At 40.6% G+C, this 60,948-nt stretch overlaps 1 protein-coding gene and 1 long non-coding RNA gene across 2 annotated transcripts; one reads left to right on the forward strand and one right to left on the reverse strand.

Annotated features, from left to right (window-relative positions):
• Positions 1-2,451: 2,451 nt before the first annotated feature.
• On the reverse strand, positions 2,452-54,205 carry LOC139634380 (uncharacterized). Its single transcript, XR_011693954.1, has 3 exons — positions 54,109-54,205; positions 53,569-53,704; positions 2,452-2,700 (listed from the first exon to the last, which is right to left on the reverse strand). It is a non-coding gene; the product is annotated as an uncharacterized lncRNA (long non-coding RNA).
• A 25-nt stretch (positions 54,206-54,230) lies between these two features.
• Positions 54,231-60,622, forward strand: cibar1 (CBY1 interacting BAR domain containing 1). The gene is made up of 8 exons (XM_071500796.1): positions 54,231-54,404; positions 55,012-55,246; positions 55,364-55,432; positions 56,386-56,487; positions 57,454-57,558; positions 57,861-57,974; positions 59,037-59,156; positions 60,210-60,622. The coding sequence occupies exons 1-8, from the start codon at positions 54,376-54,378 to the stop codon at positions 60,324-60,326; spliced, it is 891 nt and encodes a 296-aa protein (XP_071356897.1). The 5' UTR covers positions 54,231-54,375; the 3' UTR covers positions 60,327-60,622.
• The last annotated feature ends 326 nt before the right edge of the window (positions 60,623-60,948 follow it).

Raw genomic sequence — 60,948 nt, forward strand, 5'->3', positions numbered from 1 at the left:
TATGGCAGCAACAGCTGCACTCCTTTTCTGTTTCTCAGTGACATACACAGCAACCGCCCACACAGTTATCATTCTGTCCTGCACACAGTCACGAGTGAGAAGTTGTTAAGAGGAAATAGAATATTCTGGTCATTCCTTGCAGTTGCTGTGGTATATTTTAGTCCCAGTGTGATGCCATTCATTACTCCCCTGTCAGAGCTCTCACGACTTGGGGCTCAACAACTAATTGAGATGACATTTCCAAATACACACACACTGCCCACGCTGATATGAGCTACGAGCTGTTACAGCCACACACACAGCGAGAGAGAGAGAGAGAGAGAGAGAGAGAAAGAGAGAGAGAGTGCCCTATATTTCAAGCAATGACCTAAAACCTTTATTAGAGGTTATGTCAACAGAGTGGACTCCTGCTGCAGCAGCACTCAAATTATTTTCCACTATTTTCTTCTGCACTCATGATCGCTCTTCTTATTTGCAAAACTTTTAGAATTTCTCCTTAAATTTGATGCCCTTTTGGTCCAAACTGTTTTGAAATGGGAGTTTAGAGAGAAAGCTGAGGAATGAGGAAACAGGAATGAAACACAGGAAGAAGATCAATTTCTTTTCCCAAAGAATTGCACCATTCATACAGTTACCACCTTTTTTTTTTGGTTTTGCTTTGTTTTGTTTTTGTTTTGAGGCAACAGCAGTGGTGCCCAGTTCAGTGCTCCCTCCATCACTGCACACAGCTCAAGCTACATCCTCAAAGCCTCACCCCTCAGGAAGTAGCTCAGTGGGTAAGATGATGTATAAAGATATAACTCTATCCTATTAAATAAATCTACAGTATATAATACAGCAAATTCTCCCACTGCATCAAAATTGTCTATGTTCACATTTACTTTATTATCAGTTTGTGTTGTATCACATAGTTCGTTGAATAAATTTTCATATAGTCAAGTCTAATTTGTGAATTGATTGCAGATCAATTCATGAGAACATACCCAGTGTGTGCTCATTAGTAGAACAGGTAAAAATTGCCCTGTGGTTATTGTGCTAACAAGATAATCTAGTACTGCTTTTATTTTACTTAAGAGAAATTTTCAGCAACATTAGAGTTCAAGGAGTGAAACACTTTGCCCTTTGCAGCGAGCACATCTTTGAGGGAGTCGTACTGTGTGAGCGCTCGGATTTGTTTCACAGAGTCTCGGCCTCAGGTTGGCACACCAGACAGTGTGATCACACTGTTGAGTTTTCAGCTTGTGCTGCCATACAGAGAAAAGAGACAACAGCCAGGCTCAGTTTAAGCTTTTAAGTCAAAACAAAAAAAGAGAAAATCTTTAAACTGAATGCAATTTTTAATCAAAATGTCCAAATATAAAACTGGTATTTTTCATGAAAAGGCCCGGAGGCCTCTGGTTACAGGGAGACATCAATATGACTTTAAACAAACAGCCAATATTGGGTCCCTCACAGTGAAACTGTCTTTCTGTTTTCATCCAATGGACTTGACTCATTGCAATATTTCAGGGTGTAGCCTAACTTGACAGCTTGACTAAGGAAGACTGAAATCTGTGTTGTCAAACATAACATTCAAATCCAGAACAGTATTTTAAAGCTGTGTGTTTCACTGCTTGAGCAACATTCCTGGTGGATGCAGGATCGATGGTGGTATTCAGCCTTGTGCATGAGCATTGGCAAACACCAGGAATGCTGTTTAAGGTTGAGGTTGCTAATGTGGACTTTGCACTAAAAGTGATGTTAAAAGCAGAATGACCAGCAATGGAAAAAAGCCCAGAAAGGAAGACTGTGCACTCACAGACAGTGAATTATAACTACATGTGGAACTATGCGTCATTTGTCCCATTCGTCTGTGATGTCAAGACCCGATGGTCTTCCCATCTGTGCTGCAACCTGATGTCTTTGTCTGTCCCAGAAAAAAGATCCAAACCCAAAGTGTCTCTCCCTCTGACACCCAGGAAATGACATCACACTCTGCTGGCACCCTGACCTCAGTGCCGTGACAGTTCATGCCCTGGAAAACTAACCATGGAACGTTTTTTGTTCTCGCCAGTAGAGCAAGTTAAACGTTGACACAGCCATTAACACACAGTATCACACATACACATGTTACATTAATATCACTAACAGTATTACTTGAACTAGGCTCCTTGTTCATTACAATTAGCTGCAATATAACACATGATATTCACACTACCTTATGTCAACTTTAACTCACAATATATTTTCCAGACAAGTTGTTTAACATCTATCTGCTAACTAGGTGATATTTCTGTAAAAGGATTTATTTCAATTTTTTACTGCTGAAAAAAAACTTTGCTGCATTATTATTCTCCTTTAAAGGTGCTATATGCACCATTCAGGAAACCCTTGTTATCAATGACACCAGTGGCCAGTAAACGAATTGCATGCTGACTGCAATTCGTTTACTGGCCACTGTTGCACGTCCGTGAGTGAGCATCCTGGTCATCAGACGAAATAGTGACATGACATATACAGACCGGCATCACGTTGATTAATTAACAAAATTTACACTGTTATTAGTTCAGACTTTAAAGTGATAGTGCGGGTTATTTGATGTGGGGTTGTCTGAGGTACTTACCTATAGTCAATGTATTTACCTGCAGTAGATTTGGATCTGCGTGCTGCCAGTTTAGAGAAGCAGCAGGAGCACTGGCACAGAAGCTGAGTGACGTGTTGCTGTGGATGAGGGGTCAGAATTACATATTTTAGCCACTTAAAAAAATAACCACTGAAAAAAAAACTAATACTCGATTACCATGGAATTTGTGTTGGAGCAGGGAGCCAGTCATTTGTTGACATTAGTGGGCTCTGAGAAATTCAAGGAAATTATTATTTCAGTTATGTTACAATCTGTTCACACATGGGCAATAAAAGATTAATACGTGTAAATTGCTTTGCATTCTTACATAGAACCTTTAATATAAACGACCCGGGGTCAGATCTTTTAGTTTTTTGTTTCCTTTTTTTAATCGACTACAAGCAGTGGGGAAAATATTTTTATTTCTTATTGACTGAGGGTGCTGAATAATGATTTGATTAAAATGCACACATCTACACAGACACACACAGACACACACGCATGCACACACATTTGTCCTCAAAACCTGGGACACATTGCACATGAAAGGTGCTCGACATCAGAGGGAGTCAAATTGGCCTTGGCTGGGAGGATTGGGCCAATCAACCTCCAACCGTATAATTAGTAATTAGATTGGGATTAGAGTCAACTCTGAGTGGAGGAGCGTGGCCAATTCAAATCAGCATATGAAATGTGATTAAATTAATAAGAGAAAAATTGAAATATTAATGTCCTTTTTTCCCTACTGGTTCTCAGTTTGATTTGTTTGAACTTTGGTTAATGGTAATTATGGATTCACAGAATAAAAGATTTGTTGGCTATTTTTAATAATGTTTATTTTATTGTATGTTGCAGTGGAAAATTTTACCCAAAATAAGAGAGGAACATATAGAAATTATAATGTATACAAAACCTGACCCTTAATTTAACAAATTTAAGAATCAATAGGATACTGTTCTACAATATTTCCACATTATTTTCATTTCTGATTAGGAAATTATGTTCAAGTATGCTCAGGTTCTCCTTGTTAATTTGTTATATTTCATCATATTCATTCTTGTCAACAGTGTGAAATTCCAGCTGCTTTAAATACAGAATGCAAAGCAATATATATATACACATCTATGTCTTTAATGACATTTTAATAACTTTTCTGAATGGGCAAATGTAGTTGTTTCAGTACAGTTTCTTTCTCATTTTTCTATGTTGATCTGATCTGTGTCTGCTGGTTTGTGCTGGTTTATGTCACATATTTGCTGCCAATTTGCTCAAGAGTCTCTCCAAATAGGAGATTTCAATCTCAAGAGTCTGCTCTTTGTAAATAAATGTCAAATAAGATGGAAAATTACAATAAATATATAGCAAACTCACTTATCTGAAAAGAATATACCACTAGACTGACTGTTCAGTAATCCATCACCAACACAAAATAATCCCTCACTGGCTGATTATTTGGAGGAGGCAGAAGGGTGAAGCTGCTGCCTGCAGCCCCTAAGGGTCTGTCCTTCCCGGAGATTCTCCAAACTTCTCTGACAGGTTGCAGGAAACTCCTGTTCACCTTGAATGTTCACACTTCAGTTTCCAGAAGTTTTTACAGAGTTGAGTGGGTCTGACCGGATTTCTTGGGCTAATGGCCACGGAAACAGGGACAAGTGCTTGCTGCACAAATAGATATGGTGATTGAGCTCCTTTTGATTCAAGCCATAGGAGCCGCAGATAATTTATAATCAGCCTCCCTTTCAGTTCTTCAGTAAAATTGTGTCAAAAGAGTGACCATTTGTGTCAAAAGTTTCCTGCATGATTAGTGCTTAGGAATTAAAACGATTAATTCTTAACAATATACCTGTCATTATGATCTGGACTTTTTTAAAAAAGATTTAATAAGTGTAGTGATCAAAGGGGTTCTTGTGTGAATGTGACAACCATTCATTTAGAAAGGGCAGGTATTTCTCCTTACCTATTAAGACCTAATTCAAAATTTGTCCAAATTCCATTATTTAAGCTTACACTGTTCAGTTTAGTCCCGCAAAGAAAAATGTAAGTGTGCATTGCGGACCTTTGCTTTTGAGACCGTTCTTCCAGTGAAGATGCTTCTTCACTATTTTAAAAGGTTTAATAATTTATCACATGACTTACAGTTTTGCTATATATGCGTGTAAACGTGTGTGAGACATTGCGGTGTAGGCTTTTCAGCATGTATGAAAAATTCAGCTCCAACAAGCCATTCATGAAGGGAAGAAGTTAAATATTGAAGAGATTGCAAAGCTATGTTGTTACATGTGCTGTTGGTGTGTTGTGTTGTGTTTCAGCAACTGGGAATAGTGGATTTTTACCAGCAGCCAGGTGTGTTTGACAGAAAACAACCACCAGGAGTAATTCCTGTGATGGTGGAAACAACGAATCAGAAGAAAGAGAAGGTAACGATGACACGGAAAAGCAGGAAGGAGATAATTTGTGCCTGTGCAAAGGTGCTAATAAGTGTCTGCCTTGTTTGAATCCCCTGATTTTGCCTAGAGCCAACTGACTCACCCTCAGGTAACTTCTGGTCCAGCTAATAACTGAATATTGTATCTTTGCTGAATCTTTACTAGAATTTCAGACTCAAAACAAATACAAGCAAGAGTGAACTGTTTTCCAAATATAATGTGCAGCTATTACAATAGCTTTCACTTTGATAAGAATGTAATTGAACGATTGTCTGATGGTGGAATATAACTAAGATGATATAATCAAATATAAATATAACAGTGGAGCATTTAGCTGCTAAAAAGCTAGTTATTTCCTTCAGGAGTTGAGGGAGACCAAAAAACGAAGGCAAAGGGAGAGTGAATATTGGACTTACTTTCACCTGATGGACAGAATTAGAACTGATTTCAAATGAATGCTAAAGTTGCTCCGTATCTGCTGGATGCGTAACTGAAATAACATGTCAGTGTTGTATTCAAAGATTTTTTCCCACTGCACCCAAATGGCCAAAAAAATCTCTTATTTTAACTATAGTTCCTAGTCATTTCACAAATAAATTTTTCTGTGCAAAACATCAGCTTATAAACCATAATTACACCAGCAAATCCTATATAAAGCAATTGAAATGAGCTCTGTCTAAATGCTACATATTAATGCACAGAAACTTTGGTAAATGTAAATGTAATTAATTCATCTTTAATCATATAATATACAATAGCACTTTATATCACTCACTGGTGCAATTTTTCTTTAACAAGAACTTATATTTTTGATACCTTATGTACATTGACGTACTTACTTTGGTGACATTTTCAGTGTGGTACCTATACTTTTAATGGAGTTATGTGGGCTTGCTACTTATCTAAAGGATCTGAATACAAACAATCACTAGTTCATCATACTGTATACAGGTTTACACCAGTTGGCCAATTTGTCATTTCTTTTTTTTTTTTTTTACTTTTTCCACAGTCACTTTGTGGAAACCTTATCCATTGAATGCCTATAAAATGGGCTATTTTTTCAGAGAAAGTATTCACTACCATCATACACTGAATTCAACCACAAAATAAAATAAAATAAAACAAAGTCTGAGACTTTTAGTCTGAGAAAAAAGTCTGAGACCTTTGGACCCGACAGTACCTTGTGATTGTTTTTTAATAACACAACATTCTCAATACGAAATTTAAATGTTTTTGATGCTTTGATCACAACACCAGATGATGCATGTCATTTTCATTTAAATAGATAAGAGCTTTTATGCCAGTCTATTGTACACTATATTTATTTAAAGGGAGTGATTCTTGGCAGCGGCATCCATTATGTTTTATTAATGAAGATGCTTGTACTACAGAGGGAGGGGTAGAAAAACTCACACACACCGCTTGTGGGACACGATCACTCAGTACATTAAAATGTATGATACAAGGGAGTTAGTGAGATGGTTATCTATGTGGCAAAAAAAAAGATGAATAAATATTGAAACATCTTTATGAAATATTAACGCCAACACAAACAATGAAAGTAACTAAGGGATTTAGGAGTGGCCAAAAAGCCTGCAGGGGATAAATTTTCAAAGGCAGCAAAGCTGTATACTGTCTTTTAGACACTTTCCACTAAGGGGGAATAGAAGCAATTTTCTGAAGCATCTCAGATGAACTGCTTCACAGCATGAGAAAATAAATATTTCTTTGAGATCACAGGTTCCCCCTCAGAGAATCCTGGGTTTTTAATGCATCACTGGGAAACAGAGGGGCGGAAAAAAGAGCTGTGTATTAAATATGATGACTCCTGAGATGTTTGTTTTATGGTGGGTGTATCTTTTGATGCAATATTTAGCTAAAAGAATGCTTGTAAGAAGATAGGACATTTTCTTCTGATGGACAGGTTTGTCATGTAGCGCTGTTATCAATGTATTCATTGTTGAGCTGGTAAAGTATCCATCTGTTCCTTTGATTTGCTTGTCATCCTACTGTTCACTGTTGTAGTTAAGAATGTGCATCTCATCTCAAGCTTTTATGTCAATACTCCCTGCAAAATAAATATGAAGGAAGATTTCATATTCAATCATACATCTGCACTGGTTCACATTCAACAGGATTGTGTTGATTAAGTTTGTGGCATAGGTTTCCTCTTGTCTCAAAAAGGTTTGTACTGTGGATGTCGACTTGCATACTGGCTGATATTGTTGCATTGATCATGCTGGCAAAATATAGAGAATACAGAGATTCTCCTGGGATTGGAAAGGGCAAGATAAGTACAACCTCCACAGACATCATCTCACTGTGGGAGCAAGAGAAAGAGACAATGCAAGAATGCTGATTGATACACTTTTGATCTCTGTGCAGTGTTCCAGGAGCAGAGCTATTAACAGTGGTGCAATGTAGAGAGAAACTTTCTCTTTTGGGAGAAAGACATCTGAAAAATACAACAAACCATCCATTTAAAACCAGACCAATACTGTATAATAGACTGCACATGTGTGGAAGTTTCTATGTTGACAGGTCTCCACTTGGTCTATTTAAGCAATACTTCTGGGTTCAGTTTGACATTTTGCAGCCTACACATCTCTCACTCGTCCGTTCACATCATGCAATCTCACTATCACATCATTGCTTGTGACATGTAGGTTGTAAAATAAATAAGGAAATCTCTTCTTCCCTCAAACATTAACGTCAAGAGTCTGAATCCGTTTCCCAGTGGCTTTCAATGTACTTACTTGCTATTGCTACATAGCCAGCGTTAGCATTAACAGCTGTTTACTTACAGGTCTCGGGGAAACGTTTGATGTTCAGCATCAAACTTCATTCCTTTACTCGCCAAGTACTGTCCCCAGCGGTGGAAAGCAACGTTAACTGTTGTCTCTATCACATCTTTTCTTCGACTGAAGTTAGCATGCTAACCAGCTAACATATCTGCCATCTCGTCGCTTTCCGATAGCGACTCCCTGTAGCCTGCCCTGAAGACACAGCGCTGCTCAGAGGGTGTATTATAAAGACAACAATGGCCAAAGCTCTTGTCAACTGACAATCACCACAATCTACTGCTGACAAGAAACCTTGCTCGGCAGCAGAGAAAACTCTGATCAGGCAGGGATAACGGCACACATTTTCAGGCAGTCTCTCCTGAGAGGCATTCATAATGTTTTACTTCATTGTTCACATTAAAAAAGGCTGAAATAATTGTGCCAAGAATGGACAAAGGAGCTAGAGAGAGAAGGTCAATCCATGGCTCCTCTCTCACCTCTGCACAGCTGGCCAATAACTGTTTGAAGTGGGATTGAATCCCTTATCTTGCATATAACCTTTTTCCACCAAAATTAGTGGGTGTAAGCAGGTTTTTTAAACACAGATAAACCCGCTTATAAAAGCAAATTGACCTCTTTCCACTGTGAGTTGAGTTTGCCTTTCTGTTTGGACTATGGACACACACAACAGCAAGGAGTGACGGCATCACATGTACTTATAGAGTACACAAACTGATGCAGAGTGAGCTACTAGCCACTGTGCAAACTGGTAAAACTGTAATGTCTCATCTTTGGGTTGGTGTTTGTGTTTAAGTGTTGGAGCCTCCAAGTGAGATGCTTAAATTTTTATGATTGTGTGTTTTTGAAACTTATTTTGGGGCAGTGTGGCTGCAATGTTGCTGGTTTGCAAGCATTGTGCTGGGCAGGTGACAGGTCTGTCTACAGTGTCTGTGTGTTCTGAGAGACATTAAAGCAGGAGAACGGGTGAAGATCAGCAAGTTCAACTGGGTGTTGTGTTTACATCAATGTAGATCAGCATCAGAGCTGACAAATACTCACATCTACTGCAGAGTTATTTGTCCTGGAATTGAATACTGATTGTACCCTTTTCATTTGCAGAAAAAAAGCCAGACGTTAGCATGTCTGAGGTGTGAAGATAATGGCTGTCTGAAGTATCTGACCATCCAACAAGCATACTGGCTTAAGGCCTTTAGTAATTGTCCAGCACTGATTCCTCCATTGCCTACCACAGAAATATTAAAGAACAGTGCCCAGATTCCTGCTGTGGGGTAAAACAACAGGGTGTCTCCATGTTCTCTGTTCAATGTTGTAGCGAGCATGAAGTGGCAAGAAATCCACGGTTGTACGTAGCGGTTCAAAGCAACATTCAAGGAAGACTGACACCATGCAGTTTGAACACAGAGCACTTTGTCACTGTGGCAAACAATTAAATAAATTGTCAGGAAAGCCTGATGTGATGATAAATGACAGCAAGGTAAAGGATTTCAACTTTCCTCCACTCTTCAGGTGCAGGTCTTCTTGGCTTTGAATTTAATTGAAGTTCTGACAGCATCCATCATTTTAATTGGATCAAGTGTGAGGTAAATAAGACCACGCTGTTTTATTAAGGAACAGAATACTGGTTTGGAGGTATGATGTCAACCATCCTCACTTTCCTATAAACAAACAATGCACATATATTATAATAATCTTGCAGTTAGCTATTATGGACACTGCAAACAGAATATAGAACATATATTGTTTTATTACTTAATAGGAAAGACAAAAGAATGACAATAACACATTGTCTACCTCGCCCAGGTCACACCTCCTCCTCCTTTCCTCTTCCTTCCTGCTGCCACTGTAGGATATCAGAAGCTCTACCAACCCATCATACCCACCTCCACCCCTGTGCCATTTAAGTACCAAGCCCTCAGGTGGGAGCCTGAGGGATAGGAAGAAATGTGCGTGTGTGTGCCTCATGCATAGGAGTCCACAGCTGCATGGCGCGTCTGCTTCCCCTGCCTGTAGACATGCTGCCATTCAACGCCTCATTACCATGGAGGAGAGGAGCAGAGGATGGGTGAAGGTAGGCTGCACAGACTGCAATCAGCTCCCTGTTGCTGTTTTTCTACGCACGGCATATCACATTTTAGTTTCTGCATGCGGCATAGCCTCCAGTACCAAAAGTTACAACAAGCTGATAAAAAAGCTGATAAAAAAACCACTTTGACAATGGTGGTGTGAATTATGAACTTGAATCGACAAGTAAGTGACTTACTATTGATTTTACATTGTTGTCTTGATACTCTCAATGCTGTAATACTATCTGTATTGTACTGTGTCATGTTATCATAATCATGATCCTTTGATCTTAAATATGTAATTTATTATGAATTATTATCTTTCTTTCTCTACTGACCTATATATAAAAGTCTGTTCTCTAAGTTCACTGCCAGCTTCATAGTGAATATTGATTTCATGGGGTTGCCTGTGCAAACTTTAATGGCCTATAGGTAGACTCTCATTGCAGCCCACAGTCTTGCAAAGCAACTCTTCTTCTACAGTCTATATTGGACGTTCTAGTATTTAACCAGACAGGCCATTTGGGACAGTGGGTGTGCATGCGTTGATGAACAGGAAATGGTGTATATGAAGAAAATGAAATGCGGGAATCAAAAAGCAAACATGGCTCAATTATGAGCTGTCAAAACAAGACAGACAAAAGATGTGAAATTATTCCGTTTATTATATTGGCAGGATATTGTTTAATTACACTGCCTCAGATCTGGAGTTTCAAAGCAGACTCACAAAGCAAATAATGCAACAAGATGGATTTTCATAGGCGTCTCCTGTGTTTCAGCGCTATTTAAAGTTTGGCCATAAATTAAGAAGTAATGCATTATTCATGACACCACCTCTACTCCCTAATGGGAGGGGGGGAGCTCTCTCATTCTGTCTTTCTCAATCTCTCTCTCTCTCTTTGCTAACTGTCTACATTATCTTGCTAATGGTCTGAGTCACTGAGTCACTCTTGTACTCACACGCGTCCAAGCCACAGGATCGTACAGGTTGTTGAGACAAAGTTAGCAGCAAATTAATTGTCTCTTTGGAATACAGTGCAGTATGTTTCATGGAAATTAAAACAAGCCGAATATTGTCATGGTCAAAGCACTGATTTGATTTGAATTAAATTCTAGACATCTTTCAACATCTGTTTTCCTGCATTATATTAATGATAGTTAAAGCTGCCTGTACTTTTCACTCTGCAGCAGCACAGACAGTAACCTAACAAAGAAATCATATTTCACATTCACAAGACACTTCTCTCTAATTTGCCTGCAAGCTAAAGCAAGCTGTAAAACCAATTTGCTCCCAGATCCCTGGTTTTGTGCAGCTAAGTCCAACCAAGTGTGAGGGATAAACACAGAAATGAAAGACAGCAAGGTATAGAAAGAAACGCACACTATAAAGAAAACAACAACCATTTTCTCCATGCGCGTTGGACAGCCGAAGGTAGTAAATGTGGAGTTGTGAATGTAGCATGGCGATCCTCTCAGTGGGGGAGGGGTGGATAGTGGACAGAGCCAGGCCACTTACCAGAGCCCACCACCACTGAAAGGAGGGGGAAAAGTGTTGACAGCAATTTCACCACAGGGTAGGAGCACACACACAGAGCGCCCCAGGTGCCTCGGCCCATACACAGTGTCTGATTGCAGTAAATTGTGGTGCTGTTTTTAGTACACAAACAAACCTGACTGTGTGTCTGGCTGCTCCGTTCACTGAGCAGGTTTGTTGAGGACAGAGGAGAGGCAGGGGAGTCTATTGTTGCATCTTAGGGTTTTTACGTAAGGTATGCTGCATATGTGTTTGTTTTGCCTTCTGGGGAGTTGATAAAAACAGCATCAGCAATATATGAAATTGTAAAGAATGTATTTTTTTATTTGATATTGTAGGTGTGGTAGAAATGTTTATGAATCCAAACTAAACTGAGACAAAATTAGCAAAATGCATTATTCATACATATGTAATTACTACAATATTCAAATACATGGGAAATGTAATTTTGCAGTGAAAGAAAGTGCTCCATACTGTTCTGGCTTGTTCAGGAACAATCTATTATGAAACAAAATGCACTCTCTCCTAACTTGCATTTTACAATCACACTCTGCCGTTTTATCAGTCAGAGCTTTTTATCAAACGCTCCCAACATTTAAAAGTTATTACACCAATACGCCGCATGAAAAAAGGATGAAGCATGGCCGTTCTAATGGGCTGCGACATCTCATCTGAGATTCCCACTTCGTCTAACAGTGCACTTATTTTCCAGAGAGAAAAGTATTTTCCTCCTATCTCATCCATCTCGCTTATGCAAATGAGTGTCTTAATTTGGTTAGGGGCAGAGTCATGTGGGAGATAGGAGAAAGTACAATCTTGTTTACCTTAATGGGGAATGTTTTCAGCCCAGTTAACCAATATGGAGGCTCATTTAGTCATGCTAGAAGCAGGAACGAGGAGGCTAATAGAACACGAATTTGACCACAGTATAAGAAAATGTCTTGTGTTTGAAAATGAAAACAGTCAAACACCTGCTGCATACTGAAACACTGGAATATCTATGTATCTATTATTGCGAACATATACATATGTATGTGTGCATGTATGTAACTTCAACTGAGAGTTGCAATCAATAACAACATATTGATTAGTTCATAAAGTCACTGTCCTTGCAGCTCATTAAATCTTTGTCTTTTATGTGTCACTACTCACATGCAACATAAGAAGTAATGTAGAATGACCCTACTGTGCAGATAACCATGGAGATGTGAACAGTTCCTCCTCCACAGAAAGTAACAATGATCTAAAATGGTGCTGAGAACAAAGGGCTGAAGTGTAATAATTACAGCTGCCACTGACCCTTCTATGGTGTCTCACACAGCGAGAGGGCACGGGAGAATAATTACTGTATAGTCAGTTTAATCCAAAGTATTTCACTGTGAATGTCCACTTGCTGTGTGGTACGCCGCGCTCCTTTCTCATTCTTTCCTTCCGCCGCGTGCTTTCGGCAAAAACATACAGTACGATGAATGATTTTTCTCTGTCTCTCTCTCGGGCCCTAATGTCTTCTCTAGTCGCAAACAGCTGCTGGTGATTTCACAGTCTGAAGTCATAAAAGATGTGCAAATGTGCACGCACTCAACATGCTTATATACATAAACTCACAGAAACACAGCTATGTTTGGTCTTTTATAGCACAGCGTATTGATGCATGTGCATTTTTTGCAGTGATAAGTGATTATCCCTGTGTGTATTTGCATGAATGATGTTTTATTAAATTGAAGTCTGGTTAAAGAATTACTAATAACTAAGATTTCATAATCATGTGCACATGCATATGAAAGGCCAGAGTGGACATGGCTGGAGAGGATTTTCTCATGGTCATGACAAAAATATGTTGTTATCACATCATAACAAACCTGTTATCTTGCGATTATATCATTATTTTATGATCATGAGAAAACAGTTTGTGTTGATATTTCAGAGTCTGGATAGTCCAAGATGTCTGAACTTGCGATCACTGGATAATTACTTTCTCTACTTAATGTAATGTCTGAATCTTTTCTCACAATTTAAAGAAAACAAAGCTTGCTATGTCACGATCCTGAACAGAACACGCCATGATCACAAGAAAACACAGCATGAGAAATAATTACTTGTACGTCCTTTCTGGCCTTTGTGGATTTCATCAAATTCTAATCAGCAGCATCATTAAAAGCTGTATATTTTTACACGAATACTGCAGCCGTTGCGTGCTGTGGATATCGCTTTGGACAGTACTGTATCTGTATTTAGATCTAATTAAATCAGTCAAGAATTTATTGCAGTTTTAGTAGTAAAACTTCATATTCAATACACAAAATAAGGAGGCTGGAATCAAACTCCAAAATGAAAGTACGCCAAATGCCAATGGGTAATTATTATCTTGCCAATGCTTATGCATGTGCAACCCCAACCTTTAACACCACCATCGCCACCCACTATCTCTCCTTCTTACTCTCTCTCTCTCTCTGCAGAGCCTGAGAGTAGAGTCACACCAGCACGCTCTACTGGGCCCTGTGAAAGGACGCCAGGTTAGTGTGAAAGGCAGCCCAGGGAACTGTTTGTGTGTGTGTGTGTGTGTGTGTATGTGGGTGGGCAGGTAAGTGGACATCCAGGTTAACGCCTTGTAGCAATGCCAGCTACAGTGCATCATTACCTGTGCACTTTGATGGGTGTGACATTCACCTCACACTCCACTATGGCCAGTCACCCATTCAAGATACACACTCTCCCTCTCTCACACACACATACACACACACACACACACACACACACACACACACACACACACACACACACACACACACAGGAATGATCAATCAACCATACGGGGAAAACTGTCACCATGTCTGATTTCTGCGTCTCTCACAAACACATAGATACTCACACAGACAACCACCTACGAAGGCTAGATTTAATTCATTCTTGAGAATTGAGTAGAACTAATAACTATAGAATTTTTTACATTGTAAATTTACATTAAAATTTTTGAAACTGCAGTTTCTGAAGAAATTGCTTTTGTGCCTTTTACACAAGCTGAAGTGAAACTGCATTGCTGGTTTGAATTTGTATAATTAGAGATGGAATAAATGAAATTATATTTTTAAACAGATTTAAAAAAAAAAAAGCTTCTTCGAGTTTACTTAAACATACAAAAACATGTGAGTCTTCTGAATAATTGAACAATACTGCGAGGTTATGTCATGGCCATTTATAATGGTTAATTCAACTCGGATACTGCACATTCACATTTTTCCATGATTAGTTTGAGCCTCAGCAGCAGTTGCTATGGAGAAGAGTTCAGAGAGTCAAGTTCGAGACCATTCAGAGAGCTTCTTCATTAACTGTGGAAATGATTCAAAACCGACCCAGAATTTAAAGTAAATTTACTGAAGCTGCTGAATGTTAAAAAAAAAAAAAAACAGTTCAATACGCCTATTCAATTTATTTGTTGCAGAGAGTTAGATAAAAAGGTCCATACCTCTTGCTTACTTGTTTGTATGTTGAATATGAAGCTTAGCACAAAGGCTTGTTGTTGTTATAAGGTTGCCAGGCATCCAGCACATAGCCACTCTGAAACTGCAGAGTGCAAGTTTTTTATATTTTGGCTTTTGAGCAAACAATGTTATTAGTGACTGTTAAAGGTGCTATCTGGCTGATCATGTTACAGAGCCAGACAAGCTGCTTCCTGCCATTTATCAGCCTTTGTGCTCAGCTAAGCTAACCAGCTGCTACTATTTTACAGACATGAGAATGGAATGAAAATGTCAAACTATTCCTTTAAAAAGGTTAAATAAAGGTCAAACCCAATCAATGTCAGTCAAATAGTCTCAGTGTAGTGGCATTGCTATCTACAACTTTGGTTCCTGATTCGACCACCAGGTGTTGTCAAAGTCAGAAATGTTCAGTATCGCTTAGGACACACGTTTGAGTTGAAAATGTTACCATCTTTATTTTCAAAAAACAAGTCTGTGGTCCAACATGGTGAGGTGTTGCCATTTTTGGGTTTTGTGGATGCATTACAATAATGTGGCTTGACACACACACACACACACACACACACACACTATTCCATCTCACTGAACTCCTCAGTAAGTCATATTCTGACATCGTGCTGCGTGTCATTTCAGTGGCCTGAAGGCACAGCTGAACTCTTCTTCCTTGGTATGCAAAGGAAATACTTGAGGCATTACTTGACTGAATGAGCTGCAGTTTGGGACCAAGGTGTCATTGAATCATATTCCCTACATACACAAATTCTGCCTTTACCTTATGATAGGCTACACACTTTTTTTTTACCTTCAGAACACTTGCTGCTTTCGTGCCGGTTAGGCCTCCAGTGAATATATGAGCTGGGATCCATTTCCTGAACTTTTACTTTATAGATTTCCACAAAAATCATGCAGTTTTTTTCTCTCTCTTTCTAATAACTTAACCAGTTGTATTTCACTGTATTAAAAAGTGAAAAAATAAAGTTATAGAGGAAATAAACAGGTGAGATAATAAAGATGAGATGGTGGATACAGTTTCTTATTTGTTTTCATTTTATGACAAAGTATGACAAAGCCCAGGCTACATATTTAACACATTACGGACTATTGAGATCCCATTAGTCAATTTTACATGAATTTACACGAGTTGGTTTTGGATTCTCTGCACATCTTTGTGTTGTATCAGCCCACGCAGTTCTTCATCGCCTCAGAGTGTCTCTGTGTGAGCGTTGGAGCCATCTGTTGGGGTAAACGCGTTGTCAGAAACAGTGAAAGTGAGATGGCAGCGAAGAGACGCTCGCCCTCAGGCACTTCCTCTGTCATCACTCCTAGAATCCCGCTGTGTAGACCATGAACATTAACTTCCCAAAGCACTCTGGGTAATCACTTGCCACCTCACACTAGCCAAAACAAAGATTGCAGGGGATTTTCTGATGCACACAGTTGGCACGCGGAGCAGGAAGTGACAGTGAATGAACACTTCATTCAAGAATGTTTTATATAAACAGCGAGTGTTGAAAATCAGGGAGACGCGAAGAAGAAAAAGTGACTTAATTTGTCAAGAGATCAGCGTGGCACATCTTTTGTTGATGTTCATGCTAATGAATGCTTATCGTGAAACCATACCGATGTCTCGTAAGTATTTCTGTCCCCCAAGGCAGCGTTTGGCGTCAGGAGACTATCTGTGGCACAGTGCTAAGGTGAATGTACGGATGCTTTCATCCACTTGAGCATTTTTTTTTTTTTTTAATTTTTGTTCCTCTGCTGCATTTTCTGCTATAAAGACCGGCAGCACTGAAACATCTGCCACGATACAAAAACAGACAGGCTGATGTATGAGGAAGCAGACAGGCATCTGTTGAGGATATAAACAGGTAGAGACAGGTAGAAAGACAGACAAACAGACGGGCTAGCAAACAGTCAGGTGCATCGAACCCATGCAGCATCACGGGCCAATTTATTTTCTTCAAACTCCATCTGGACATGAGACAAATAGAGTCATTTGCCGGCCAGTGAGGTGACTATAATTTGTTTGCCTGCATGGCAGTAATATTCAGTTTCTCTCCAGGTTAAAACACAATTACTTCCTAGCAAACATGACTGGACTAAATCGGCCACAGAACCCTGTCCTGCCATCTGTTGCTTGCTTGCAGCAGGATGTGAGCATGGCTGGAAAAATGGATGTTCAACTGAAACAACTCAGTGCCCTCATCTGATACATGTATGTACATTTGGATCATCAACAATCATCTATAGGCATACAAAGCTCACAAACCTGCTTACACCCTGCATATGCAAAGAAATACACACAAGCAAACCCACATGCACACAGATGCAAAGCAGAGCCCTGAACAGGGATTTTGTGTCTCCTTCCTGAAGTCTCCAATCTGTTGGAAAAGGGAACAGCTTAGAGTTGTTCTCCACTATAAGACTCAATACATATGGAATGTGTTTTCAACCAAGCTCAGCTGGGTGCCCAATCACCTCAAAGTGTCTTCGCTTGATTCTGCAAAACTGTCAACTTCAGCCAGAGAGTGATAACTTTTAAGGAAAGATTTTCCATATCCACAAGAAAATGCTCCATCTCCTGATGTTGCACCTACCGCTGTTTTGAATTCATGCACTTCCAAAGAGTCCTGCGATATCTTTTCTCTAAAATATTATTCTGTTGAATTTAAAAAAAAAAAAAAAAGAAAGCTGTGGCATTGTTGAAATTAATCTAAAATGCAGCGAGAGAACTGTAAACATAATCTGTTCATTAGATTTACAGTATTGTCTTCATGCCAAAAATCAAGTGAAACACCAGAGGGATGTTTGGTTTTGTTTTACATTTGGCACAGAAAGAAAGAGTCCTCCTAGTAACAGCAATCAGCCCCAGCACTTCCAGCCCTTTGTGTCTTTAAACCATGGCAAAAAAATGGCCCCTTTCTCATCCCAAATTACACCTTCTATTGGTACAGCCCATGAAGAAATTAAATAAATACGATATGCAAAACCATGCCTAAGCTAATTAGCAGCAGGATGCCTCACAATGAATGAAGAATACAATTAATCAGTGTGTGTGCATGCATGTGCGTGCATGCGTGTGTGTGTGTGTGTGTGTTAAGGCGGTTGCCGATGAACACATATGCTCGCTTTTTATTGATGCTCCCTTTGTTTTGCCTCTTGCTAATCTTCAGCCTTGTGTTTTTATTTGACAACATTGTTCTATGAAATCAGTTATTTGCAATGCTTGCGGTTTTGCATACGCACAAACAGAGGCAATGTGGGGTTATTTTGAATTCTATTCTTAAAATAGATAATGCATTAGGAAAAGTCTGCTTTTTTTTTTTTTAAATCACATTTCCATCCCTTGGTAGGTAACATACAACTACTGCATGAGATAAGGCCTTCACAAGAATTTCAGCTCAGATCAATAGGAGTTCATCCACAGTTGGACCCTTTCCAGATTCAAATCATAATGTAATGATGTGGGCCTATTAATAGATTAGATACAGCCTTGTCTGCTGCAATTTATTAAACATGATTAAACATCTTGGCAGCAGTTCCAGCCCTGCTAACCAAGCCTGGAATGAAACACCCTAACTTCTCATAGTTAGAATCAATTAAGTCATCAGTTTGATTGTGTTTTTGTTTATTCTAGTTCTTTAATTAAAAGTCTTTGTTCATTTATAAGCAAGTCTCAGAAAAGCTAAGAGTCCTATTACTGTGTCATCAGCGCATGAGGCAGCAGCATCTTTCCTCATTAAGTGGTGTCATTTCGTAGAATTGCTTCTATATTACTAAATTATATTTCTGATCAAAAAATCATTAAGGATAATTATTACCGTTAAGCTGAGATTTAAAAGTTCAGTGATCATGTATGGAGTTATGATACAAATCTTATCATTTTCAGTCCTCATTTAAAAGCAGGAAAGTGAAAATAATTCTGCTTTTGAAGGATGACGATGCCAGGGCCACCACTGTCTGATGTTAGCAGGGGCCTGTGGAAACTGCGTGACTGCATCAAAGTGCCACCCGTAACAAAGAGGGCCTTATGGCCGGGCCCGACGGTCTTACGTGTACCACAACCCCCACGACCCCCGTCGGCCATCAGCACATCAGAGCGGAGACAGACAGCAGAGGAAAGGCTGGACCTCATCTCACCTCTCAAAGAGCTTCGTGACCCTGTTGCTCCCAGCTGCATTCACGCTGCCTGACACCAAGTTCAAAGTAATTTCTTCTCAGTGTGTGTGTGTGTGTGGGTGGGTGAGTGTTGTGTGTATGTGTGTGTGGGTGGGGAGAGAGAGTAAATTAGGGGGTTTGTTCAGGGTGCAGTGGTCGTGTGTTTTGTGTGCATGGGGGTTGTGTTCTTTTGTGCACGTACAGTATGTGTGTGCGAGTGCACGCTTTGAAACCCTTGTGTACATGTCTATACAGTATGTGTCTTTGCAAGTGTGTGTTATTACAGCCCCTGTTTAGCTGAGCTGAACATCTGTCACAACAGCCTGCTCTCGGGTCGATCAGTCTCTAGTGGGAAGAAAATAAAAATACTCCCTTTTCAGCAGCTTTATAGCATTGGAGGGATATTTTACACATACAACATACAAATATAGAAACTCATAATTTGCCACATGTCTAAATGTTTAATTTCAAGGATGTTTTTTTTCTTTTCTGTCCTCAGATGAGAGTCGGTGTCACATTAATTTGCCTCAGATAGTTTTGAGGAGAAGAAAGCGACCACGGCAGCTGCGTCTTTCAAAAGAAACTATAAATAGAGCCATTTACATAGCGTGATAAGAAAATAAGTTCCCCTTGCATGCAGTAGACGCTGTGTTTTTAAGAGAAGACAGAGAGAGGTGAGAGAAAAAGAAAGAGAGGCTGAACAGATGTAGGTTGATGCACCTCAAAGGAGTCGTCTTAACCCCCATTCTCTCCCCTCCATTTATTTCAGCACAAAGGCATTCTCTTCTGTCTACAAGACCCATTTAACACATGAGTGGCAGCGAGCTTGCGAGGGGGGTGAAGGTTCATAAAATTGATGTACCTCGACATCAGCTGACCTCTGTCAGATAGTTCTGTCTGCTAAGGCTTTTTCAGATACACGTAGCAAGTCTCCTGCTCCCAGTGAACTCATGTATTTTTTTTTTTTTTTTTTATCAAACTTCATCGCTAATGCAATTTAACTTCCCCAACAAAAAAAAAGGAAAAAAAAAAAAAAACACATTGCACTAAGAAGCCATTTTGTGTATTCAAGACCTGTGAATATCAAACAATTTGTCAGAGGCAATTGATTGTATGCTTTAGAGGAGCAAGGCATCAATTTCATTGCTGGGAAATTTGTACAGAGGTGTTTTTAAAGTGAATGGATTTCACAATGTAGATGGAGGCAAAGAGGCAGGATCACGAAAGCTCTGAGAAGTATTTCCAGCAGAATAGTGGGGTTAAATAATACATGTCAGTATTCAGAAAGAGTAGAAACTGTAGATATATCATCAAGTTTGATCCTGACAGGGCTGAACCACACAGAATAAGATACTATTTCAAGTAAACCACCGATCTCCACGGTGCTTAGTCAGAGCAACGTCTACCAAAATGACTCCCCTCCTTTGAACCGGATTTACATGTGAAAACACACTTGTCACACGCACAAGTCTCGAAACATTTCATCTCTCATTCTCTTGCTGTGTAGCACAATTATTCTTGAGAGATTCTTCAGTTTTATACACACACACGCACACAAACATAAATACACACATATACATTATAGACTACTAGTTTGGTTTAGGTGTGGCTGTAAACAAGACTAGTTGCATTGATAGACATTTAGAGTCATATCATTCTATTCTAATTAATTAAAGCAGTGTTCTAACTGCTTAATGCAAAAACTTCGACTGGAGCTGCAACTCAATAGATGTTAATGCACTGACACCAAATTGAGCCAGTGAAGCAAGGGCGAGCTATCAAGTGTTGACTTCCCTGGCGTTCTCTCAAAGTCCACATTAAAGCCCGAGACCTTCCATGTGATTGCCATGAAACTAAAGCTTTAATTTGACATTGTATGCAGTGCCAGCGAAACATGCCAGCAGAGGAAATAAATAAGACACAAATGAGTTCCTCTAAAAAGAGCCACGGCGTATAGAAGTGAGCAGAAGTAATTGACAAAACGTTCCTTAATAGGCTTTTCATCGTCGCTGACTGAAATGGTGGCTGAATTTCTACTACCACGACAATTAGTAAAACTTTTCTTTCCCCTGCCCTTCTTTCAGCTCTGAAAAGACTATGAAATTGCTACCGCCTGGCACAGAAAGAAAAGCCTTTTATAACGCTTGCCTTTCAAACAGGCTGTCGACAAAACAAGTTTTCTGCCTGCAGTATAGCGAGCCATTTAGGACCTGAGAGGGGGGAAGACACAGCAGTCACAGCATCGTTCTGAAAAGGCTTGAACTGGGTGTGACAGCATTTGCATCGTGGGCTCTTTTTCCCCATATGGTGCTCTGAAGATAAACCAATGAACCGCAGAAGACAGACTGAGGAGTTTTTTCAATTGACTAGATGATTACATCAGTTTCTATCAATGGCCAAGTAAATGGTTAAACTTGTATTTTGAATCAAATGGTTTGAATCAGCGCTTGTTTACCTCATTTTCTGGCAAATTTAGAATTTCTGTGTCATTGTATTCTTCCTCTTCTTTTTCTTCTTCTTCTTCTTCTAATATTATTATTATTATTATTATTATTATTATTATTGTTGTTGTTGTTGTTGTTATGAGCTTATACTTTCATTAAGAACTGAAACCAAATCATAAAGATGGACATGGACACTGACCAAGTTTAACCGCACTAGCATAAAAGAGTAAATCGTTTTATCCTAACCAGGGTTAAATATGCGAGAAGTGGAATTTTGACTTGGATGAACTAATGCTGAAGAGAAATAGCAAACTAATCTTTCTGTCTTGGCTGCAGCATCAGGATCAGCCAGTACATCTCTGGTTAATACTAAAAACAGGTGCCACCATGCATGTGTGTGTACATGCCCACATGTGCCACAGAGACCTTGCACCCCTGTGTCTCCATACAGCCGGCAGCTCAAAGCGCGGCGAGAACGCTGATGGCATTAGGCTGCACGGGGGCCAGAGAACCAGCTGGCCACCAGCTCCCATCAGCCCTCTCAGCCCCAGGACAGGCATGAAAGGGCCCCTCAGACCTCTGGGGAGTGCTTAGTGTCTTGTCGGCCATTGTGGCCCTAATGGTCCCCCGCAGTCGCACTCAGCATTCATAGCTGGCTATTATATGGGAGCGAAACCAATCGCTTTGCCATGCCTGTTGGAGTCAAGAGGGGACGTAGCCTCCTGTTGAAACTATGACAGCGGGTAGAGCTCGCTCAGACTCGGACACAGGACTCTCTGGTGTGTTTCACTCCACATTCACTTTTCCTCTGGTTTCTTTCTATTTTCTGATCTCTTTTGTCTCCCCTCCACTCTCTCCGCCCTCTCGCTCTTTTTCTCTTTCTCTCTGGTCAGCTGCCGGACTGTATGGGGTTGACAGGGCCCTCCAGGCCCACCAGTAGTCACCACCTGTCCACCTTCCAGAAGATGAAGGGTCACACAAAGACACAGCAGACATCCATAAGTCTGGAAGGCAAAATAAGATCCAAAGAGGCTGCTCTGAGCTCTGAGCGAAATTGATTTTTCATACTTTTTTTTTTTACACGCTAGAGATCATTTACTTTGATTTAGGTCTGTTTACACATCACATTTGTATAACATATTTACATACAAGCTGCATATTTCATTGCATACAACCTGGGAGTAATTTAGAAGAGGAATTTTCATTGTCTGTCATCAAATGACAGAAAGGACAACAAAGCAAATTAGGTATCAGAATGCAGCTTTCACACAGTATTGTATCATAACTACACCTTGGATTCCTTACTCTCTTTATTGTAAACTTTCATTGAGGTTGATTAAAGGCTCACAACAGGGCGCCTGGTAATAGCATTTGTGACAATTCTACGCACCGAGGAAATGACATTCAAGTGGAACGACAAAATGACAAACTGTGCAAACCTCAAATCTACAGTCTCAAAGTCACCCCATCAAAGCTGTTATCAACTGGGCGGCGAAGCACTTTGATGTCCCAACTGTCTCTCAGGTGCACGCGGGCCAATTAGTGCGAGTTCTCTTTGTGCGGAGGTTGTACACAAGTGACCTGATGCTTGATGTCACAGTGAGTTCAAAGGGCTGACGGTGTCAAAGAAAGCCCCCGTGGGGTCTACATGAGCGCAGCACAGCCTCTGCTATGCAAACACAACCCCCCCCACCACCCCACCCTGAAGCCCCGGAGCTCCAGGCAGGGGAACAATATCATGTCAAGCCGGTGAATTTCTAATGCGGAAGGGAGGAGACAAGTGCATGTACACACACACACACACACACACACTTTCAGGAACAGCAAAAGACAAAATACACACATAAAGACATACACACACAAAGAGAAGAGGAATATACTTTGGAGATTAATTCAGGTTTGTGTGCAGGGAGGTGGGAAAAGTGTGGATTGAAATCCAGAGAGTGGAGAAAGATTTTGTCTATAGGGAGGAATGATGGGAGAGTCAGAAATACAGTTTTGAAAAGTTGGGTAACTTATATCGATTGAACACATGGCTTCAATTCAGCAGTGCAGAAAGGGAAAACTTTTTATTATCTTTCTCTGCAGTGTGCCTTGTAGAACTGTGCAGCAGTAAACGTCATTTAAACCAGGACATGTCCTAAATATCCTGATAGGACTTAATAAAACTGGGGTGGTTATATTTTAACGATCTGGGACTTGAGTTTGAAAATGTGATCTATGGCCCAGAGTAATGAAAACAATTTGTCTCGTGAAATACCAGTAGCCCTGCTATACGGGGAGTCATCAACAAAATCCCATTTCGGGTTCAGACCCTTATTTCTAAGAAACACTGAAGTGGTGCAACCTCAGAGAGGCTCATTGCTGCTATTGTTGATTTCTTTTTTCTTTTCTTTTTTTTTTTTTTTTGAAGATACCTCAGCAAAAAGAAATCTTTCCTTCAGACTGTAGTCATGTGGGAATGCAAGCAATAAAACTTCAGGAGTGGGTTTGGATTCCTTTCAACAACTGCAGTCTGGGGTGGTATTCAAAACTAAGGGATTGATGAAAGTTGTCTTACAGCCAGTGATTGTTTGCCGTGTTTCAACCACCAGAGACATATAGAGAGCAGGTTACAATATTGGTAAGATTGAGATGGAACAGAGAGATCAGAGGCCAGTCAGAATTGGCTGTTTGATAGATCTGTTGGGAAATATAAAATGTTATGAACCTCAAGTGTCAGCATCATTAGCTAAAAACAAGATGACCATGGATGTGGAGATTAATGTGCCATAAATGTGTGTCAGATCTTTTTTGAGAATTTGCTGTCTCTGGTTTGTCATTAAAGGGGTGATGAGATTTTCCATATGAAGATCAGTTGACTTGTACACAAGTACTGTAAAACCTGTGAAAGCAGATGTTCATTGTCAAAGTTTAAAGGACGTCTATCTCGATGCTCAGGCTTCAAATTGTTAACATCAAATATGTGTAACAAAGTTGCGGCTTGCAGTTTGAAAGATGTAGATGTTTACCAGGAAGGGAGTGTTTAATTAAAGACACTATTACATTGCATAATATGGAAATTAAAGGATCCAGGGTTGTTTGACCTCCACTAAAAGTCAGGATAACTTCACCTCTGCTGCATTGATTTTGAATATTCTTTAATCTGTCTCTTGTGAGTGCCTCAGCTTTGTGGAAGTGCAACAATAAATAGCTGGAGTGGCTCTTCACAGAACTCAATGTGAAGTTGGCATTTTGGTAGAAAGAACCTGACTTTTATTATAAGCAATGGAAAGGTATTCATGATACCTTTAAGCATTCCTAGTAACTTCTAAGTATGATCCAAAACCTAACCTGAGGGCCGCAAAAAGTAATAACTAATAATAATAATAACTAAATAACTAATATTTAATTTATTAAGAAATGAATTAATAGTTTTGTACGACTTAGCAGCTGATTTTGAGTCAAACACAAAGAATATTGGTCAATTTTTTATGGATTAACAGCTATGTAACAACTAATCAATAAGTAATATTTCATATCTCAAATTGCATTCTCACATCCCAACTTGATTACCTACCATAAAATCCTCCATTCAGGAAGGAGTTAATCAGGAAGAAAATATTAGAAATTCTTTAATTTGATTTGATTTGTCCTTCACTGGCTCTATGGTAGCCACTCCAAATTTTGGGAAGCGTATTCCTTTCACGTGCTGAGGTGCAGTTAACGTTAGTTAGTGTTTCCTTGTGAGACAGCAGCCTGTAGTCTTGTTTACGTCCTTCACATACCAAAACTAGTATACAGTATGTATGTATGTGTGTGTACATACTGTACAGTTCATGTGTGTGTCCTGGAGGGCTGAAGCAGACTCATTACTGAAAATACTGGAACCTGAGTGCAGACAACACACCCGGAGATGAGAACACACAGGCTTGCTCAAGCTTGACGTTCAATGATACAAATACACACACCCACACACACACACACACACACACACACACGCACACACACACACACTTCATGTTCCCCCTCAGCAGTGCGGATAGGATGTTGGCCCCCTGCAGCATTACCTGCAGCCAAGTCAGAGGGCACCATTAAAATTCAACATGCTTTCGCCAGCCCCCCCATGACCCAAGAAGTGTTTAGCATTCTCCTCACACACCAAACACCAACAACTGGAGCTCACACAATCCATCCACGTCTTCCAATGCAATGCTCTCTGCACAGAAAAATATTGAGTCTAGTCTATGTGCATTTGTTTAGTATAAAAAAAAAGGATATTTTGCTGTTTGCAGAAGGCATTTGTATTGTGCTGAAAGTATCTGTATGTTTACGTCTGTCTCTTTCTCCCTCTTGCTCCTCTTTTCTTTTGAGGTTCAAGGACACTGCACTCTGTGACAGCACGGAGAGAAACTGCCGCGCCATCCCTCAACATTTTTTCTCCCATTATTAAGTGTCCTATTCTATAAAACATTCCTCTGCCTTCTGCAATGAAGTGAAGAAAATAAATAACAAGGCAGGAAAAAGCCTGCGGGGGAAGTGACACAAAGGTTCACGCCAGTTCTTGTCTGTTCCCCGGAGACAGAAGGAAGAAGAAGAGAGAACTGAAGGTAGAGGAGGTGTGAGGAAGCCGAGGAGAGAGGGGTTAGTGGGGGGAGACGCGGGACGGGGTGCAGAGGGGCTTCATGGCTGATGATATGGATGGAATTGTTTGAAATAAATAATGATTCCAGTTTGTTATAACTTCGGTCTTTTTTGTGGTTTTCTCCATCGGTTCTATCAGTTATGATGAAATTATATTCACAGAAGTAATATGTAAGATCTGGGAACATAGAAACTGAAATGGTCAGACAATCAGAGAGGATGCAAACAAGGCAACAGCCACTTTAGTTGGTGTGCCTTTTTTTTGTTTTTGCTTTTTTGGCTGGACCACAACAGCAGGACCAGCCCTATAAACGGGTGAGTCACTGACCAACAGACTGAGTGATGAAATTACACCATTAGTCTGCCGGCTGAGTGTTAGAGTTTCTGCATTGGTAGCAGTAACACATTTATCGCTTGATTTACTGACTTTTCAGGCCCCTTTAAAGGCACCTAGAGGCACATCTAGAAGCTTTTTGGATAAACTTTGCTATCAGAGGAAGAGGCTTTCCTTCCACAAACACAACTCTCTGTGTTCATCTGACATGAATGGCCTTCTAACTTTCGCTCTGAGTGATCTTTTTACATGTAAATATGTGAAATCAAAGCTGTTGTCTTTAACTTTTGTATATGGTGATTTTTTCACACGACATTGTGGTTATAAAATCTGGGTTTTAGCAGCAGAACAGCAGCAAATTTCTTGGAAGTTAACATGTAGTCTTAACAGGCCACGTTTCAGTCTCCATGTCAAACTTTGTCTGACAACAGAAACACAAAAAGCTTTTTTGGGAATTCAGCTGTATTAAAATACTGTATGTGTGAACACAGGTAGCAGACAGTATTCAAACAGATAAAGGGCTGAAACCAGCTGACTCTAGACATAATACAACAGCACACAGGTTTTGACCTAGTCTTGTTTCTTCAAGTTTTGCTAACTGGCCCTGAGAACTGCCTGATCATTGTGTTTCTTCCCCCGTCAGACTTCTTTTTAGCAATGTCACGACATTGTTATTATTGATGGGGATGATGATAAAAACTACAAAAATACAGAAAGCTGTGATTAAACTTTAAAATCTTCAACAGCAAAAGCAACAAAGAAGAGAACTGGAAAGAGAAAGGGAGAAGAGCAACAAGGACATGAGGAAGATGGGGGATGAAAAGGCATCTGAAATGGAAAAGGAAATACTGAGAGATGAAATACATCAGCCCTCGTGTGTATAGAAAAGCATGATTTCTCACATATATTCCTTTCATATGTTGCTTTGTTGTTTTTGGTACACGAGCCTGTATTTTTATTTTCTCAACTGTTTACCACATTTTCTTTTTTTTTTTTTGCATGTCTGCTCCAACAGTTGTTCTTGACATTTTTATACATGCTGTTTTATGTACTGAGGGTTTTCACTGTGTCGCAATACAATGAAATATTACACTATGTGATATTTATTATCATGTATGCAGGTGTGGCTTTTGGTGTATTTATTTCTCTTCATAACTGGAAATGCATTTGAATCTTTGGGAGCACACTCTCATATTTCTGTGCCGTTATTTATTGGAGCTGCCGAGCTGATGCAGCCTTGCTAAGAATCCATTCTGTCTAGCAGGGAGAAAGGAGGGAGAGAGAGGAGGCACTCATGAAGATTTCAGCAGACCTCACTACCTTTGAAATAGTTCTTTTCAAAAGCACCATGGCGTGTATCCATACATATTTCATCTCTATTGCTCTGTGCATGCTCTGAGAGGCAATGGGAATTATTTATGTGGTCCAAGAAGAGAGGGAGATAAAGGAAAAGAGAGATAAAGAGACGCGGAGGCAAAGAGAGAGAGGTCTGACGCCATTCACACCCAAACTTCATCACAGATTACGCGGGGCAGAAGCCAGAGAGATATGTGCTCAACTAATTAAACGTCTAAATTAAGTCATTAAGTCTGTGGCCTTTTTTATCCAACTGCCTCTGGTTAAAAATAATTAAATCTCCCCTAAGTTTCCCTCTCATGCTCCCTCCCTCTCCTCTTTCCCCTCCACACCTTTCTGCAGCTTTGTTTCATAATACAACTAAAAAGACGTTGGCAACAGGCCCAAAAACGCTGCTGCGTGCCGCCTGTATCACACTGAGGGCGATTTGCATGTAACGCTGGCACTCGCACAAACAATCGTGTGGTTTTGATGCTGCGTGGTCTTTGCTCAGCTCAAGCAGAGTGAATGGGCCACTCTCACAACATGTCATTAAAACAGTGGCTGCAAAGACGAGCTGTGGGAACCGTGGGTGTACAAAAATGAAATGGGTGCGTAATGTGCGCGTGCACTTGGATGTGTTTGATGAGCGTGTGTTTTCGTGGTGAATGTGTGAGTTCGTGTGTGTGTGTGTGGGGAATGGTTGGGGGGGGGGGGGGGGGGGGGGTTAGTGAGCGCAAGAGGTTCAGCATCTGCTGATATCTAGACAAGTTGTCAAAGCTGTGACTCTGCATGTGTGGGGGTTCTGGATAGAGTTATGTGCGGTTTTGTGTGTGTGTGTGTGTAGATGTACTGTAATTCACATCCCTGTGCATTCCTCCATCAGTGTGGGAACACTGTGTTGCAGACATCTGCTAGGGTTGCTGCAGTTCTGCCTGGTGTCAAGTCTCAGAGGTGGCTTGTTTTGCCAACTTGACACGCTCCCAGCATGTTTTTTACTTCCATCTCTTAGCTCAGCACAAAAGAGCAGTGAAACACACACTTTCTTCCTCTTCTCCTCTGCCTCAGACTCTCCGTTTGCACGTCTCCATCTCCCTTTTCCTTTTACTCACCTTCCATCGGGCCTTACTATATGCTTAGATATCTATCCTCCTCTTGCGTCAGAATCATCTGCATTTTTTCATGTTCTCCTCCAGTTCCTTCAAAAGGCTCATAATTAATTCTGTCCTTTTCATATGTATGTTTTGTTTGCATCAGAAATACTTTGAAGCAGGAATCAACTCACAAAAAGAAGCTTTATTTGATGGTGCTGTTACACAAAAGAGCCAAATAATCGTGCACCACGCACGCATGACGTTAATTTATTGAGTGGTAGGGAAGGAGACAAAAGGATAAGGGTGTGCGTGTGTGTGTGTGTGTGTGAAGGGGTGGGGGGTGGGAGGCATATTTGTCAATTAGTATGCAAATTAATGCGGGTGCCTCCCTCAGATATCCAATCAGGCTGTCACCTCAGCAGGGGGTGTGATTATGAAGTCCCTATGAAGTGTGGCTCTTAGGCTGCTACGCCAAATAAGGGAAGGGGGGGGCAGACTAGGGACAGGACGACACACAGTTTGGATGACCGCTTATTGTTTGATGCTTGAGATCAGAGATGTACATGTACGTGTATTCTTCATATGACGACTGATGCCACCTCTGTATACATGCTTTGAACTCAACCAGTTTAAAGATTTGTCGGGACTTTGATGCCTCTTAAAAGGCCAGAATGAATAAAAGACATTATTGTTTTTACCTCAAGTGTGTTAGCGTGAATAGATATTTGTCATTTCCTGCCTTTACCACGTGCTTATGCTCCTCATAGTACTGTGATGTAATATTTTGAGATAGAAAATTGACATAAATATGTAGTAAGGACATTTTGAGGTGGCGGGGGTCATTTTAAAGTAGATCTTTTTATTTTTATTAAACCACAAAAAAAAGTAGCTTTTGTTTCTGCAGTGCTGCATCTCCCTTTGCTGCCACCTTCTCCTCATCGCATCCTCCTCCTCTCTGTTTCTTTCTTTGTCACCATGTGTCACTTTGCCTTGAGTCGGTCGTGGGCATACCTGCATCAGATGTACACACCTCCTGTGTGTGTGTGTGTGTGTGTGTGTGTGTGGCCGTCACCACTCACTCTGCCTGTCACAAGGGGAAATGGCTCGAGAGAGATTAAAGCTTTGTCTTGTCATAATGAAAGGTTAGAGCGATGGAGAGATCTGAGTCCAATGAAACGAGAGGGACAAGACAGACAGAGAGAAAGAGAGGGAGAAAGAGAGAGAGGAGGAAAAATAACAGGGGTGGTGGAAAATGAAGATCAGAGGCACTCAAGCATTGCTCCGGTGGAGTCTCAGCGTTTTTCTCCATGAAGTCAATCAGGCGAACGACAGACTGCCACTGACAAATGTTACCTCTGAGTTCCCTTTCTCTATCTTTTCCCTCTCCTATTGTTAAGCCCATGGATCAAGGGGTAAACACTGGTCTATCTCGACTGGATGGCTGTACAGAAATAGCAATTACAGAAAACAAAACAAAGCCCATTTCTGCACAGAAACACAGCACAGAGCCCTTGCGTGCATTATTATTGTGTCCTTCAGAACGGAGTTCTTAGTTTGTAAGAGAAGAATGAGACACAAACTATCATGATCCTTAAAAGTGCATCTCACATACTCACAGTGCGCAGTGCATTTATGTTATGTTATGTTATGTTATGTTATGCTATGTTATGTTATGTTATGTTATTCTCTGGCATTTCTCTTTATTACACTGTCAAAGTATGATGTGAGGCCTCTAATGGTATACCACAGCTCCCCCTAGTGGTGGGGAGAAATCAAATCAACCATGAGCATGCTGGCTCCTTGCCTCAGCTCACCCAAAACCCTGTGTAATGTTGCTGACAGTGGGTTATTGAGGTATTGATATAGACTTTTAACAAGTGTGAATCAGCAGTGCACTCACTTGTCAATGTGAAGTTTTTATTCTGAAAGTAAAGTGTCTGCAAAAGTTGTGGCAGCTACTGTTGATGTAGCAGTAAAACTTAATATGGATCATGAGAGTCTATGGTTACAAAATAGTAAATTTTATGAGTGCGATCATTTATGCTTTGTATGTAGATATATGGCAATAAATCAAGCTTTTTATGTAGCTGCCATTCTATCCTTTTACCAGTATTGTTTTTTTTTATGACAGTAACAGCAAGACTTTGTCAACCGATATCAGCTGTGAATGTATGGCAACGAAAACTGCCACAAAGACTGCCAGCAGCAGCATTCCCTCGCAAAGTCTTGTACACAAGCTTTTCAAGTGGCAGGGTTGAGGATGTAAAAAGGGGGCCCCTCTTACATGCATCAGGTTCATTTTTACCCTAAGGGGTGAGACCAGAGTGGCACTTGAGCTTAACACAGGGACATTTGGGACGACCAGAAGGGCACTCCGGCTGATCAGAGGGACATTTGGACCGACAAGACCACTTGGATCAAGTGTCAGAGAGATACTTAGGTTGCTGCAGTGCCTCTCTGGTGTGACACTGGGGCAGAAATTAAGAACAAGAGTCTTAGCACAGCACGGACATACAATGGTTAAATAAAAGTTTCAGAAACAGGACACAAAAATAGCACTCACAGGAAAAGAATGACCTTCCCTTTCACTATACGTGCTGGTCAGGGGAAACGGTGAGACACTGTGATGTGATGACAGGCCAACGCTTCTTATTTTAAAATCATTTTGCTGTCACCTATGGACATACAGTAGATATAAGAGACTTTAAGGTCACTGTATTTAAGCCTTTGATCTTGCATTGCATGCTCTATTCAGCATCACTGAATGAGGACTTCTTCTTCCATCATAAGCTGAAGGAAGGGTAATTTACTATTCAAGAACAGTTGAAGGGCAGAACATCATTCATCATCTTTCCTTAGCACCCCGAGGACGATATCCCCCGCAGTGCCTGAGACTAAAACATATACACACACACACATGCACACATGCACACACTCATGTAAGCATGCACATACACAAACTATCACAGCTCCTGAAGAGATTAGGAGAGGAGGAGGAGGAGGAGGAGGAGGAGTGCCGGAAAAGCCGGAGAGATACCTCATGTCCCAAAATGCCTCAGGCACTGAACCAGGAAGTGAGCACTTCCAGACCTCCATCTGGATCCAGAATCCTGCTGTGCTTCTGGGCACATGGCACCCAAAACAAAAATGCTCTTAAAACACAAAAGCCGCAAACAAATGAACTATGGCAACTGAATTACATACTAATCTTTAATTTGTCTCCCTTTACACAGTCCAGCCTAATGGAATCAAAGAGCGTCATGCAGTTTGAGGATATTTACGTACCATACAAAAGATGTTGAGCAAGTCAACCAGCATGATAATATGTTTACTTTGGCTGTGCATGCAACTCACAGCTGTGAGTCACTTTAGAGGAGTATTTAAATCTCCTCTCCCCCCAGGTAAACTGTTTGTTTTGGGTGGAGAAAGATGCATTTGACATCTTCCATCGCTGCCATTACGTCTCCAAGTGTTTTTGTTTTTTTTCTTTCATTCTCTTTTATAGCTGGAGCAAATTGGCCTTCCCAGCATCAGCTTAGCAACATGGGAACCAAAACAAGCTTGTATAATGCATTGGCCACCACTGCCACCGTAGCTAGCTTTAGTGGCTAAAAAGAGAAAAGGCTGGCTGTTGTCTCTTCAACTCTCCTCTGTACTGGCATCACTATTTTACAAGCAAGCGGGCTCATTACAGAACCATATGCTTGGTAATGATGAAAGCTGTGGGTGCATCCCTTGTATGAGCTGGGATGCTTAAATTATTAAATACGCCGCCGAGGCTTGATTCAGATGTGGCAGGCAGCCCAGTTCTCACACACACACACACACGCACAGAGAGTGAGAGAGTAAAGGCGTGGGGAAAAACTTCAAACACCTTTCCTGTGCATTTAGTGTAATGAACAATGCCTTAATTGAGATTGGCTAATTACCCAATTTCAAGATAATTAATATGATCCTAATTAGCATATGTAAATGGGACGTTGCATAATTGAGAATCCCTGTTTTGAATTAGATGGCTCTAAAGTGAACCTGCACGTGAAAAGGTACAAAGCAGCTATTAAGAGTTTGATGCCGCATTAAAACAGGCCATCATTCAACATGCGCTGATGAAATGCTCAGCACCACGCAGATGTTCAGAAACATTATGGGATGTTGTTGATTATTGCTGATATGTTTTTGGGACATCGCTAATTGGAAGTCATTACCTACTTATCGCTTTTGTGCCACTACTTAAGCAGAAATGAAAACAATCTTGGTGCTGGAATTGCTGTTCGTGTACAAAAGGCAAGCAGTGGTGATGTGCACATTCAGCATTCAGCTCATCTGTGTCCCTGGAGCTTTGTCAGCAAAAGTGTTTCTGCAGCCAAGACGCTCTCAATAAGAATGTATAGTTATTATTATGGAAAATGCATATTTGGCTGTGTAGGTTGCTAGTCAATTAATGCAAATGCTGCAGTCACAGCGCACATCTTTGGCAGTATCTGCACCTGTGTGATTCACTGACTAGTTGCCTCATTGTGCCAGATAATAATGTTCTCTCCTTTTATGTGTAATGCTCTACACATAAAAGGAGAGAACATTTTCATGCTTTTCTCTCTGTCAAAGGTTGAAAGAAAGTGAAGCAAAACACAAACTCTTACTTTGATAAAAAAAAAAAAAACATGCATTCATTTCATATGTTTTTCATGTATAATCACATTAAAATCTACAATGTATTTTATTTAAGTTCCCTTCTGCAAAACACAAATGCACAGGTCATGTGCAGGAAAGAAGTGTGGCACATTCTGATACAACATTGTCTCCCAACCCAGTTTGTACCTGATGCTGCCTAACAATGGGTTGTCTGACCCCTCAGTGGTGGAATGACATGTCCTCAGTGTGAGCTAATATTGATCTGGTAGCAAGTGGCAGTTGACTGAGCGGGCCTGGAGGGCAGCAGTAATGGGAGGGCCAGGGGGCTTGAGGGGGCAACCGAGCACCTGGCTTACCCAGCTGGTAGAGAGGCTCCTCCGGCACACTGAGGACCCTGGCTGGCTGGCTGGCTGACACCCACGCTGGGCCACACATACATACACACACACACATACACAGATAATACTCTTTTCTTCCATCACTCTCTCTGGCTCTCAGTCACTCATACACTCCAGGCCCTGTTCAGACTTGTGGCATCAGAGCTGTCAGGACACAGGCCTCCACGTTGGATTCAATCAGCAGTATTGTCAGTCAATGGCACACACACTAACATACACACACAGGTCGCCGCTGCTTTCCGCCTTGGCAGAAGGGGAGCATGTTGTCCTTCCAGTGTGATTTCCTCTTCCCTCCCGCCTGCCATCTCTGTTCCCTCGGCCCTGTCAGCTTTGCCCCCTCTCCTTGTCAGCAGCCATATGGCTACCCCACCCGCTCCACCCCTCTATGTCATCTCCTAGACTCCTTCCCCATGCCTCATCCCCCTGTTGGAGCTTCACTGACAGCTCTAAATGCACCACTCTGCCTCAGGATCACTGGACACTCTACACAAATACAACACAGTTACTTTCAATTCATTCACATTTACAGATGATCCAGGGAGTTTCTTTCTCCAGTCTCCTGTGGCTAAACACAGTCTATCTAATGAAACCTTGTGTTATTGCTATCGACAAATATCATCAAAAAGCACACTTGTTTCAACATGAACTGAAGCTGCCAGGATTGCAGTAAATGCCTGCAAAAAAATTGTTTGACTTCCACAGGTCACTGGATTCGACCCCCACATGAAGCCCCGCTCAATAAATCTGCTTTTGGGGGTGGTCTGATATTGAATGGCTTATGTGCGCACCACATGTCCACAGTTCAGCTCAAGATGCATGTCATAGCCCTCTATATCCCCTTGTTTCTTTTTTTGTACTGTTTGATATCCAATAAAAGCAAAAATGCCAAATAAATAAATGAATTTGAGGGAAAAAAATTGTTTAAAAAAAAAGTTTAAAATTACTTTTATAAATGTCATGTGCAAATAAAGAACCTTCTCTAATGATGCAGCATGAAATAAGCAAAATTTAACCCCAAGACACAAAACTTTTCAAAGGTTTTCCACATTAACATTTAATTCAATATAAGTTTTCACATCATTTAACATCTTACATTACATCAAAATAGGCATAATGGCTCACAGTTAACATAACCAGGACCCTCTCTAAAGTATCCAACAACTGCTCTTTGAATGTGATCAGATCTCTCAGTGAAAGTCCACAAAACATTAATAACACATTTAGAGATAGATGTTCTTTTCTTGTTCATCTTGTATTGTGACTTTACACAAGCCAGGCCCGGAGCAGCACCATTCAAACAGAGCTTACATGACCATTTCCTAACACTGACATTCAAAGACAACTTTTGAGGTTAACTCAAGGTCCTCTTAATAGATTTACGTCACAGCTTTCAACCACAATTCATGGCCTTCATCAGCAGATGGTGTTTGCTGATGGAGTTTGACTATAATGGATGAGTTTGTTAATGATCGATGATCTGAAGAGAAGAATATTTCTATAATCCAAAGTATATTCAGACATAAGAATCTATTATGACATTGTAAGTGTGTCCAAATGTCCCCTCTCTCTCTTTCTCTCGCCGTCTCTCTCTTCACGGAACTGTACTCTGGAGCTACTATCAATCTGGGGCCCTGCAGGGACAAATGTGAATGTGGGTCTGTGTGTGCATGTGCCTTTGTGTGATGGGAAGCAGAAAGTGATGGAACATCATGGCCCATACTGTAATAAAGAGTGTGTGATGGGGGCCCGCGATCTCTGCGGTCACAAAGACATTAGGAAAGAGAGAGGGAGACAGAGATAGAGAGAGAGACAGACAGCAGAAGAGACTGCCACTGCTGCCGTGGCTGACCGACAAATCTGCCGTCAAGACCAGGGGTTGTAAAAATGTGATGGCTAAAAGCTAATGTCAGAAGTGATGTGGAGCTGTCATCTGCTATTAGAGAGGATTATTGCCACCGTCTTGACTTGAAGAAGGACAGGGACAAAGGAAAGGTGAGCAGAGACTCACAAGAGAGAGCAATAGAGAGCATACAACATAAAAAATATCTTGCTGACAGTCTAGTCAAAATAGTCAAAGAGTGGAGAGCAAATAACATTTTGAATGTCTAAATGTCCTTTAGACATTCAAAATGTCTGACACGATGAAGAAGCTTCGTGGTGCACAAGTGGTGACAGGCTGAAGACTGCAGCACATAGACTTTAAACTGCACGGATCAACGCTCATGGCTGAAGGCATCGCACTCTTAATAACTGTCATAGTATATCAGACCAAGACTGAGTGATCGCTGGTAACAAGATCCTTAAGTCCTAATGGCCTCAGAACTACTCCCAGAACTCAGTCATTTTAATCCCTTAAAGCATGGGAGTAATCAAGCTAGAAAAGATTTTACCTGATGCAACGAAACACAGGAAAGATAATCATCGAAAAAACTTTTGATGTTTGTGTGGAGTGGAAGTTTTACAGTGTGTCCTCTTCTAGATGTTTATGTTCATTTTGCTTAGCCACTTATGTGTATACATACATATTGATGCATTTCTGGCATTTTAGCGTCTCACCTCCAATTTAAAATGAATGTAAAAGCCATCTCTAATAGTGCAACAACATCAACAGCATGAGTTTCCACTCATGGATAGACTTATTTTGTTGTGTATCAATCTGTGATGTGCAGTGCACTCTGGGAGGTATTTTATGAGGAAATGTTTGCAAACAATTTTTCATGCGCTTTCCCTCAATCTGTCTTGTCCACTTTTATCTCAGAAAGTAATGTCCTGTATTTCCCAGAATGCCATTTGACAACACTCAGAGAAGTGGCAGAGTATGCCAAAACATTTTTTTTTTAATTCACCACCCAACAACAAAGTGGATACACAAATGCAAGGTATGCCATCAAAAGTAGTTAGGAGTAAACCCGGTAAAGGAGTAGTTTGATGTTTTGGGAAATGCACTCATTTGCCTTTCTTTTAGATTTGAAAATATGTAGCTTGCACCAACAGCCAGCTAGCTTAGCTTAGCATGAAGACTAGAAACAGCTAGCCTTGCTCTGTTTGAAGGTAACAAAGTCTTCTTACCAACACCTCTGAAGCTCACAAATCCAAATGTTATATTTCATTAGATTAATTTGTACAAAAACCAACAGTTTGCTGGTTATGTGCTTATTTGACCAGTCATTTCCTGGCATTTCAACTGACATTGGTTTTTGTATGGATTAAACAAACAAGATGTAATGGGTTACTTGGAGAGTATTACCAGTGCTAGTAGGAGAATTTTGTTTCCTTCAGACAGAGTCAGGGTAGCTGTTTCCCCCTGTTTCCGATCTTGATGCTAAGCTCAGCTAAATAGCTGCTGTCTCAGCTACATTTATCATACAGATAAGTCAGTGGTATCAATCTTCTCCTTGCTGGTAGGGCCGTCATAAAATGTCCAAACCAACCACATCATTTGTAATTCTTATAGAATCCCAAAGTTTACAACATGTCAGGCTGAATTTTGGACTGAATTTTGTTATATAAAACATATATTATTTCCATTTAATGGAACACTGCAGCCATATACTAATTATAATAATTCACTGGATGTAAACATCATACAGTTGCAATGTGGATACAGAATATATATGTGATAATGTCAGAGAATGTGGAATAAGATGATTTTATACCTTGGGTCTACTTAAGGTGAAATTAAAAGGGAATAAAAAACACAATATGTTAAGGGGAACTGCGAACTGATTTACATATATTAGATGGGTTACGTGAATCTTTCCTTCAGTTTAATCAAGGATGCAGAATTGTACAAGGGAAGCCAATTACACTCTCTAATATAAAGAATCAATCATCCTTGAAACAGTCTTTAATGCAGCCATATAGCTCCATCCATTGTGGTGAAACCCTACAAAGAACAAGTTTTAATTGAATCCCGTTCACTGTTCTGTTGATTCCATTAAAGCTGCCGGCGAAGCACTTTTCTCCCTCCATGACCAGCTGCCTGTCCGTCATTATCACCCACCACATTCCAGTACCAGCTAATACATAAAAATGACAGTAAATCTACCAAAGGAGCACAGGAGTCATAAAGTGAATCGGCTGCTTTATGCTTACTGTGCTTAAGGGGGCCAGGGCCAAAGGCAGTTTGGGGGCACTAAATCTGAGAGGGTGCTGAAGGGAAGTGAAGGAAGGGGGCATCAATCACATCAGCGTACACATATGTAAATGTACACATACAACACACATGCACACACACCCATGAGGGAGGGGAATGGGAATCCCTATACATAGCTTGTAAGATTAATGGTTATTAATAATGGCAGCTTCCCATTAAGACAGTAGAGCAAACAGTGTACACACATATAACACACACACACACACACACACACACACACACTAGGACATACAGATACAAGTAGCAAACTGTCATCTGTCAAATCACATTTGATTATTATTCCCCAGTACCTCACACACACACACACACACACATAGACCCACACATGGTCATGATGTTGACACATGCAGCTCGGTGTGTGCGGACAGAGAGGAGCTCGAAGGCATCAGTGAGTGTGCGGTGAAGTCTCCCACCGTGAGTGTTTCTGATAGTTATGTTAATGGGTCACATATGGGCGTGACAAATGAACTTTGCAGCGACACAAACAACTGATAAGAGTTACTCACTGATGATAATGTGGGTGTGGGGTGTCATCATGGGTGATAGCATGTCTGTCACTGTTGGCCTTCCAGTTTGTTTGATATAATTTAGCCACAAATGACACTGGCTTTGTGTCAGAGTTTAAGATTTTCATTTGTGCCTAGTGGGAGTGGATGTTTAATAGCTTGTATAATGGAAAATTAATTTGAAAACTATTAAAACCAAAGGCGTAAGGATAAATGTGTCATGTAGGACAGTGAAGATTTCATCTTTTTTCCAATGATGTTGCTGATGCCACTCGCATTAGAGCAGAACAGGACATTCCTTGTGTACCTGGTACTTCCATTTCCTGCGCAAGCTCATAAATGTCGGTGTAAAAAAATGAAATAGATTCTGTTAAAAACACAGTAGACGTAAAGTCCAGCCTGAGAGGTTTCAGTATTTTACTACACCAGTGTGTGCACAAACAGAGTGGAGATGGAAACGTAATCTGTCAACCTGCTGCAGGAGACACATCTAAATAATGTTTCCCATATAGCGAGCTATAAAAATCAGTGGCTATATCCTAACTGTGCATTTACATGATTTATGCATTATTACTTTTTTAATGCATTCTGCTGGCCACTGCTCTATAGCTGCCAAACAATGTGGATTGCTGTATTATCCTGTCTATTTATTGGTAAGGGAAAATGCATACTATGCACTGCAATACTGTGTGTTAGTCTCATATAAAAACAGAATTCAACTACCACATAATATGTTTCAGTCTCATGTATGACCTAACAGGGCAATACATACTGACCCTTAATATGCCTTTAGTGCTCTTTTTGCACACTAAACAAAGCGTAATCATTAATTACTAATGAATTCTACATGACTTCACTAACTCTTTGCTTCAACAAATTTGCATACAGCAAGCTATGCATTGTAGCAGACTCTGTCCTAGCCCCGCTTTCTCCAGCATAGCTGTGGGTTCCTTCAAGCTCATTAACTGGAACAATAGCCAAGCTGGCAAATACAACAAATGACTATAGGCTTTGCTGTGGAACAATTACATATTTTAAAGCAACGTGCCCTTTGTAAAGCAACACAAAGACCCTCTCCTGTATCTCATTTTAACTTGAAAGAGCACACACTATCAAAGTCTTCAATAAGATCTGATGATGTGCACACAGAGAAATCGACTACAGCTGAATTGGGTAAGCAATGATCTTTGAAGTGTACTTGTAGAACCATGTCTGAACTAGTTTGGTTTTCTTATAAGGTGATTAAGGTAGCCATATGCCTCCACTGCTTGGGGGAGGAAATAGATTTTTTTTTTTTACGCAGTCATCAGAAAAAGACCTCCTATTCAAGCAAACTTGGATCTACAGAGCTCCATCAAAGGCTCTACTTGAAGCAAAGCCTTAGGCTTTTCTTTGGGGTTCACAATGCCTAGCACTTTTTCCACCCAACAAAGAAGAAGAAGTCCGATGAAGATTGTGTTGTATCACATCTCACTAGGTTTGAATTATACATCACTGTCCCAATGGCCAAACTGTTCCATTCTGTCTTTGAGACTTATATCATTAAACAATAGCTCAGAGATAAAATAAAGAGGGTTGAGTGAGAAATAAAGAGGCAGACTGCAGAGAGTCAGTCTCCCCCGCCTATTGTCCTTAGTGTGACTGCGTTTGTCCTTTTATCCTACTCTGGCTATGAGGGAGTGATGTTCCCTGTAGACAACTGATACTGACCTTGTACATGGAAATCAGACCTGGAGAGAAAGAGTACAGAGTGTGCAGGTGAGAGCAAGAGAGACAGTGACAGAGGGAGGGAATAAATGTGTGTGTGTGTGTGTGTGTGTGTGTGTCTGCAGATGTGTACAGTACATGTCTCTGCCTGTTTGCCTGTTCTGTCTGTGACAAGTGTCTGGTGTGACTGCACCTCTGTGTATATGTGAGCATGTGCGGATGAGTGTGATGGGTGCTTGCCACATTTGTGTGTACGCTCCTCTGTGCGTGTGCGTGTATTTATGTGTGCGAGTAAGGCAGAAATGAAAGGCAGGAGTCCCATCTGTTGTGGTGTAATGACTGTGCTATTTGGAGGCAGGAAAGGTTTGGTGCGGGAGCAGCTGGTACCTCGCCCAGTGACCTTTTAGCATTCCTCCTCTCACCATCTGACAGATGTGTCAACTCGATTATTTCAAAAGGCCCTGAATAAATAAGCGATTGTGAGAGAGCACCGCCCGCTAACCCAAAGAGTGGATGAAGCAGACGCTACACACACACAGGTGAACGTGGATGCAACGAGAAATAGGCCTGCAAGCACGCAAACACCCTCTTAATACTTGCAAAGACGAAGACCGACACCAGCACATGCACAGTGAACAGCACAATCAAATTCGTCTCCACTGAACAAAGTAAATGATCACAGAGGTGAGCAGACGCATCGCCCCCTGTTGTTGCATCACTCGTTTCCTACTTTCCCTTCGCTCTCCTCCACACTCTCCTTCTTTTCCTATCATCTGCTAAATAGCTGTTGAGTCGCTGGTATGAGGCTTGGTAAAAGGGGTACAATGGGGGTGAATTGAATGCCATTGTGGTTCGGGTGCCCTTGGAGCACCGCTATTAGCTGACTGGGTGGAGGGAGGGAGGGAGGGCTGGGTGGTGGGGGGGCCTCAGGTGTTGTTGGGAGGCCGCCGATGGACTCTCATTCCCCGGCGGAATCCACAGCGGACTGAAGGGAATGGGAGTCTGTTGTGCATACTGTGTGTGTGTGTGTGTGTGTGTGTGTGTGTCTGTGCCTGTGTGTGTTTGTGTGGAGGGGCGGGGGGCTAATTGACTCACTGAGTGATTGGAGGACTGTGAAGAGGCGACCGCAATCAGACCTGCCCTGATAGAGTTTGATGCCTCCCTAAATAGTTTTCAAATGGAGGAGCAGGTGCTGTTTTTCCGAAGCAATCCCCACTGCCCGGGTGTATAAGAGAGGAAAGTGTGTGTGTTCTTGTGTGTGTGTGTGTGTGTGTGTGTGAGCATGTCAGTACATGTGAACTAGTATCCAGGTGATTGTGTGGGTTTTGTGTCATTGTATGACTCTTTTTTATTAGAGTAATCGGAGGGAGAGTAATCAGAGCTGGTATGTGTACTTTTTTTTTTTTACATTAATTTGTTAATTTTGTATTGTTCACACTAAAAATTTAACACCTCATCTCAAAATATCAAAACAAATAATTCTTAGTGAGTTGTAGCTCCAATTACAGGAAACGTAAAAAGATGTCAAAAGAAACTGAATTCATACGAGAGCATGGTGAGGGAACACAGATGAGGGATAAATCCCACAGGAGAGACTCTGTTACCTAAAAATTCAATTTTGGTGGCAAAAATTGGAGAAAAGCCCCTCATTTTGTGTAACCCACTGTGTTCAGAATGGCTTGAGTTGAAAATCCTCACATGCTCCTGTCCAAAACCCCAGGGATTTTAACAGGCCTTGGACTGTCCATCTCTCTAGCAAGTGTGAAATGGGCTTCATCAAATCATGTCCAGTCCTCTTGATTTTACCCGGAGGATCCAAACTGGTTTGTGCTGGTTATTGGGATGTCATGCTTTGAGATGTGTAGAGGCAGACGTGGCACAGTCCATTCTCTGCCTGTTTTATTGCCTTGTTTTACATCAACTCCATATGACATGCTTTGAATAAGCAACTGAGTGCTCAGGAAAATGGATTATTCAGAGGGAATTTATAACACTTCTGGCACAGGAGTAAAGACATGTGGGGGAGCGCTCCACAACATAAGAAACACTCACACTGAATTTTCAAAAGCCAGTGTGTAGCTTCCTTGACAGTCCAGACTCATATCAACCCAACCTCAGCATGGATACAAAATTAACATCAGGGCTTTTGCCCGCTGGGTCAGGACCACGCACTGTAACCGTGGTCGTTCCTGGACTCCTGTCTCAGTGCTTCTGTCAGCACAGCAAGCCCTCCCCATCTATCATCTCCATTGATCTACACTAATGACAGATGGTCGTTATGGGTGGGGGAGACAGATTGCCTTCAGCACAGCATGGCTTCACAGGCATGTTCAGGCAGCACAGACTGTGTGTGTGTGCGTTCTCTGGGCATACTGGAATAACTGATATCTTATTTCTTCTGGTAAACAAAGGCCCAAGTTTATTTTCACCCTAATTAATACAGAAACACACTAAGAGAGAGCAATGCTACTTTAGGATTTCAAGCATTCGAGCAGAAGCTACGAGCGCAGAATAAATGTTTCATCACAATGTCATACAAGTTGAAAAAAACATCATCAAACCATAGCACCATCCCAAAGAATCTATACTAATGCATCTGCAGTTATTTTTTTTATGTCTTTCATATCAGTGTCTTATTGGTTTAATGTTTATGCAATTATCAAAGAGGAACATCTGTCAGTTGAAAAAAAGCAAGTCTATTTTTTTAGACACCTAAAATCCCATTAGAGAATCTGGGTCACTAACCCATTCACTCATGTAATGTGCCCAGACACTATCCAGATGTGTAGCATGTGGAACGAAGCAAAAGATGCTCACTTTCCTCTGTAACATTTTGCTGAATTGTTGCATATTATGCATTTTGTATGGGGGTGTTTCACAGACTGAAAGTGTATTTAAAGATGCACAAGCCATGTGTGCATTGCAACTGCTGTTTCATGAGCAATCAGTGTTATGTGGGATTTGGCAGCGTTTGTAGTTTAGCATTATCCCAAAGCAATGGCATCAGTGAAATTTTCTTGAATTTTGATCTTCGCTATCAATATCACTTTATTTCACTTTATTTTCCGTTTTTAATTGTTCCCAGAGTCCAAGTTTCGTCTCTAGATTTTGTTGTCTTGTCTAACCAACAATCCCAGCCCCAAAGATATTGAGTTCACAGAAGACTAAGAAAACCAGAAAATGTTCACATTTGATTGGTTGGATTTTGGACATTTTTGCTTTAAAGGGGCTATTTGTAAGTTCTGCAACTGTTACATAACCAAAGTTAGCTTTACCGCTTTACTTACTGGTCTTGTCAAGAGCTTCAGCCATGGTTGCATTTACCAGACAAGAGGTTATGATATCCCCTCTGAGTAGCACTACTTCTTCAGGGCAGCCTGGATGCTACAGTGACTTGCTATTAGAAAGTGACGGGATGGGCCAACGAGGCTCGCTAGTTAGCATGCTTACTTCAGTAGAAGACAAGAAGCAGATAAAGCAGAAAAACAAAAGGGTTGCTTTCCACCACTGGAGACAGATCTTAGTGAGTAAAATAATGAAGTTTGATGCTTAACTCACAGTGTTTCTTCTAGACTGGTAAGTAATGCTAACGTAGGCTATGCAGCAATAGCAAGACTTATGTAACCTTTAAAAATGGGCATATAAGATTAATCAGTTATCAAAATTGTTGTATTCGCTGATTAAATGTTTCAGCTCTAATATCATGGAAACTGAACCTGTCAGGATGACAAAACAAAGAATGAGCAGGATTAAGCATCTACATTCCTACTTTATAACGCATATATTATGACCTGAGTTATGTTATTACTTTGGAAGCTCACCTGAATCACTGTAGACAGAACATCATACATGTACTGCACTTAATGAATATTGATAAGCTATCACTGTGCATCTTGACATAATGACGAAGTCAGAAGTGTTCATGAAAACCTTCTGCTCAGAGGAGTCTTTATCCACATGCTCTCACTGCCTACAGAAACAATGAAAACTGTGCTGTGCTTCAGATTACACAACAGCAGAGCTCATCCTTTTGTTTATTAACTGTGAACCTTGAAAGACAAGTTCTAACTAGCTCAGTGTGATTTATTCATAAGCCTATGGATCTACATAAAGCCATGTCAATGCAGCAGTCGAGCTTGAAGAGGTCAATAAGTAGTCGATACCTATTGTGCTTACAAGAGAATTATTCATCAGTCTTTTGACTGTTCATTCACCATCATGTCAGTGGAGATCAATTTTAAACTCCAGTTACCGCACTTACAACAGTGAAGAGGTTAGATGAGTTGTCATTTCGGTTGGTTGTTTGATGCATTAGCAGATTTTTCTGGTCATAAGGTTGGCTTAATCAATAATTCTATCCTATAGGACCATAGAGGGTTTATCCACTGAAGGGAGACATGCATATATGAATGAAGCAGACAGTAATTTCATGCAATAAACCTTTGGGATTAACACAAGTTACAGCTCATTATTTGGAACCCTGATCAGTGGTAATTACTGCATATTTTGTCTCTTTCTGCAAATATAGAGGCTGGAGTCACTCCACCAAATCTGAATCCTTTTTGATGATGAAATCCATTTTTGTATCAAAATATAAGTGCATTAATAACAATTAAAATAATTCTGCTTAATTATTGATGGTCTAAATAGACAATGAATTGGTTTTCTTAAAGGTCGATATGTAAAAAGAGTGACTACCAAGGGAGATAACAACAAGTAAATAAAAGGTGGTATAGCCTAGATAAATGAGCATATGAATAGTCATTTTTAGGTCAGTTATTGTCTTTTAATTATAAGTGTAATGAGAAACAAGTTCATATTTCCTTTGGAGAAATCAGAAGGTTTGACAGTGCCACCGTTTTCACAGATGTAAAAGTTATCTTGCTCTCTGCAGCACACAGTGATGGAACCAAAAACATGCTCACCACCCACATTTAACATCCACAGGGGTAGAAAGTTCATGTTGGATACAACTTTGCCTTGCCTCCAACAGCTGCATTTAGGCTGCATAAAATGTGTAAACCTTGTTCTTGTGCACAGCAGCAAGAATAACATCTATAATTCAGGGTACTTATTGGGGGCGAGGTGGGGCTAGAATTACAGAGCTGTCCCAATCCAAACTAACCAGCGTCATGAACTTAGATCTTAAAAGCTTGTGCCCTCACTGAGTCCCAAAGGTCTTCAGCAGCCAGTGGGGCCCCTTGCACCCAGCACCAGCTCCATGATTTAGATGAGGCCATAAAACTCTAAATGGAGATGGGAGGCTAGTTGCTTAATTGACCTTTATTGGACTTTCTGCTTCATTTGAAGACTGGATATTAAATTAACATGATAATTCAGGCCCAGCGTGTTAATGCCGCTATTGCCCCCCCCCTCCTCACCCCCCACATTTTAATATCGCCCTGTAACTTTTATGGCTCCCATTGATTTAGCACTGCTTTTTATTAACTGGCTTTAATTTTCCATATTGGCACACACTTACACAAAGAAGGTTTTATTCCAATTGAGCAGCGCACTGTTACAGGATTGAGGGTTTATGAGGCCGTTTCTATTAAAAACCTCCCCTATTCTAACTGTGACATATACAGGCTGTAACATGGCGATGAGATCTAATATGTATAGGGGAGCTCTGGGGTGAGTTATTGGACCAATGGCTTTTGTATTTGTGTCACGGGTGTTATTAGAATGGTTTTGATTGTGTATCATGACAAAATGCTCTGTTTTGCATAGTAATATAATTAGGATTTTCATAATTCAGAAATACCAAACAATACCAAACTACTAGTCCAGCATTAAATACTAAAAAAAACATTATATGTTTATGCCCAAAGATCAGCAATATACTGTGACATCATCAATATAGCAAATAGGCCTTGGCACCTTTTTTTAGAGGTTCAGTTAAAACTTGCTTTTTATTGAGAAGATTTGGTGGTAAACATGACAGTGAAGACAGTGATGGGTAATTGAGGATTTATGCAGCGGCTTTAGGTACGACAGCAGCATAAAACAGTTATTAAATATCACCTTTTCACATGTGGTTTTCACTATTTTGTGGTGTCTTTCATGTGTTTAGCATGAAGCTCAACAGAATTTGACCAAACAAATACAGATTCTTTGCAAAAATCTACACTCTCTGCCTGCACTTTTTTCTTTTAGCTAACTATGTATATCACAGGGATTTACATCCCACCAGCATTTAAGTTATTCAGCCATGCCAGGCAAGATAGACGAGTTTTGTGCTGTGGCCTTAAAGGGGGAGGCTGAGAGAGCGCTACTGTCCTCTGGTGGCAGTGATGTGAACTTTATAAAGGTAATGAAGACAGGGTCATGAGGGCTCAGAACAGTATCTGATGAGCAGTATTTGGGATACTGTTGGTCAAAAATGGTCACAAATTTGTAATATTCATATAACATTATCATTGCTTCATTAGTGTTGTATAATGACCGCTCCATTGCCACTTTATTATGTATACCTAGCCGAGAGGTTCGCAGGCTAATATAATAGTCCTGCAATAAATCCCATCTTCCTGAAACCTTCATGAAGATGGGATAATGTTCAGCTTTTGTTTAAACTTTTGTTTAACTTTCGTTTTGGAAAGTTGTCGAATCAACGGCACAGTCATTTTTTCAGCTGCAGTTTCTGGTGCTGTTGTATTGTATGGTGTTATGTTGTTAAGTGTCTCCAGTCTTTTGTCCACCCCCATCTATCTCAATGAGAGTAGGCTAATAACAGAAACACATCTCTGTATAGTGTAACAGTTCAACAGCACCACAAACTACATACAGCTACATACTGAGAAGTGTGAGTTTGTGTGCGTGCCGTGTGTGTGTGTGTGTGTGTAAGTGAGAGAGAGAGAGAGAGAGAGAGAGAGAGAGAGAGAGAGAGAGAGAGCACTTATTTAAAATGTAGATGGGACAACTCCACACAAATACACACTACACAAAGAGGGACACACACTGCCAGTCTGACAAAAAGCCAATAACCCACCAGCACATTAGAGGTGAATTGCTTCCCGGATGGAGCCCCTTTTCCCCTCTCCTAAGTGGATACATTATCATTTTGTCTGTCACAAAAAAAAAGAGGAGCCAAAGAATATGAATATGCGTTTACATCTGTCTTCCATTAATATGCATGCCTGAATCCACATCTCAACACAAAGCCAATTTTCTGGCCATCTGGGGGATAGCTGGTAGAGGTAATGAATATTCTTTATGAATATGTTTTATTTTGCAAGGTGGCGATACATCATGAACACGCCGCTATTTTTCTCCCCTCACTCTCTTCTCTCTGTCTGTCCCTCTCACTCACTCTCTGCCTCTGTGAGCTCTGTGAGCTGCTGGGAACCTTCACTGCACAACTTGATGAGTTTAATTAGACTGTAAAAAGGGGTGGAGGGGGGTGGGGTGGGGGGGGTGGGGGTGGGGGGGGTTGGATGGATGGACAGATGGAGGGAAGGTTGGAAGGGATGAATGAAAAAAATACCTTTTACCACACAGACCCTCTCTCTCTCTTTCTCTAATAGGAGCCTTAATAAGCCACACACCTGCTCTGAATGGTGATGCTGGAGAAATACGGCTGAAGCTAATAGCCATCATGACTTCTGCAGTAACTAGTCTGCCGTCCTGATGTTCATTTAATTACCAAAGTCACCTATGACTAGAGGTACACTACATAGAATACACACTGGTTTTACCACATTTTCTGTTTTGCAGACTAACAAATTCCTCATACAAGCTTGGTTAAGAAAAACAGTTTTGCCTTTAAATTTCTTTCTTTCTTTCAGTCGTAAGAACAAGAATCTAAGCTTACTCTAAGAAATAAACATGACATGACCATAACATACAGTACACAGTCATAAGCTATTTCTTCTATAAGTAACTCACAATTTTTTATAAAAATCACAAAAATGTGTTATGCAATTACCTCAGTCATTTCTGGCACAATTCCAAAAACTCCATCTCAGACATATGCTGTGCTAGGGTACATCTGCCTAATTATAGAGAACATACATTTTTATGACACCAAGTTAAGAAATGAGGATAGAGAGGCAGAGTGTAGGATATGTCAGCCTGTAGGCACCTTTATATGTCACATTGATGATTTAGACATCAGTGACAGCGTTACTGTTGCTTGCACATCTCTGGGGTCTTGGCACAGTCCATTGGCTAGTGGTGTCCTTTAATGATTTATGATTGAAGTTAGCCCGTGAAGTCCCCAGAGGATCCCCCAGAGCGAGAGGCGCAGGGAGTGACCAGTTTTATGGCAGGACTGGGAATCAATTATGCTAACGGTGGCTAATGAATGCACTTGAGGGAACTGCTCCCCACACTCAAGGGCCATTTTTACCATTTGCATACTGATGGCAGTAGGACAGTGGCCACTTTCATCCGGCAGTGATGGAGCACCATGAAAATGGACTTCTGTGTGTTCCTTTCATTCTTGCTCACGACCTCTTGGTTTCTTGTTCTTTTTCCTCTATTTGTTTGCTCTTTTTTACTTAAATGGTTTGGGGTTAGCCTAAATTTAGCCTGCGTTACATTAATTCAGTTAACATGCAGCAGGATAAATGGACCACACAAACAATCTTTTCCCCACCTCTTTACACTATTAAACACACCCAGTATTGTGCCCTCAACCAAGCCTCTCTCTCTTTTTCAATAGTCTGAAGTCATTTTCAATCAAGGCCCTTTTGCGGTCGGTAGGTGAGGAGTCCTGGAAGTGCTCCAGTTTCAACCCCAATGGACTCTGATAGACACTATATGGTTTAAGAGGAAGAATGGTGAGGGGCTTTTACTGCCACCAAGGTTAACATGCATTAAAGTCATCTGTTTGCAAAGATGGAAGTCTGGCTACACTCCCTCTTGCTCCACTAAAATGCATTAAGGAAAATAAGGCCAGACAGAGAGAAATCACTATGTCCGATGCGTCTCAGTGAAGTAAAGAAGGCTATGAATATGGAATGTGCTATGAATTAGTTATATGGTGGTGGTGACACTGCAATCGGACTGGGCCTGAGATAAAGGCTTTTTCAGAATGTAAAGGGACAGTCGATGAGATCCTGAAAGTCATATATGAAACATTTAGAGAAACAGTTATGACATTTTTGCAAATTTGCTCTCATGCTGAAATTTTGATGAAAAGATCAATCAATACATTAAATAAATACCTGGAGCCAGAATTGATTGGCTAGCTGGTTAGTTTAACTTAGTTTAGCATAAAGACTCGAAGCAGTGGAAACAGCAAGCCTGGATCTGTGCAAGGATTAAAAAAGACACCTTTCAGCACATCTAAAGCATAATTAATATGTTATATTTCCTTTGTTTAATCTGTTCAAAAATCAAAGTGTCATAACTAAAAGCTGTGGTTTTATGGGGCGCTAACTATTTCTTGGTCGGGGGCAGTGACGTTTTGGCACATTATACCCCCATAAAACCACAACTCATCACTTTTACTCTACAATTCTTGTACAGATAAACGAGATATACTGTTATTGTTACTGTTAATTTATTCCATCCTATAATAACCATGTTCTTTCTCCAGCTTCATATCTGTCAGCAAGAAAGAAAACAAGCATATTTCCCTTTTCCTTTAGATGGTTGCCCAGTGTAAACCTGAGTTGCGATGACGATAGAACTAAGAAAAAAATATTAACAATCCAGTGGTGAAAAACACTGAAAATTCACTTCAAGAAAAATCGCTTTACCACTAGAGTCACAGAGTATCATACCTGGGGAAGATAAAGTTTGGACACGAATAAACTTCTTGAAACTTCCATGAGTGAAGCAATCACCCGGTGGAATAGACAGACAGAGGCAGACAGGCAGTGTTGGAGGCTCCCACTAATTTGATCTGGTGACATTTTCTTCGCCAGCTCCTCGGGGGAAAAGAGCAGCAGACAGGGAGTGAGGGAGTAAGAAAAAGAAGTGTCAGAGAGAGAGTAAGAGAGATAGAGAGGGAAAAAGAGAGAGAGATGGCGAAGGAGACACTAATGAACGCAGACAACAAAGACCCTAACCTGAGCTCCGGGCCCCTGGAGACACGGAGAGGTTTTTCATTGGGTCAATAAAAGCACTGGACCGTGTCTGCGTTGGCTTGCCCTTCAAGCACGCGCTTAACTGCAGAGAGAGGACTTTTGTTCAAGGTTGCCGGAGTTAAAAGGGAATACCACTGAATTTCATATCTGAAATACGTGATTCTGTCTGTGAAGAAAAGATCTGGGACTTCTTATCTATGTGTGATGACAAAATAATGTACATCGACATAAAGAATTCATCAGGACGGAGGGAAGATGTTGCTGTGGCAGTGGAAAGGTTTGCTACATCAGTGAATTTAATTCAAAGCTGCTCTGCTGTAATAAAGTTTCGCTGACGGTAAAAAGCTGAACTGAACAGGACTGTCGTCTTGATAGATTTGGGAATTTTGCTATGTTCTCCAGAGGAGCATTTAATTGCATCTGAGAACAAATACATTTTTAATTTAAGGACTAGTTAAAAGTTATAACACTGAAAACTGAGTTTGAAGTACAGAGAGAGGGTTGATTTATTTCCCACTGGATATTCCAGGGTTAATTTCTTCAAGAGAGCAGTGCTGTGTCCCTCTGCCAAGTCAGAGGGATGTGGCAGTTAAAGGAAGGAGAGCGAGGTTAGCCAAAATCAGCATGATGAGATATTGACTCTTGGCTTGTAATTTCATTTTATGCACCAAGTGGCAAACAAGATATCACACTGTTCATAATCCTCAGTGTCCCTGAACACAAACACACACATACACGCCTCCCACAGACTCCTTCTTGTTATTAACAGGGAATCTAAAGCCTTATGTGTGCCTCTATGTGGGAGGACAGCCTCGAGTCTGGGGTGTTCACACCAGGACTTTACACCTGAAGGGGTAGAGTCGACACACACACATCCACATACGCAAGCACGCTGGGGGACACATACTTGGTTGCCCCACTAAGTCCCCCCACGTCTGACATATGTCACTCCCAATCTGTTCAGCAGGTCACACATCTCTCCAGTGTCGCACTGCCGCTGTGGCGTAGAGAGCCGCAGAAGGGGAGTGTCGGGCAGAAAGAGAGAAACAGAGAAAGCTGGAGACTGAACAAGAGGGCACAGAGGGACAAAGACGGCAAGAGTGAGACAAGAGAGCATGAAAGAGGCAGAGAGAGCTGCTGCTGCTGCTGCTAGTGGCTGCTGCCCTCTCCTTGCTAATTGGTAGTTTGAAAACAACACCATCTGTTCTTTAAGAAAGTCAGATGCACAGTCTAAAAAGATGCCACCACTCATGAATACATTTACCAGCAGCCAAGTCAAACAACTCAACATCCCCAGGCTTCGTTCCACACGCAAAGATCCTGTAGGACGTCGGCTAGACTGGCATCTGTTATATGTTCAGGGATTTTAAGTCCTGGGTTCCTGCCAGAGAGTCTTGAGTAATGTAAACATGTGATGATGAAGATGGTAAGGAGAGACGCGAGTCGGTGAAATATTTTTGGCCATGAAGGAATACCTCTCAAGCAGCTCAGAATCCACCTGTAACCAGACAAATCCACTGCGTCTCAGGCTAATTCACGGATGGAAGTGGATTGCCATCGTGTGGTTGAGCGATGCAATCACACTCAAGAAGCTGAGGAACGTCTTTGTCTGTAAGACTCTTCTTACTGTAATCTGGTCATGTTTCAAAAATTCTGAGAAGAAATTTTTTAACTGGGAGACATGATGGGACTCCTTTTTAGAAACCTAAACATCAGTAACAACAGTCTTGTGGAAAACAGTGCAGAACTGCCAGATTCTGTAACAGAGCCCCAAGCCAGTGGCCTCCTCAACCTCATCCATACACACACATTCAGAGCCACACACACTACATAATCAGACTCACACACACACACACACACAGAGCTTTACAATAATAAACATAAAAGTTGCACTTCTATTTGTTTTGAACATGTATCTTGTGTCTTATGTTTTCATCCATGGTTTTTGAGCTGAGTAAAACATAATTTAATTTTGTTGTGCATGTGTATGGTCTAGAACAATAGTTAGGTTTACCTTCCACTTATTAAATATTTTTTCCAGGGAATTCACTCTATAATGATCACTAAACTAAGGGTGGTTACTTGAATGAGCAAAAGACAGCATGTAGGATACCACCATGCCATCAGATATCCTGGTTTAAAATGATATTTTCATTAAATTAGCAAACAATAAAATAAAGAACAGGGTGTAATCAGCCATCAGCTGCAGCAGAGGAAGGCTATATCGGAAGCATTTAACCAAAAAAAATGAATCAATACCAGCATCAGCTGTACCAGAAAGTATAAACCAGTATATAATCCTCTTGGGATTCCAGGCACACAGCTCAATGCAATGACCATGTTTTACATCGCCAATCTGTTACAGTGGGATCTCCCCTGCTTCAATCCCATGGATGATTAAGCGTGATAATTAAGGTTTTTGGACATTTTCCACAGAGGAGCAGACGTGGCAGCTGGTGACATTCATGCATTCCCAAACACAGAGGAGGGAATTACAATGAGTCCTCCATTCATTTCAGTGATCACAAAGTCTGCTCTTGGCACCCGTTCCAAAACAGTCAAGCTGTTGTTGAAAAGGACTATTTGTGGCCCTCTTTGTTGCAATGTGGGCAATGTACCTTGATCTATTTTGGGAATTATAGAAACCATAGCCAAATATTTGGATTCACCCAGAAGGGATATCCACTTCCTGCTGCCTGGGAAATAAACCACGGACACGATCAGATTGCTTGTTTGACATTTTGGTTAATATGACACAATATTAAAGCTTACATAAGTGCTTTAACAGTTTGTCTTTTGTTAGCGTGATAAGAGTGGGACTCCATCTCATAATTTAACTGTGAGACCTAAGAGTCAAAATCAGGAATGGTACAGGTGAGAGCAGCAGTCTTCAAATGTTTATATACTCTGAGCAGATTTCCCGAAGAAGCCCAAGGAATGATCTTTATATAGGGTCACAAAAAACCGTTGAAGAAAAACATGTATGTGTATGAATGAGGGATTCATAAGAATAAAAACACTACTACTGATTTAATAAGTGGTCACTGTCTCAACGACAGACAGAGCACGTCTGGAAGAGTCAACTATACTTTACAGCAAGAACCAAAGATATTTTTTTGTTGCAATAATGAAGTATTGGAATCTATTACTAGTAATTCCATATTGAAAAAAAATTAATAAATAATAATTTATATATATATATATATATATATAAAAGTCCTGCATTCAATTTTACTTACATAAGCATAGAGTATTCTGCTTGAAGCTCAGAAGATAGAGCAGGTTGGCAGTTCGATCCCCACCTTGTGCTAGACACTGAACCCCAGTTGCTTCTGATGGTCCAGCTAGCGTCTTGCATGGTAGCTCCACTGCCATCTGGATGAATGAGAGGTACATTTTTAAAGGGCTGTGGATAACTCTGCTACACAGTCTACCTGCTGTCCAGTATGAAAAATGAGAGTACAGCTTAAATAAAATGTCCTCTTCAAAGGCTATAATTATTTGATCATTATTTTCATGTAGCCAGCATATTATGTTGTAGTTGGTCACATAGCCAATTTTGAATGTTTTTACAATGCATTAATTTATCAATAAACTAAGAATAAACTATAAACGATTAGTGAAAGGTGTAATATTTCCCTCTGAAATTAGTGGAGTAGAAGTGTAAAGTAGCATGAAATGAAGAACAGCTAGAACAGTACAGTTCAGCACAGCACAGTTAAGTAAATTTACTCAGGCATGCACAGTATTTGTTTAAATGTTGCCTGCCTTTCTTTTACCTCTCCATAGGCTGTGTCATTGAGGTAAGAGAACTTGCAACTGTAGCTAAACTTCATCAAGGAGAAAAGTGCAACGGGCAAACAGTGGTGAACAAACGACTCGATTTCCCAGAATGCAATCCTCAAGCGGAAGTGCCTAAGAACTCCATGGAAACGACAGACTGGCGTGCTAGCCTGGGAGAGAGCATAGTTAGCTAGCGTTCGTTTTTGGTGTCGATAAACTTTGCTGCACACTGACTGCATTTAGTTCACTGCATTTCTGTGAAGATGAGTCGTACGCCTGATGCAAGAGCGAGGTAAGACGGTCAGCACATCAAACTAAACCCTCCGTTAACGTTACTAGTGCTTTGTAAGTTAACGTTAGCGTTTACAAACATCAACCTATCCATTGGCAGCGAGGATAAAAAAAGTAGGTTAGCTAGCTGCCGATTGCATGCTTTACACTTACTAGGGGATGTTCCAGTTAACGGGATGTTCTTCAGTAGGTGTAAACCATGATAATTATGTTTATTGTATTCATCAGCCACAGACCGCTAATACGGCCTGTCAACAATGTTCAAAATGAAGCGCACACGCTGTTACCTGCTGGAAAATGTCAAGTAGTATACTAAAAAACAGCTGTTGATAAAATAAATGGGTCTTTTTACACATTGCTGGTTAAGTTTCTGTGTCATCAACAGTGATAAAATAAAAACAAAAACTGTACATCACATGTACGAGATGTTTTGATTATCAATGACCTGTTACACATAAATGAAGCTAGAAAATACTCGCATGCTTTATTGTTCAAACAAGAAATGTAGCAATTTATTCTTCACAGTAATATGTGATTGTGTGTCCTCACGCACTTAGCTAAACTACTGTTTGATTACTGTTGTTCATGTTGTCCTTCACATGCTCCAGGGACAGCCAGACAAGAAAGATCCAGGAAAACATCACCAATGTGGAGAAACATTTTGGAGAGATGTGCCAAATGTTTGCTGCCTATGTCCGTAAAACAGCCAGGCTACGAGACAAGGCAGACCTCCTGGTCCGTGAAATCGGCTTGTATGCAGACACAGAAACGCCAAACCTGAAGAGGGGTATGAAGCAGTATGCTGACCACCTGGCAAAGATTCAAGACTACCGCCAAGCTGAGGTAAAACTACACTAATTTACTTTTTGCTGCTTTGATCCCATTAAATCTCATGTTTACAGTCAAAGTCTAAATTTGCTCAGTAAGACAGGACCTAATGTGACTTTATCTGCCTTGTAGGTGGAAAGACTTGAAGCCAAAGTCATAGAGCCATTAAAAAGTTATGGAGCTGTTGTGAAACGCAAAAGGGTAAGTGTTACTGTGAGCCACAGCTATGTAGACTTCTACACTTGCAAATGAGCCGAATGACAAAAGCAACATCCTTGATCCTTGTGGAATGATTGCAAATTGTAATTAGTACAATTATTCCTCAGAGAGAAACCAGTTACCAAATTATTTTACAGTACTACACCACAAGGATGCAATGATGATTACGTCACTCCATAGTGAGGATTAGGGTGGGGACATAGTTTGGGTCACAGATGAAGTTACTGTTGTTGTCAGTACTGCTGTATGGCCACATGAGGGCAGTATTATGTAGTAACTTAATGGTATGAAGAGTATCGAGTTTCTTTATGACAATTGGAGTCTGTTTTGTACAATGCAGCATCAGGGGAAGTTTCTGAAATTGATGTATGCCATGATCTACTACTTCATTCAATTCTGACTTTACCGTTGTCATATACAGATTGATGGTGTTGCCATAAATGATCATGTTAGTCATGTTGTCTTGTCATGTTGCCCACAGCTGCAAAGCACTCTTATGAGAATCAGTTTTTGTTTTTTTGGTCATATTTATTCGAACTAAAATACTTTCATACTCTGCCTTTGTCAGATTTTAAAGTAGTTGCTAAAAATCCATGCAATGCATCTTAGCTTGTTGATGAATCAGTCTGCCTTGTACAGACAGAGTGAGTGTGCCAAAATGTAATTAAACCCGGCTTGGTTATTTAACTTTGTTATTTTTAAATTTCTGTCAAAGCTGAAACAATATATCATGCAACCCATTCCTTGAACATTACCAACTGTTTCAGAGTAAAAATAACACACAAACTTGCATGACAGGCTGTACTTAAGGACTTGATTGGGAAACAGTGAGGTAAACCAAATACTTGTTAGATTATGTCCTTAGTGTCTAAATAACTGACTATAACTGACTATCATTGACTACTGTGTCCTTGTGTGCTTGTGCATCCATGCAGGAGGATCTGAAGACGACTCAAAGTGCCAGAGACAGAGAAGCCAAACAGATGGCTCAGCTTGAGAGGACCAGACAAAGAAACCCCTCAGACAGGCAGATCATTGTATCCTTCCCTTGTTTCTTTTCTATTCTCCAATTCTCTAATAGCGAAGAGACAAAAACTAAAACTGCTTATATACATATACATCTTAGTGCAGGTGACACATTGGGTAGAGCTTAACTCTTGAGTTAGTTTTTGATGATAATAATAATAACGATCCACTTACAGAAACAGAATGAACATAGACTGCAAGGAAATATTTTTATGTTTTGTTTCCTTAACCAAGCCTTCAGTCTCAGGTGTGTCCCATGTAATCTGTGTGTGTCATCACTTGTGATAAATGAAAGAGAGGTGTAACAACTCCAACAGGAACCATCAATGAATGCTTGGCTGTCAAATGCAGTGACAGCTACAGATTGTTATTGCTTTCATTACTCTTTATTATTAGTGAAGTACATCATAGGAGTGACTTGTACCTCACTCACAAACTCACACACCAACTGCAGGCAGGTGTTGCTGTGGCGTCAGACCATCTCTATATGTGTCAGTCTACAACACCTGTAGGAAATGAAAGTAATAACAGCAGTTAATTCTTGTTCTTCTGTTCTCTGTGTGTGTAGTGAATTTGCTAAATTGCATGTTTGAAAGATACACAGGTGTCAAAATTGCAGGAGCTTTTACTTTCCCTTCCTGCAGAAGGAGCATATTATCATGTCAGTAACTGACACAGGTTGGACAGGAACTGCACATCTGAAACTGGTGGTCCTACAGTTTCACTACTGGACTATATACTGGCCCAGTAGTGCTTCACATTAATGACACAATTTTTTAGTGATTTCCTGTATTATCAAATAGAAAATTAGCTCACGCATTAAGTACTTATTTTCTAATAGAATTAACAAGCACAAAGGGATGCTGTTGGAGATTAAAGTTAATACATCATTGTGAAAACACTGATGCTTTTCTCATTTTAGCCCAAATTTGTTCTATTAGTTTGATATGTTGTATTTTCTTTTGTTTTGCCATCAGGCTGAAAGTGAGCTCCAGAGAGCCACCATGGATGCAACACGGACCACCAGGCAGCTGGAGGAGACCATAGACGAGTTTGAGAAGCAGAAGATCCGCGACATCAAGGTCTGCTGCACCCAGCTTTCTGTCCACCTCAAATTAAGAATTACAGTTTCTGCTGTGGCAAATATATGTCAGTTGAAGCAGTTGGTGACGGTGAAGTGAAACCAGACAGTGATGATTTTGGGGGTCTTTTTTTTACATTGGCCCACACTTCTTAATCCAGCTTCAGTAGTTTGAAACTATTCTTGCTTCGTCATTTCAGAACTCTTTGTAATGTCTTGTGTCCAGCAGGAAGTTGTGATTCATTTAAGTAGTGGCAAAGGCTATTCAGCACTGAAATATTATCATTTTCTTTCCCCTTATAGAAAATATTTGGTGAGTTTGTGACAGTGGAGATGTCATTCCATGCCAAGGCCTTGGAGGTATACACCTTGGCCTACCAGAGCATTCATAGTGTGGATGAGGAGGAGGACCTGGAGGTAGGTTAACCATGGCCCAGTTGTTTGCCAGCATTACTGTGTTTATGTATAGGAGAATCTGAGGTGTAATTACTGACTCGACACTTGAGAAAAAGGATATGCCAAGTCTTTAAGTACACCTTCTGCTGTGTACTTGATTAACCTGATATTTAACAAGTTTATGCTATCATGGTCTTAGGCACCTATTACTCATGTGCTCATTGCTCATATGTACTCTAGAATCCACACCCCTTAACTGATGTGGTAACACTGAAGTAACCTGCGGTGACTACTGCACAATTCAGAGTCATACTAGCTACTTTCTTCTGTTTACAATTTGGTTTGAGAGGTTTACCAAACTATTTTAAGAGACAAAGCCTGTAGTGAGAAAACAAGGGATCAATGATATTCAGCAAGCAAGGTTTCTCTTGCAGATGCCCTTGTGCTATTTTCCTCCACCCCTTGCCATCTCATCTGTGTGTTTTTGTACTGAATCATCTCCCTTCCATTCATATTGAAGCGAAACTCCTCACCCAGACAAGGCTGTTTTTCAGTGACTCATAGTACAAAACATCGGAGATTGAATCATCTGAAAAAGGCACAATGACAGGCATGAAGATAATCCTGATCAAGAGCCTTTGCGGAATTTATTTTCTATAAAGTGAAAACTATTGGTGCGGTTTAAATGGCAGTTTGCTGTGTTATCAGAGGCATACCTTAACTGCTTTGTTTGCATATGACTCAAAGCTGATGCCAGTCTAGCTGTTGATTTGCTGGATATTCCAGATTGTAGAGTATTTCTTCTTTATGTGTTTTTTTTTTTATACTGAAACTCAGTAGTTTCATATACCTGTAATGTAAAATACCCAAAATATTGCCAAATATCCCTAAACTGCATTTATGTGAGCTGTGTGCTCATTCAGTGTACACCGTGGCCTCTTTACAGTCATTCCTTAAATTCATGGTCAGCTATCTTGCAATATAATCAGTGCACACATAGGTGTGTGTGTGTGTGTGTAGGCATTGCTCGTATTCCCCTATGTCTCTGTGGAAAAGACTAGCGCCTCCTACTGTCTTTGGCAGGTGTTCAGGAGTTCGCTGCACCCCCCTGACTACCAGTCACGATTAGACATAGTGCGAGCAAATTCCAAAACCTCGCTTGATCGGACTGGGTCTTTCCTGAGTACATCAGGGACCTTGCAGGTAAGATGCAGACAGTGCATAGATTTTTAATATCTGATACAAACGTAGAATTTCCCCAGAAGATCGCTCATTAACTTCTTTGACTTTGACAGTTGCAAGTTTCATTGTGATGATGAAATAAAAAAATCCCTTCTTCCTTTTTTGAACCCAGTAGTTTTCCTCATACCAGTAGAGACTGGTGCTCGATAACAGTGAGTCTTATCAGTTCCGCCAGTGTTTATGCGCAGCATCACCCCAGCCATCTTTCAGTTTGAATTTCCACATGTCACAGCATGCCAGTAACATCATGCATTTCCTCATAGATTCACAGTGTTACTGCAGCATCTTAATAGTGGCACTGCACTAACTCGCTAACTTGTAAAAATGTCTGGACATCTAGTCTTCACTTTCTCACTAAATGAGGAGTATCATTTGATATCATTAAAGAACTGTCTTCTTCAGGTCTCATAGGGTGTGTTTAGATGTAGTATCTTCTATTTAAAGATGTCCAGATTGTAGTGCACAGAAGCAGATTGCAACTCACACCTGTCATCAGAATGTGTCTCAAAAGCATCCTGTGTCACGTCTTGAGTTCATGTTTTGTTTCCATGATAAAGTTTGATTTTATCTTGGAAAAAACTGCATTCACTGCTGTACAGAAAACACACTTGTAGTCAGGTATACAGCTAGAAAAGTGGAATGCAGACTCTGCTTACAGACTGGAAAAAAAACTACAGAGAAAAAATGCTAACAAAAAATAAAACATGACACCACATGGAGAGTCTTGTTCTTTGATTACACCCATACTACCATATGAACTTGGAAGTCCTTTGACATTGGACATATTTATGTTCATCTAGTACTACTGTACAAGTAACGACGAATGTAACCAGAGGAATTGGTGTCAGTGCGTCTAGTGGTGTGCTCACACCTGGTCCTGTATTTTTTTTGCTCTTAACCCCAACCATCGAGAGAAATTATCAGGAGGTAACAGATCCCATGGAAGCACCAATTGTGCTTAATGACTACCTGTTAAGTGTTTTAGTGGGACAGTGACTGTATTTGTTGTCACAGCAACAAAGAGCTTGTGGTCGGCAGACAAGAGAGGAGGAGGACGAGGATGAAGATGACTCTGAAGAGGAGGATGAGGATGACGAGGACGAAGAGGAGGACACGGATGATGAAAATTAAAATCTCTTAAATTGTCTAATTTTGTGTTTGTCTGTATGGAACAGAGAGGATATCAAATAATGTATTAACTGTTTTATACTGTTGTGAAAGAAAAGCTGTGTCATTGCCAAAATCACAGCACCCACAGGTGTTCTGAGCAGTATTGTAGTGATGATGAACTGTAGTCGCGTGATGCTTTGTAGGAGAGCATGATGTTCTTTACTACCATTTGTCTTTTCTATATTTTTATATCATGCACAATGCTAAAATGTGCATTTTATGTTTACTCGTCTTTATGAATAAAAACTAAAAACACATTTTTATGTTCTTCATTGTTCCAGTGAATTGTTGTTCTATAATAAGTACATGGTGTACCCTTAGTCACTTTGCATAAAAATAATAAACATGCCAGCAGAGCGCTTGATTGTTATTTTAGAAATAGTTCAGAGTGTGAATCAGTCTAAGTGACAGTAGTTACGTGACGACTGCAGTTGAAAGTGACTCATCTCTTCCACAGACATGCAAAAGTAACACTAATGAAGTTGGGGACATTTTGCACTATGCTGTCTGTGTTTATCGGGATATAAATGTGCATATGTGTGTGACTGGGGACATGCTTCTGTATGTGTATATGGCACTGTAG

This window comes from Trachinotus anak, unplaced genomic scaffold, assembly GCF_046630095.1.
Source record: "Trachinotus anak isolate AG129_WGS33_773 ecotype Australia unplaced genomic scaffold, CSIRO_AGI_Tana_v1 ptg000016l, whole genome shotgun sequence".
In the NCBI taxonomy this organism is placed as follows: Eukaryota; Metazoa; Chordata; class Actinopteri; order Carangiformes; family Carangidae; genus Trachinotus; species Trachinotus anak.

What these genes read in the sequence shown, in the direction of transcription:
- cibar1 (XM_071500796.1), top strand. Translation starts at nt 54,376, where the DNA reads ATGAGTCGTACGCCTGATGCAAGAGCGAG. An exon ending in ACGCCTGATGCAAGAGCGAG is followed by an intron (nt 54,405 to 55,011) that starts GTAAGACGGTCA and finishes CACATGCTCCAG; the next exon opens with GGACAGCCAGACAAGAAAGA. An exon ending in AAGACTACCGCCAAGCTGAG is followed by an intron (nt 55,247 to 55,363) that starts GTAAAACTACAC and finishes TCTGCCTTGTAG; the next exon opens with GTGGAAAGACTTGAAGCCAA.